General features: G+C 44.1%; 2 long non-coding RNA genes across 2 annotated transcripts; both read right to left on the minus strand.

The window, feature by feature from the left end:
- Positions 1-18,250: 18,250 nt before the first annotated feature.
- On the minus strand, positions 18,251-19,114 carry LOC123164163 (uncharacterized). The gene is made up of 3 exons (XR_006482190.1): positions 18,806-19,114; positions 18,546-18,684; positions 18,251-18,430 (listed from the first exon to the last, which is right to left on the minus strand). It is a non-coding gene; the product is annotated as an uncharacterized lncRNA (long non-coding RNA).
- A 19,585-nt stretch (positions 19,115-38,699) lies between these two features.
- Positions 38,700-42,886, minus strand: LOC123167482 (uncharacterized). The gene is made up of 3 exons (XR_006483935.1): positions 41,431-42,886; positions 41,260-41,310; positions 38,700-40,688 (listed from the first exon to the last, which is right to left on the minus strand). It is a non-coding gene; the product is annotated as an uncharacterized lncRNA (long non-coding RNA).
- Positions 42,887-72,089: the final 29,203 nt, after the last annotated feature.

A 72,089-nucleotide genomic window follows, 5' to 3' on the forward strand; every position in this document is an offset into this window, starting at 1 on the left:
GATCACGGAGGGCTTCTACATCAACACCATAGCCTCTCCGATGATGTGTGAGTAGTTTACCTCAGACCTTCGGGTCCATAATTATTAGCTAGATGGCTTCTTCTCTCTTTTTGGATCTCAATACAATGTTCTCCCCCTCTCTCGTGGAGATCTATTCGATGTAATCTTCTTTTGCGGTGTGTTTGTTGAGACCGATGAATTGTGGGTTTATGGTCAAGTTTATCTATGAACAATATTTGAATCTTCTCTGAATTCTTTTATGTATGATTGGTTATCTTTGCAAGTCTCTTCGAATTATCAGTTTGGTTTGGCCTACTAGATTGTTTTTTCTTGCAATGGGAGAAGTGCTTAGCTTTGGGTTCAATCTTGCGGTGTCCTTTCCCAGTGACAGCAGGGGCAGCAAGGCACGTATTGTATTGTTGCCATCGAGGATAACAAGATGGGGTTTTTATCATATTGCATGAATTTATCCCTCTACGTCATGTCATCTTGCTTAAAGCGTTACTCTGTTCTTATGAACTTAATACTCTAGATGCATGTTGGATAGCGGTCGATGTGTGGAGTAATAGTAGTAGATGCAGGCAGGAGTCGGACTACTTGTCTTGGACGTGATGCCTATATACATGATCATACCTAGATATTCTCATAACTATGCTCAATTCTGTCAATTGCTCAACAGTAATTCGTTCACCCACCGTAAAATACTTATGCTCTTGAGAGAAGCCACTAGTGAAACCTATGGCCCCCGGGTCTATCTTCATCATATTAATCTTCCAACACTTAGTTATTTTCGTTGCCTTTTACTTTGCTTTTATTTTACTTTGCATCTTTATCATAAAAATATCAAAAATATTATCCTATCATATCTATCAGATCTTACTCTTGTAAGTGACCGTGTAGGGATTGACAACCCCTTATCGCGTTGGTTGTGAGGATTTATTTGTTTTGTGTAGGTGCGAGGGACTCGCGCATAGCCTCCTACTGGATTGATACCTTGGTTCTCAAAAACTAAGGGAAATACTTACGCTACTTTGCTGCATCACCCTTTCCTCTTCAAGGGAAAACTAACGCAGTGCTCAAGAGGTAGCAAAGAGCTTAATGAGGATGAGAAGGACAATCTCATCACGATCCTACCATCAAGTGTGCACTACTTGGGGAGGCCATTTGTGCACTGTTTTACCAAGACCAACATCGTGAAGCACACCTTGGTATGTTTTGTGTTTTTTTCTCTTTTTTTTGTTCATAACACTAGCAATATGGCAAGATATCTAACATTGCATGCTCTGTTTTGCTTTTAATCACGGGGATCATAGAAATTACATATGAAGATGATTTCCGCCGAGGACATCCCTGCCACCGACATGGCTGGAGTATGCCTTGGAGCAGCATGTCCTGTCACCAATGTTCGACACAAGATGGACGTAGACGGCCGCATATCGTTCTATGAGGTCGGTTGGTGGGAATTCCTGAAGGGAAAGATACGACGACTAAAGGTTGACACAACAATGGCCATCACAATAAGGGACAACATGAACAACAACTTTCGGATGATGGTTGTTGTAGATCTTATTTAGAAATAAGGTCCAGTTAAATATCTTCAAGCCGATGAACTCCTAGTTACTGTGTTCACATACATGTGATACTTTGATGTTGGTTTGTTAACTGGAACAAATTTGAAGTGTTAGTAGCTGTTATGAAGAGTACTAATGTGAAAGCCGGGTTTTTGCCCTCTCTCATTTGCTTGATTTTTATTTGGATTAAATTTGAAACTTGGAGTTTTTGAATCTTTTCATATGGACTTAAACACTTGGGTACTCTTGGCTTTCACCCAAGTGCTCCATTTCCCTCTCTGATCATCATTCCCCTTCTGATCCATCCCAAAATAATCTTTGGAATATTTTTCTTACAAGAAAAATATTCATTTTCTCTCAAAAACCCTAGCCAGATCAATATGCTCCAAAGCAACCTTAATTTTTATGGCCCAGAAAAATCTGAGATAATTCAAAAATATTCTTTGAACCCTAGAGCACCTTCCTGAGCAAAAATATTTCATCACTTTTTGGAATATTTTTGCTACAGAAAATATTTTCTGTTCTGGACAGAAATGGTGGTTTCTACAGCAACTACCATTTTACTTGCTCCATTGTGCCTGGGTTTTCTTGTGCATTTTCACCTTAGTAACTCTTGGCTAACCTCCAAAGCACAGCCTCTAACTCCCAGCCATTTGACCTCAATAACCTCTCAAAGTTACTGACCAGAAACTTACCTGGCGTGTAAAAACTTCTCTACTGCACCTGGATCCAAACCAAAGCGTGGTAACATCTCAAACTACCATGGACAACACGCCAGACATGAAGTTTAGGCTTAGCTCGGCCTGATGTCATAGTCCACGCGGTGACCGCGTTCGTCCAGAGGTGCTGGAATGCGTGTCGACGCGCTCTGAGTGCCGCCGAGCGCTCTGTTTCGTGCGTGCTCGCTTCCCTGACTGCCGTAGCACGCCAAACTTCGCCACCATCTTCGTCTCAACTCCCTTAACTCCCCTCTGGCGCTCGCCGACGCCGGAGCTCGCCGCAGCGAGCACGAGCACGGTCCGGCCAACCCAACAGTGCGGTGCGCACTGTGCTCGTCGCCTTCTCCTCGTTCATGTGCTCGTCTCCGTCCGCCAACAGTTGTCGCGTGAGCTACGTCGCCTTCTTCACCTCTCACTGATGCCGCTCATCGCTGGGCGTCGTGGACAGGTGTCCACCGGCAGAGCCCGAAACCCCCTCGCCGCTCGCCTATAAATGGAGCCGCCACCAGCCTCCTCGAGCACCATCCAGCACTCCCACACACCCCACAAGTGAGTAGGAAGCTGTAGCCCGGCCGGGCAGGCGTCGGGCCGTCGTCCCCGAGCTCGAGCTCGCCGGCGATCCCCTCTTGTCGCCACGGTAGCTCCAGCTCCTCCTAGGCCAGGGTGACCCTTACAGGGCCTCCGCCCCTCTCCGGTGAAGCCGTTCCGCCCCTCTAGAGCCCCTGGAGTTGCCTCTGCTCGCTGTCTTCTTCATCTCCGGCGACCACCGTGTTCTGCCTCCGCTTGCGATGTTGATTCCGACGCCGTCCGACAGCCCCTAGCTACGCTACGGGTACGGGCAGGTGTGCCTCAACCCCCTCTTGCCATCCCTCCCTCTCGCTTTGGCCAAGGAGTCCTCGTCGCCGGCGAGAGCTCCGGCGGAACTGCGACTCCCTCTGTTTCCTTCTACCCCTCCTCCTAACCTGACTAGCGGGGCCCGCTAGTCAGCCACTCTGTACGCGCACGAAGCGGTACGAGTGGTGGCGCCCCTGGGCTTTACGCCTTTGACGTCACCCCCCAGCCTGCTTATTTTTATTCAAATTCATTTGAATTTACAGAACACTTCAAACAGCCATAACTCCTCAACCATAAGTCCAAATGAATTGATTCTTTTTGCATCTTGTTCTTTGCAAAGAAATCTAGCAGCTCACCAAAGATGAGATTTTTCTTAGTTGTTTAGAATATGGATGACATCGGTCATTTTCGTTATTAAGTGATGCATGTGTAGTTTTGCATTTCATGGCATGCTATGACACCGGTCATTTTCATTTTAAGTTGAACCTGAATATAACTCAACTTGAATATACCGTTGACTGGGTCATGGTGCCACTGAATCGAGTTTTTCCCAGTGCGACCACATTTGCCTTTGTGGGAAGGCCTTGATTCGGTCCATTGACATTGCCTCTGGTGGGTGCCTCCAACTAGGGAAGGTTACGTCGTGCTTACCCTGGCCCGGTAAGCAGGCATAACCTTGTGTGCCCGTTGTTGAGATTATGGTACCGGGTCCCCGAGTGGGATCGTTTTTGCCACGACGGTGGTCGGTGTGTCTTTGGTAGACACGGGGCCACCCAGGACTAGCCCGTTGGGGATTGGGTCGGAGTGGTCGGGAGAGTGTCATGGCAATGGAAGGGTTCCGTCGGAATGCCATTGGTCCACCCGAATGGGAGTGCGAGGCCATGGGTTCCGTGGTGTGGGTACAGTGTGCTACCTCTGCAGAGTGTATAATATATCGGTAGCCGAGTCCACGGTCACGGACACCTTGTAGTAGGTCCCACCATGAGTCAACGTTTAATAAAATGTGCACACTAAGCTATGAACTTTGCATTGTTGAGGATGGCAGAAAGGCCATCGAGATATTCGGGACCAGATATTGGTCGTGGTTGTGATCGCCGTAAGGATCACGAGTTACTCTTGTTAAGACCATGTTGGTGGCTTGTTTGTAATCCGAGAATGATCACGGTTGGTAAGTTGTCCCGAGGAACGTTCGAGCATGATCACAACATGTTTGACATATAGGGTTGCATTATTAATAATTGGTTAAGTATCATGATATTGTTTGCCATTATGATTATGCCTGTTGTGAGCTTGCAAGTGCATTCAATGTACTGACCTGGCGTGTCATGCCAGATTTCAGGAAAGTCTCGTTGGAGAGGAGCGCTGCTCAAGTCTAGATCGTGTCCACATCGGTGTCCCTGTGATATGGAGCTTCCGCTACGACGTTATTCCGCTGCCACGTAGTTGTTCTGATCGAGGCCCCTTTATGTTCACTAAATAATGTACATATTGTTCAGCCGCACCGGGTGTGCCGCTTGGCCTCGACAGCTGTTGTAATATAAACTTTGTTCCGCTAGCATCAATAAAGCGGTTGTTTTCTGTACCAAGATGTTGTGTGTTGCCAGAAGACATGGTCTCTGGGCTGGCAATGCATCATAAACCGGTCGCTCTGAGCCGGAGTGCCACAACGCTTGGTATCAGAGCTGCGCTGACTGTAGGCCACGCTAGACTACGACGTGTTAACTGGACGTTAGATACGAGTTTAAGTTGAGTGCCGGTAGTAATTTTTGATGGTTGTTGCATTGCATGCATTTGGCTTATAAATTTTTATGCTAACCTGCTAATGGTTGTGAGTGTAGATGGCTCCGGTGCTATATCCGTGCCAGTTGCAGCTGATGTCGTACACGTCACCGCACCTCCTTCGCAACGTGTGGCGTCGGTTGTACCCTCTCGGAGACGACCCAGTCTATCGTGTGTACCGGGAGCATCTAGCTGATTCAGTGTATGAGTATCACGTAGTGGTCACTCTGCGCACTAGTTCCGATTCCAGCTCTTACACTCGTACTTCTCGGAGCGGATACGCCTCCACCGCTTCTCAGGCTGTCCAGTTTGCTGCATTCGAGGTCCTTGTCGAGCTTCGCTTCAACGAGGTCCGAATGCAGAACCACCCAGGTTTCTATTACTACCCATCTCTGCACGACAACGGTCGTGTCCGTTTCCCTATCATTGATCTGGAGTCTGATAGCGTTGCTAGCCACCTTGCTCGTTATGTCACTGCTAGCTATCTGATGATCCACGAGCTGGCTCGAGAGCTGACTCGTGCCCGTACTGCTGTAGCCGCTGCTTTAGTCACTACTAGATCTGCCACTACTCCATCTTCTCTCGGATTTACCCCTTATATTCCAGCCAGTTCTAGTTCCCCTATTTCGCCGGTTACTCCTCCGAGTAGCACGGGCGTCTCGGCCGTGAATCCTCTCAGTACTCCTGCCGAGTGGGTTTCACTTCTCGCTACTCCTGTAGCCTCGATGCTTCATCCTACCCCTGCCCCTAAGGGAGAGCCTTCGAGGCAGCGCCGTCGTGTTACCTTTAACCCGGAGGTTTCCGTTAACCATGTCAGTTCGGGATCCGAGACCGCTTCAGGGGAGGACACTGCAGCACCAGCAGAGCAGTAGTATCTTTGAGTATTTGCAGTCGTCCGGATGATGTACGGATGTAGTCGTACGAGTCATGATGTTTCGTTGCATGTATGAGAGTAGTTGAACCTGGCATGTTGTTTATCTTTCATGTATGAGTCTATGTATAATTATGTTGGGACTTTATTCGCCGTATTTTCTTCGCTCTTTTGTTTTCTTCCGGGATTTGTTGCTGGCTTTTCCCCAATTTTATTCTTGGGTGTTTCTCATCTCGATTGCGTTGTCTTGGGAAAAATCCCCAATAGGATGACGCGGGGAGGCAGCAGTAGCAACGTTCGTGAGGGAACTCCTGTTCGTCATTCCGCACGACAGGCAGGACATTCTCCCGAGCCGTACGTTCCGCCACCACCTCCACCGCCTAATCCGCCCTCCACCGAGCAAATTCTGCGTATGTTTGAGGAAAGAAGGAACAATGATCTAATTGAAATATTAAGAAGTGTGCAAGCTATGGTTGGACAGAATGGAAATCAGAACGGTCATCACTCAAAGCTGTCAGATTTTCAGAGGACCAAGCCACCCAGCTTCAGTCAGATTGTTGACCCATTGGATGCAGACGATTGGTTGCGCACCATTGAGAAAAAGCATGAGATTGCTCGTACTGAAGAAAATGACAAAGTTCCATTTGCAACCCATTACCTTGAAGGTGCAGCTGCCATATGGTGGGAAAATACAAAAGCCATGTGGCCGGTTGATGAGGAAATCACCTGGGAAAAGTTTAAGGATCGGTTCCGAAAATATCATATCCCTACTGGAGTTATGAAGACCAAGCAGCGTGAATTTCTCGCACTCGTCCACGGAAATCAGTCTGTGGCTGAATTGGAATTTATTCCTGTGGTCAACGAGTACCCTGATGTATTTCCAGAAGAACTGCCAGGCATGCCACCAGATCGGGAACTGGAATTTGCAATAGATCTTGTGCCCGGGACTGCACCGTTATACAAGAAGTATTATCGGATGCCCTCATCAGAATTAGTGGAGCTAAAGAAACAGCTTGATGAATTGCTCCAGAAAGGATATATTCGTCCCAGCTCTTCACCATGGGGATCACCTGCTATTTTCGTGGACAAAAAGGATGGCAGTCTCCGTATGTGCGTAGATTACCGCCAGCTGAATGAGGTCACTATCAATAATAAATATCCGCTGCCAAGGATTGATGATCTATTTGATCAGCTCAGTGGGGCTAAAGTATTCTCTAAGATCGATTTACGGACCGGATATCATCAGCTCAAGATTAAAAAGGAGGATATTCCTAAGACCGCATTCACTACTCGGTACGGTCTTTACGAATATACCGTGATGTCCTTTGGTCTCACCAATGCCCCTGCTTTCTTCATGCATATGATGAACAAAGTATTCATGGACTTCCTCAAAAAATCCATGGTAGTCTTCATCGATGACATCCTCATTTACTCCAAGGGTGAAGAAGAGCACAAGGATCACCTCCGAGCAGTGCTACAACGACTCCGCGACCATCAGCTATACGCCAAATTCAGTAAATGCGAATTTTGGCTCAAGCAAGTTGGGTTTCTCGGACATGTACTATCCGCCGAAGGTATAGCCATGGACCCGAGCAAAGTAAAGGATGTGCTCGATTGGGTGCCGCCCACGACTGTGACGCAGATCCGTAGTTTTCTCGGATTGGCTGGATATTACCATCGTTTTATTGATGGGTTTTCCAAGATTGCTAAACCCATGACGGAGCTGCTCAAAAAGGATAAGAAGTTTGAATGGACGGAGGACTATGAGAAAAGTTTTAATGAGTTAAAGATACGTCTGACAACCGCACCTGTATTGACTCTTCCAGACATTTATCGCAGTTTTGATGTGTATTGTGACGCCTCCAGGCAAGGTATTGGTTGCGTACTTATGCAAGACAGCAAGGTAGTAGCATATGCATCGTGACAGCTATGACCCCATGAGGGAAATTATCCTACTCATGATTTGGAATTGGCTGCGGTGGTTCATGCATTAAAAATTTGGAGACACTACCTCATTGGAAAATGGTGCCAAATTTTTACCGACCACAAGAGTCTCAAATACATCTTCACTTAGCCAGATTTAAACCTCCGTCAGCGAAGATGGCTAGAGTTGGTCAAGGATTATGACCTTGGAATAAATTACCACCCGGGCAAGGCCAACGTAGTTGCCGATGCACTCAGTCGAAAGCCCGTCAGCTTAAATGTCATATTGAGATCCTTGCCGCCCGAACTCCAAGAGGAGGTCGCTCAGCTCAACTTGGTCATAGTGGATGCTGGCCTCGCTAATATTTTGGAAGTTACACCCGCACTTGAGATAGAGATCCGCAAGGCCCAGCCAGCTGACACCGAGCTGCAAAGACGTGCCCAGGGCCAGATGGCAGAACAGACCCCAGATTTCTTCAAGGACAAATTCGGTACCCTATGATTCCGTGGATGGATTTGTGTACCCAATCAACCGGATTTAAGGGAGAAAATTCTGTCAGAAGCACACGAATCCTCATATTCCATTCACCCGGGAGGTATGAAAATGTATGAGGAGCTTAGACAAATATTCTGGTAGGATGGAACGAAGAAAGACATTGCCTATTTTGTAGCCTGTTGCGACATATGCAACAAGGTGAAGGCAGAGCATCAGAAGCCAGCCGGACTCCTCCAACCGCTGCCGGTTTCACAATGGAAATGGGACGACGTTTGTATGGATTTCATTACGGGATTGCCTAAGACTCAGCGAGGCAATGATGCAATCTGGGTTATAGTGGACACCCTAACCAAGGTCGCTCACTTCATTCCAATCAGCACCAGATACAGGGCAGATCAACTTGCACAGCTGTACGTATCCAGAATAGTCAGTCTACATGGAGTACCCCGAACTATCACTTCCGACCGAGGTTCCCTGTTTACCTCCGCTTTTTGGTCACGCCTCCATCAAGCCTTGGGGACAGCACTGAAATATAGTACTGCTTATCATCCTCAGACGGATGGACTGACAGAAAGGGTAAATCAAATACTCGAAGATATGTTGCGAGCATGTGCTTTAGCCCAAGGACCCAAATGGGAAGACTGTTTGCCATATGCCCAGTTTTCCTATAACAACAGCTTCCAGATCAGTCTGAAAATGTCACCATATGAAGCTCTGTATGGCCGTAAGTGTCGCACTCCTTTAAATTGGTCTCAAACTGGAGATAGCCGTATCTTCAAAACAGATCTCATGATGGAAGCTGAGAAACAAGTTAAGGAAATCAGAGACAGATTGCAATTGGCCAAATCTCGACAGAAAAGTTATTATGATGCAAAGCACCGACAGATAAGTTTTGAACCCGGAGAGCACGTATACCTTCGAGTCACTCCTATGAAAGGAGTCAAGAGATTTCAGACTCGTTGAAAGTTGGCCCCCAGATTTATCGGTCCATTCCCAGTTATGTCTCGAGTAGGTACTATTGCGTATCAATTAGAACTACCTGCTGAGTTGGCGGACGTGCACAACGTGTTTCATGTTTCACAATTGAGACGATGCATATCCCCGCCTGAGAGAAGGACTGCTATGGCTGAGGTAGAGTTGGAAAATGATTTAACTTATGAAGAGAGACCGTTCAGAATCTTGGATCAGATGGAAAGGGTCACTCGCAGTAAAGTAAGGAAATTTTACAAAGTTAGTGGGAGCATCACACAGAGTCAGAATCAACTTGGGAGCGGGAAGAATTTCTACAGTCACATTATCCAGAGAGGTTTTCCCAAGCAACCGAATCTCGAGGGCGAGATTCATTCTAAGTGGGGGAGGTTTGCGACAGCCTGGTTTTTGCGCTCTCTCGTTTGCTTGATTTTTATTTGGATTAAATTTGAAACTTGGAGTTTTTGAATCTTTTCATATGGACTTAAACACTTGGGTAGTCTTGGCTTTCACCCAAGTGCTCCATTTCCCTCTCTGATCATCATTCCCCTTCTGATCCATCCCAAAATAATCTTTGGAATATTTTTCTTAAAAGAAAAATATTCATTTTCTCCCAAAAACCCTAGCCAGATCAGTATGCTCCAAAGCAACCCTAATTCTTATGGCCCAGAAAAATCTGAGATAATTAACAAATATTCTTTGAACCCTAGGGCACCTTCCTGAGCAAAAATATTTCATCAATTTTTGGAATATTTTTGCTACAGAAAATATTTTCTGTTCTGGACAGAAATGGTGGTTTCTACAGCAACTACCATTTTACTTGCTCCATTGTGCCTGGGTTTCCTTGTGCATTTTCACCTTAGTAACTCTTGGCTAACCTCCAAAGCACATCCTCTAACTCCAAGCCATTTGACCTCAATAACCTCTCAAAGTTACTGACCAGAAACTTACCTGGCGTGTAAAAACTTCTCTACTGCACCTGGATCCAAACCAAAGCGTGGTAACATCTCAAACTACCACGGACAACACTCCAGACATGAAGTTTAGGCTTAGCTCGGCCTGATGTCATAGTCCTAGCAGGTGACCGCGTTCGTCCAGAGGTGCTGGCATGCGTGTCGACGCGCTCTGAGTGCCGCCGAGCACTCTGTTTCGCGCGTGCTCGCTTCCTCGACTGCCGTAGCGCGCCAAACTTTGCCACCATCTTCGTCTCAACTCCCTTAACTCCCCTCTAGCGCTCGGCGACGCCAGAGCTCGCCGCAGCGAGCACGGGCACGGTCCGGCCAACCCAACAATGCGGTGCGCACTGTACTCATCGCCTTCTCCTCGTTCCTGTGCTCGTCTCCGTCCGCCAACAGTTCCTGCGTGAGCTACGTCGCCTTCTTCCCCTCTCACTGACGCCGCTCGTCGCCGGGCGCCGTGGACAGGTGTCCACCGGCGGAGCCCGAAAGCCCCTCGCCGCTCGCCTATAAATGGAGCGGCCCCAGCCTCCTCGAGCACCATCCAGCACTCCCACACACCCCACAAGCGAGTAGGAAGCCGTAGCCCGGCCGGGCAGGCCTCGGGCCGCCGTCCCTGAGCTGGAGCTCGCCGGCAATCCCCTCTGGTCGCCGCGGTAGCTCCAGCCCCTCCGAGGCCAGGGCGACCCTTCCAGGGCCTCCGCCCCTCTCCGGTGAAGCCGTTCCGCCCCTCTGGAGCCCCTGGAGTTGCCTCTGCTCGCCGTCTTCTTCATCTTCGGCGACCACCGTGTTCTGCCTCTGCTTGCGAGGTTGATTCCGACGCCGTACGACCGCCCCTAGCTACGCTACGGGTACGGGCAGGTGCGCCTCAACCCCCTCTTGCCATCCCTCCCTCTCGTTTTGGCCAAGGAGTCCTCGTCGCCGGCGAGAGCTCCGGTGGAGCTGTGACTCCCTCTGTTTCCTTCTCCCCTCCTCCTAACCTGACTAGCGGGGCCCGCTAGTCAGCCACTCTGTACGCGCGCGAATCGGTACGAGTGGTGGCGCCCCTGGGCTTTACGCCTTCGACGTCACCCCCCAGCTTGCTTATTTTTATTCAAATTCATTTGAATTTACAGGACACTTCAAACAGCCATAACTCCTCAACCATCAGTCCAAATGAATTGACTCTTTTTGCATCTTGTTCTTTGCAAAGAAATCTAGCAGCTCACCAAAGATGAGAGTTTTCTGAGCTGTTTAGAATTTCTGGTGATTTTCAGAAGTGTTCTTGATATTTTCTTTTTGTGTTTAAAATTATTCTCAGAGGGTGAGGCTTGTCTTGAGGATCACCAGAAGGCTTGTGAACCTCATCTGCACTAAGGCAAGCCACAGCAACATTTTCATGGTGTTATTTCAATATTTATGATTTTCTTACTTGAATGAAATGATTAATCCATTCATTTAAATAACTATTCTGTTATTTATATTCTGTTAAGTGTTTGCTAGTTAATATGCTTGATTTACAGAATGTGGAAACTAGCTTAGTTGGTGAAACAAAGCTAGGATCTATTTGTGGTGATGATAGAAATAAATTTTGTTATGCATGTTATTAATTATTTAAAGTTATGTTCTTGCATAAATAAAATGATAAAAATTTGCTGGAAAATATTCTGTTAAGTACTTATTTAGTCATTTCACTTGACTTACAGAATGTTTGAACCTCACTTGGTTGGTAAAGAAATTAGGATTTGTGTGTGGTAAAATCTTTGTTATTCATATGAGAAATTAATCGGAGTTACGTTCTTGCATGAGAAAATAATAAAACTTGCTGCAAAATATTTTGGTTAATATGTGAGTTATCTTGATCGGGAAAGTAATATGAGTTGTTGATGTTTATGCTTAGTGTGAATATGCATGACATCGGTCATTTTCGTTATTAAGTGATGCATGTGTAGTTTTGCATTTCATGGCATGCTATGACACCGGTCATTTTCATTTTAAGTTGAACCTGAATATAACTCAACTTGAATATACCGTTGACTGGGTCATGGTGCCGCTGAATCGAGTTTTTTCCAGTGCAACCACATTTGCCTTTGTGGGAAGGCCTTGATTCGGTCCATTGACATTGCCTCTGGTCGGTGCCTCCAACTAGGGAAGGTTACGTCGTGCTTACCCTGGACTAGTAAGCAGGCATAACCTTGTGTGCCCGTTGTTGAGATTATGGTACCGGGTCCCCGAGTGGGATCGTTTTGGCCACGACGGTGGTCGGTGTGTCTTTGGTAGACACGGGGCCACCCAGGACTAGCCCGTTGGGGATTGGGTCGGAGTGGCCGGGAGAGTGTCATGGAAATGGAAGGGTTTCGTCGGAATGCCGTTGGTCCACCCGAATGGGAGTGCGAGGCCATGGGTTCCGTGGTGTGGGTACAGTGTGCTACCTCTGCAGAGTATATAATCTATCGATAGCCGAGTCCACGGTCACGGACACCTCATAGTAGGTCCCACCATGAGTCAACGTTTAATAAAATGTGCACACTAAGCTATGAACTTTGCATTGTTGAGGATGGTAGAAAGGCCATCAAGATATTTGGGACCAGATATTGGTCGTGGTTGTGATCGCCGTAAGGATCACGAGTTACTCGTGTTAAGACGACGTTGGTGGCTTGTTTGTAATCCGAGAATGATCACGGTTGGTAAGTTGTCCCGAGCGACGTTCGAGCATGATCATAACATGTTTGACATATAGTGTTGCATTATTAATAATTGGTTAAGTATCATGATATTGTTTGCCATTATGATTATGCCTGTTGTGAGCTTGCAAGTGCATTCAATGTACTGACCTGGCGTGTCATGCCAGATTTCAGGAAAGTCTCGATGGAGAGGAGCGCTGCTCAAGTCTAGATCGTGTCCACATCGGTGTCCCTGTGATATGGAGCTTCCGCTACGACGTTATTCCGCTGCCACGTAGTTGTTCTGATCGAGACCCCTTTATGTTCACTAAATAATGTACATATTGTTCAGCCGCACCGGGTGTGCCGCTTGTCCTCGACAGCTGTTGTAATATAAACTCTGTTCCGCTAACATCAATAAAGCGGTTGTTTTCTGTACCAAGATGTTGTGTGTTGCCAGAAGGCATGGTCTCTGGGCTGGCAATGATGGTAAACCAGTCGCTCTGAGCCGGGGTGCCACAACTAATTACCCAGTGAATAACTTGCATGCCTAATCTTACAATGTGTGCTTTGTTTGCTTCTAGAACTGAATTCTTATATTGGATTTATGCAAAACACAGCCATGGCAGCACAACTTGTGCCATGGCTACAAAATATTTAATTCGCATAAATAGGCTTGCAGTGGCGGGTGCTCCAGTATGCCCACCATTGCAACATGAACACATAGCGGCGGGCGAGAACGCGCCGCTCACCACTAAAGAGGCACAATCAGTGGCGGGCAAGAACTCATTGCCCGCCACTGCTGCGATCTACCAGTGGTGGGCGCGCGCCCACCACTGATGGGGTACTTGTAGTGGCAGGAGGTCCGTGGCGGGCGCCCTGGTAGCCTGGCCCGCCACTGTTGGCCTTTTGCACCCACCAATGCTAGGCATCCCTATAGTAGTGTACCAACCTCCTCCCCCGGGGCATGCGAGAAGTACTTTGCTTCGAGGGCTAATAAACTTCTGCAATAAGTATATGAGTTCTTTATGACTAATGTGAGTCAATGGATAATTACGCACTCCTACCTTTCCACAATTTGCTAGCATCTTCGATATCTTGCATTGCCCTTTCTCACCTCGAAAGTTGGTGCAAATTTCGCTGGTGCATCCAAACCACGTGATATGATACACTCTATCACACATAAGCCTCCTTATATCTTCCTCAAAACATCCACCATACCTATTTATCATGGGATTTCCATAGCCATTCCGAGATATAGTGCCATGCAAATTCTACCGTTCTGTCACATGACTTGTGTGTTCATCATCTTATTGCTTTGCATGATCTTATAGAGCTGACATGATATTTGTGGAAAAGCCACCATTCTTCATTATTATACATGTTATGCTAGATCATTGCAAATCCTGGTGCACTGCTAGAAGCATTCATATAGAGTCATATTGTTTCAGGTTATCGAGTTGTAAGTAAATAAAAGTGTGATGATCATCATTATTAGAGCATTATCCCAGTGAGGAAAGGATGATGGAGACAATGATTCCCCCACAAGTCAGGATGAGACTCGGACAAAAAAAGAGGCCAAAAGAGCCCAACAAAAAAATGATAGAAAAGAGAGAAAGGGCAATGTTACTATCCTTTTACCACACTTGTGCTTCAGTGTAGCACTATGTTCTTCATATAGAGAATCTCCTAAGTTATCACTTTCATATACTAGTGAGAATTTTACATTATAGAACTTGGCTTGTATATTCTGATGATGGGCTTCCTCAAATGCCTGAGGTCTTCATGAGCAAGCGAATTGGATGGACACCCACTTAGTTTCAGTTTGAGCTTTCATACAATTATAGCTATTAGTGCATCTGTTTTATGGCAGTCCCAACTCCTCGCATTGATATCGATTGTAAGGCCTCTCCATTGCCAAATGATCCGTCGAGTTAATGTGGCCCTTTCTTCCTTTTGACTTCTCCTATATATCTCTGCCATCACACTCTATTCCACCCTAGTGCTAATATCCATGGCGCACGCTCATGTTGAGTGGATTTGAAAATGCTGAAGCGCGTTAAAAAGTAGGATACACTTGCTTCGTTTGACACCGGGGTGCTCATGATTTATATTTACTAGTCGTTAACCCGTGCGTTGCACGGGCTAGATAGGAGTTATTATTGTACATATTATAGCACATAGCATGATATCATATCTCTTTATTGTTTCTATTTTCACTATATCCACAAAGATGACTAAAAATCACTCTTTCATGAATGAATTGTCACCTTAAGCGTACGATTGTTTGTCTCATTTGAAAAGCATGTGTCATACATGTATTTGAAGATGCACATTAACTATCTCATAATTGTCACATAATTTTCCTTGTTACTACTTTATGAAGGGCGTAAGAAAGACTTCACTTTTTTATGATATGGGAGGAGTATTGGATAACTATGGTTTGCAAAAAATATTGTGTTATTGATCATCACACATAAATAATCTAGTTCTACATAAAAGTAGTAATAGTTGTCATGTTTGACACTTGATATAACAATTAATTGATAGGAAAAGAAGTTGCTACAGAATGCTTGTTACTAATGTATGTGAATGAATGTCAATAATTGACGGTACACCAAATAAATTTCAATTCAAAGAAATCACAACTTAGGAAATTTCAATTAACGGAACACCATAACTTGCAAAGAGCTTATGTCGTCGATGATCATTGGATGAAATCTGTAATGACTACTAAGGAAGCAGATTTCATTATATGCACTTGCAAAACATCTTATATATGAATATTTATGCAATTCCTTTGTTATTCTAGAGGTGAATATTTAAGAGGGGTTGTCATTTCTATCCTAAATTTTCAGCAGTCAATATTGGAATATGTTGCTGCATATGGATTCTAACCTACTTTTGTAGTAGGTCGAAGAGAGAAGGGAGCAAAGGAGGCATGCAAATGAATGGATCAATACCAATGTATGACTTGAACAGCTATAGCCTCACCTATGAAATCTTGTGCATCCATTGTTTAACATCAATCTATTGCGTACAATTCAACCGATAGATTTCGCTATTTTGTTTTCAGTTTATGTTGATCCATGTTAATATCTTTTGTACTATACTCTCTTTAAATATATAAATACAGTGGGACACTCATCTACTGTTGTCGCGTAAAAAATGATCCTTTGCTTGAACTATTTCAATCCCACATCAATCAAGATTAATAGTGACATACAGTAAATATATTGGAAGGTATATACCTTAATTAAATAACAACGATTGCCGCATTGTGAGAGGGATTAATGTTGTATATATAGCGATGGTTAGGCACATGGGTCTGGAATCTGGACCCGGGATATGATACGACGGTGTCAAACCCTAATTCATTGATGGAAACTATGTCAGCAACTATGATGATGGACCAAAGGTACCTCAACGATCAACTTGTGTGGTGTCTCAATCCATGTATAGTGAAGAAACTGGAGAGAATTTCAGAAAATAAGGAAACAATGTATATCAATTAAATAGAGAAACAGTGATGATCAAATTGTTTTTGTTTACATGGCATTGCATGATAAAATTATTGACCAAAAGGTTGGGGATCAAATTATATGATATATGTCATAACTTTTCTAAATTCTTTCTTCTTGGCATATAGGTCCAAAAGCAGTAGATTTATGTATTAATTCAGCATTGTCAGTCTTCGCGGAAGTGGAATTTGGTTTGGAAGAATTCTTGGGACAACAGTCTCCATGTATAGGTGTGTGAGACATCAAGGCCGGAGTAGCGGAATAGATATGGCGGTAAAAGTGACTAAACAATAAGAAGAAGAATTGTTATTAGAAAGAAGGGAATTGACAACACCATCTTCATTGATTGATGCACACAACCAATTAAAAACATTAGATTTTTTAATTATTGCTCATTTATTACCCAATTCTTCTTTCGAACTTCTACTTTTGAAAAGATTCTTGCATATTGTAATAATGTTAAATTTACCTATATTATAGGAGGTCCCCTTCTGCCCGCGAGCTTAAATGTGCTCGTGATGAGCAGTTACACTGGAAAACATTGAAAAGAAAGTTCAGAAAAATCCGAATCTTTTTATGGCAACCTTTGACAAATGTTCTGTGTGCTTGCAAAGTTCCGTGATGAAATCACATCTGTGGAAGTCGGGGCAAAACAAAAAAAAAACAAAATTAGTGCTCCAAAATGCTTTCTAAAGTATAATTTTTGGAGGATTTTTTTTGGCATGGCTTCCACGAATGTGATTCCACGATGAAACTTCGCAAGCACTTAGAACATTTGTAGACATTCGCCACACTTTCTTTTTATAATTGTTTAACTTTTTCATTGTTTTACAGGTGTTATTACTGTCCATGCGGGTGCAAATGTGCTCGGGGCAGTAACTTCGCGTCCCTATATTATGCATGTCAAAGTCAATGAAGTTGTGCCACACACATTCTAAGAAGATATGGTTCTAGTAACGAAACTGTTCGCTAGGAAAAATATATCCACATGCATGGCCCATATATGTAGATCATATTTCACTTGAACACTTCATTCATGTCGCATGAGTAATGAATTAGAAGCACGTAGACTAACAGGATACTTATGCAGTCAAAGAAGTCCACCGCTAGTAACATGAATCAGTCAAGGTAGCAAACCCTTATGAGCTTAATTTATAGAATTAATCTAGCTTGTGATAGAAAATTTAAAATAAGAGGGAAAAATATCAGTGCGCCACAGATTGCTACAGAAAGATTTACAGCAGCAGATTCCATCCACTTCTGTGCGACTGGGTGCAAAGAAATCAGGAACACCCGTGCACTTTTTAATTTACACATCATATTTATTTATCATATCATGAAAATAATTATAGGAATATATAATTATGGTGACTTATTATTATATCGGTAAACATGAAAACAGTTGAAGAGTGTGACATTGAAATATCGTTGATCTGACATCTGTTTGAAAGGAGATTCAGCTAGTGAAGAGATAGAACAATGATATACTGATGCTGTCCATAATCATCAATGTAGTAGTGTGCAAATGATTAGTAGCTACAGTGTTAAGTTACTAAAGGATTAGCTGGCAGTTTAATATTATAGTCATCCTCACTACTCCCTCCGTCACGGTTTAGAAGGCACGCTTGGAAATTCTCTGGGACCTAGGTGGTTATCTATTGGTTGTGAGATGGGCTAAAAAATAGCATTCACACTACACATTCATGTAAAAATAGTATATCGGAGTACTAATTAGCTACTAGAAATAAATGCATTGCACCCTAAACCTTGTCTACTGTGAAAACACACGCAAATTTAACTGTGCCTTCTAAACTGTGACGGAGGGAGTACTATAATTTATAAACGCTAGGTGGTGGCAAAATGCGCAGTATGGACGTACTAACAGGAGAGTACATTCAGAGGAGGTAATTATTCTCGGTTCTTGATGATTAGATGAAGAAAGAAAATTGCTTTGAGAGCCTGCCCAGAGTACATGTTCATAGAGCACAACACATCATTGATCCAGTTGTCCAAATTCGTATCCATGGAACATGAGTTACGATCTAAATCAGTGGAGATAAAATTAGAAGTAGATCAAATCTGGATCGATCTTTCCCTATTTCAGGTTGGCGGTTGCCCAGCGTACATGGGCACATGTGCATGTACCTATCTGCATCATAGAGCGCAAGACATGATTGATCCAATTGTCCAAATTCTCATCCATGCATCATCAATTAAGCTCTAAATGGGAACAGATTGGAGATATAATTAGAAGTAGATCAAACCTGGATCGATATTTTCCTGTTCCAAGTTGGCCTCCTAGGACAGGGTGAGGGGAGGAGTGCGAGAGGCCGAGGATCATAGCAGCATGTCCACTACTACAGCTGATTTCAGCCATGGCGCAAACCCTGACCACACCATGACCTGCAAAACGAAAAGAGGTCACGCGCATATATTGCAAATCAATCAGAGGTACTTCAAGAGGTGGGCATGGCTGCCAGATCGAACATCTAGTTTGTTTTTGTCTGACGGGGAAGATTCATACCAGGAGCTAGGAGGCGTCAGTCTTCACTGCAAGATTAGATCGAGGAACTCGGGGGTTAATGGGATCGAGCATCATGAGCCTGGGAGTAGGATGAAAGGGTACGATCAAATCTGCCCTTGAAGCTATGGAAATATCGAGGAGGAGGAACCAGCGACAGGGGGGCAGGGGCTGCTTTGGTGCAACATGAATTAACCTGCAAAAATCTTGAGGGAGGTTTTTGTGGATTGAGAGGAAAAAGTGAATTAATCTGCAGCAATCTTGAGGGAGGTCTTTGCCGATTGAGAGGAAGGAGAACATAGATCGTACCGATGTTTTTTCTTCAGACCCCTAAAAAACAGAGAACAGAGATCTAAGGAAAGGAGAGAAGTCGTTAGAGGTTGGGTCTCTTATTCCATAACGTGGATGTTTTTTTTTTTTTGAGTCCTCCATAACGTGGATGCTATAAGTTAAGGTCAACTTTGGTGTTTGATACGTGTAGGTTAGATTTTTTTTTCAGTGCAAGAGTAACGTAAATTGTGAGGTTAAGATAGATCAATTAATTCGGACCCACAAGATTAACGGCTCTAATTTTCTAATTAACACGGGAATTTGTAGGAAGTCTGTAATTAATATAGGTATATATAGAGGTATAGATAGATAGATAGATAGATATAGATAGATAGATAGATGCGGTGAAGGCAGAGTCATGCCATGCTTACACAATTCAATGAGTAGGGATAACATTCGTTGAGCATCATATATTTTCAAAAAGTAACGATTATGTTCTTATATTCATGGATATTATTATGTTGATATCAATTACTTCATCGCTTCTCAATATTTATAATGTATAAAGAGATTACATGATAAACATGCTAGGTAGCATTCAACATCGAAAATTCTATTTTTATCATTTACCTACTCCAGGACGAGCAGGAAATAAGCTTTGGGATGCTGATATGTCTCCAATGTCTCTATAATTTTTTTATTGTTTTATGCTATTATATTACCAATCTTAGATACTTCTATGCCATTTTATATCAGTTTTGGGGCCAACCTATTAACTCAGTGCCCAGTACTAGCTACTGTTTTTTTGCGTGTTTTTGGCTTTTCAGAAAATCAATACCAAACGAAGTCCAAACACGATGAAACTTTACGATGATTTTTCTGGACAAGAAGGGACACTAGAACGATCTGGAGGAGGCCAGAAGATCTACGGGAGAGCGATGAGCTCACCCGCCGTGCTCCAGGGGGCGCCCCTTGAGCTCGTGGGTCTCACGCAGCTCCGTTTGACGTAATTCCAACTCTATAAATTCCCAAATGTTCCCAAAACAACGGAGAGCTCACTTGAAACACTTTTTTCTCCGTTGCAAGCTTCTGTTCTTGGATGATCACATCTCGAGGACTTTTCCAATACTCTGCCGGAGGTGGAATCAATCACGGAGGGCTTTTACATCATCCTTGGTACACCTCCAATGATGTGTGAGTAGTTTAGCACAGACCTACGGGTCCATAGCTAGTAGCTAGATGGCTTCTTCTTTCTCTCCGATCTTCAATACAAAGTTCTCCATGATCCACATGGAGTTCTATCCGACGTAATCTTCTTTTGCGGTGTGTTTGTCGGGAACCGATGAATTGTGGGTTTATGATTAGATTATTCATTGAAAGTAATTGAGTCTTTTCTGACCTTTATTATGCATGATTGTTATAGCACTACTAGGGAAAACCTTATACACATAATCTTACTAGTAGCGAGGGACAAAAACAAGCGCTGCTACTAATTACTAGTAGCGCGTGGCATCCAAACGCGTTGCAGCTAAGTTCATAGCAGTAGCGCGTCTCAGGGAAGAAGCGCTACAACTACAATTCCCCTACTGTTCTGGCTAGGCTACCAATAGTAGTACCGGGCTTAGGGAAAGAACGCTACTGATAAGGTTGTTGTAGTAGTGTGTTTCACAGGGAAAGCGCTACTGCTAATGAAAGGAAAATAAAATGAGAAACATATGGAAAAGTAAAGGAAAATGAAAGAAATAGAAAAAGGGAAGGAAAAAAAGAAAAATTGAAGGAAAACAAATGAAAAAGAAAAATAAAGAAGAAAGGCGTAGCAGCAACGTGCTTTCCGGACAGGCGCTATAGCTAACTTAGTAGTAGCGTGTTTTTCCAGCCAGCGCTATAGCAAAGTTAGCTAAAGCTAATGTAGCAGTAGCACATTTCCTGGAACCCGCTACTGCTACTTCTGACTTAACCGCGCAGTTCTTTCTTCCCCACGGCCACTTCCCCCAAATCAAACTCCTACGTTGTCGCCGCCGTTGTCGTCCAGCATCACCGTCGGCCGCCGCGTGCTCTCCCGTCGCCCTCCGCACTCCCTCGACGCCGCCCCCGACCCCGACCTCGACGCCTCCCCCGACCCCGACCTCGACGCCGCCCTCTGTCGCGCGCCCGATCCCGACCCCGACCTCGACGCCGCCTGCCCCTCCCTCGCCGCCGGCACCCGAGGTGAGCACGCCTCCTCCTCCCCCTCCCCTACCTCTGCCTAGCTAAAGTTCATCAAAGTAGTTAGGGTTCATCAAATTAGATGCTAATTAGGCCAGTAGTTCCTAGGTAGGTTCATCTAATTAGTTAGTAAGAACTAGGGCAGTAGTGTTTAATAGAATTAGTAAGAAAATTAATAGAACTAGTTGAACTAGTTTATTTTTAGTAGGAACTAGTTGAATTAATAGAACTAGTGTATTTTTAGTAAGAAAATTAATATAACTAGTTGAACTAATTTATTTTTATTTATAGTAAGTTTATTTTTAGTAAGAACTAGTTGAATTAATAGAGCTAGTTGAACATGTCACATTTGTTGTTATTTTTTTAGTTAAAGCAATTATTCCCGCATCGACGTCGACGATGCCTATCCTGCATCCTCGTCGTCGACTCGGCGGAGGAAACCTGCTTGATCAGATGGGCCATGTCCGGGACTAGGCTCCGTCGGGCTGCTACTCGGAGGTGCTACCTACCGGGGGCGCGGCTTGGTGAGGAGCCAGCCCGTCGTTGACCCGAACCTTCTTTGGTGGCGGTCGCGTGGGCCAGTGACGGTGCAGAGGCTTGAGGACCCCGCGGAGGTGGTACGTCACCATGTCAGCGAGGAGGACGCGCACGTCCATTGCTACATGCACTATAAAAAAAAGACACATCCGTGACATTTTGGGCCGAACGAAAAAAATTCGGCCATACTTATGACACTTCTATGGCGATAATTGTGACAAAACCTGGTATCATCATAGATGTGGTGGGCTCCTACTTCTATGACAACAAATCATGACAGAAAATGGCCTTTTCGTTCTGGGCGGGCGGAGATGCAGCTGCATGACATTCTTTGGGCCGTCCATGACGAAAAAAACCGTGGTAGAAGTGAGGGCGAGGAAAATATCGGGGTGTTCCCGGTTACGGTGGGTGGTCTGGGCCGAGCGATGCACGGAGGTTTGCGCGTTTCTCTCGTACACGCACGCGCGTGGGTGCGGGGCGTTGGGCTCTAACTGAACCGAGCGAGGCGTTCGCCTACTGAACCCGAGCGATTGCACTGCAGGCTACGCATTACTGAACCCAATCGAGTGATTCCTTCGCTACTGCTGCTAACTGAAGCCGATCGATGTTGCCTCTGGATGAACAGTGAGCGTTGCTGGGGGGGTTTGGATGAACAGTTCCCGGTGGGGGTGGATGAACAGGACCCCGTGGTGTTGCCTTTGGATGAACAGGACCCCGATCGATCGAATCGGTTGGGGCTGGATGAACAGGACCCCGTGGAGGGCTGGATGAACAGGACGACCCCGTGGAGGGCGGGATGAATAGTAGATGATGGAGGGCTGGATGAACAGTTGCCCGTGGAGGGGTGGTTGAACAGGAGCCTGTGGAGAGGGTCGGTTAGTAGCCGGTGGAGTAGCGCGCGGTGAAGGCTGGATTAACATGAGCCCGTGGATGAACAGTCACAGGTGGAGGCTGGAGGAGGTCGACGGTGGATGAACAGTAGCCCGTGGAGGCTGGAGGGGGTCGACGGTGGAGATGAACAGTAGCCCGTGGAATCCCGTTTTGCGGTACGCCACAGCCCTCCCGATGAACAGGACCCTGTTTCGACCGTAGCGCTCCAACACAAGTCCGTTTCCTCCGTTTTGCGGTATGCCACACCCCTCCCGATCAACAGGACCCCGTTTCGACCGCAGGAGGTCCGTTTCCTCCGTTTTGCGGTACGCCAGACCCCTCCTGATGAACAGGATCCCGTTTCGACCGTGGCCGGTCGAACACAAGGCCGTTTCCTCTGTTCTGCGGTACGCCAGGCCTCGTTTCCATCGGTTGTTCCGTCCAAGCCCTCCCGATGAACACGACGACGCATTCCTTTCCGACCCAGCCGGTTGGCTCCCCATGAACACGACGACGACGCAGTTTCTCCGTTCCGACCCAGCCATGTACACGAGCCCTGGCCGTACGTATGCGCAAGTAGGCGTTCGAGACCCAGCCCATATGTACGTATGTGGCCGTATTTTCTTTCTTGCACACTGCCGCCGTACGTACGTGTACATGCTACGTGCGCGCCTCTACTACGACACGTGCGCGCCTCTACATCGACCAGTATGTACGTAGACGTTCGCGACCAGAATGACAATGCTACGTACGCTTCGACCAGGTGGGTCCCGACTGTCAGGCACTTCCTTGCGTGCGAAGATGTGGCTAGTGGGTCCCAGCAGTCAAGGGGGCGAATCTTTTTTTTTTGCCCGGACGCACTTCCTTGCGTGCGAAGATGTAGCTGGTAGGTCCCAGCAGCCGAGGGGAAACGTTTTTTTCACGAAATATGGTGGCCCGTCCGGTGGGTCCCTGCTGTGGAGGAATCATTAATTTCCGCGTAATAAGGAGGCACTTCCTTGCTGCGGCCGTGGACCCGGCTGTCAGCCTCTCCACGTATAGTCCACGTCCGACGGAAGCCGTTCCTTGACCACGTTGACCATGCCGCACCGAGAGCACCAGAGCAGTGGACGACGGCGAGGCCTAGGAAGGGGATGACGCGGAGCCGGGGAAGACGCGGCAGTGGATGCCCACGCGTAGAGGAGTATGAGGGTTCACTGGTTCGTTGCCGTGTGAGGCTGCCGTCGCCGCAAAATAACAGGGGGTGTGGGTAAGTAGAGGGATGGCCTGGCCAGCGGTGGGAGTAGTAGGGGCGGTGAGGCCTCCGCGGCATCGCAGCCGGCCACGGGAGGCAGGAGCACGAGGCACGACCGGCGCTGGTTTGGGCGGCGGGAGCCAGAAGACCAGAGGTTGAAGAAGCACTACGGTCATTGGATGGACATCGTACGGTCCCCTATACTTGTGGGTCATCATGACTCTTTTCTGGCGCCGTTGCCGGGGAGTGAAGCGCCTTTGGTAGGTGGAATTTGGTAAGGAAAATTTTATATAGTGTGCTGAAATTTACTGTCACTTGTTACTATGGAAAGTAATCCTCTGAGGGGCTTGTTCGGGGTATCTTCACCCCGACCAGTAGAGAAAAGAGTTACTCCTCAAACTACTGAACCTACTGAACCTACTGAAAATGAAAATGTCTACTTTGAAATTCCTTCGGGTATGGTAGAAAAACTGCTAGCTAATCCTTTTGCAGGAGATGGAACATTACATCCTGATGAGCACCTAATATATGTGGATTATTTAAGCTTGCAGGTATGCCCGATGATGTTATCAAGAAGAAGGTCTTCCCTTTATCTTTGAAGGGAGATGCATTGACATGGTATAGGCTATGCGATGATATGGGGTCATGGAACTACAAACGATTGAAATTGGAATTTCAACAGAAGTTTTATCCTATGCACCTTGTTCATCGTGATCGCAGTTATATATATAATTTTTGGCCTCGCGAAGGAGAAAGCATCGCTCAAGCTTGGGGGAGGCTTAAATCAATGTTATATTCATGCCCCAATCATGAGCTCTCAAGAGAAATGATTATTCAAAAAATTTATGCTCGGCTTTCTGATAACAATCGCCCCATGCTCGATACTTCTTGTGTTGGCTCTTTTATGATGAAGACTATTGAATTCAAATGGGATTTATTGGAAAGAATTAAACGCAACTCTGAAGATTGGGATCTCGACGAAGGTAAGGAGTCAGGTATGACAGATAAGTTTGATTGTGTTAAATCTTTTATGGATACCGATGTTTTTCGTAAATTTAGCACTAAATACGGACTTGACTCTGAGATAGTAGCTTCTTTCTGTGAATCTTTTGCTACTCATGTTGGTCTCCCTAAGGAGAAGTGGTTTAAATATCATCCTCCCATAGAAGTAAAAGTAGCTGCACCTATTAAAGTTGAAGAAAAGACTATCACTTATAATGATCCTATTGTTCCTACTGCTTATGTTGAGAAACCACCTTTCCCTGTTAGAATAAAGGATCATGCTAAAGCTTCAACTGTAGTCAACAAAAGTAATATTAGGACACACAAACCTCCTAAGCAAGTTAAAGTTGAACCTAATATTGTTATGGTTAAAGATCTCTTGGCTGATAATATTGATGGGAATGTTATTTATTTCTGCGATGAAACTGCTAGAATTGCTTCCTTCTGCTAAATATAAACATAGACCTGTGGTAGGCATGCCTGTTATTTCTGTTAAAATAGGAGATCATTGTTATCATGGCTTATGTTATATGGGTGCTAGTGCTAGTGCAATACCTATTGACTTATACAGAGAAATTATGCATGATATTGCACCTGCTGAGTTAGAAGAGATTGATGTCACGATTAAACTTGCCAATAGAGATACTATATCACCAATGGGAATTGTTAGAGATGTTGAAGTCTTGTGTGGGAAAACTAAATATCATGCTGATTTTCTTGTTCTTGGTTCCCCACAAGATAGCTTTTGTCCCACTATATTTGGTAGACCCTTCTTGAACACTGTTAATGCTAAGATAGACTGAGAAAAGGATGTTGTTACTATTGGTTTGAGTGATATGTCTCATGAGTTTAATTTCTCTAAATTTCGTAGACAACACCGTGAAGAGGAATTGCCTAGTAAAGATGAAATTATTGGTCTTGCTTCTATTGCCGTACCTCCTAGTGATCCTTTAGAACAATATTTGCTAGATCATGAAAATGATATGTTTATGAATGAAAGAAAGGAAATAGATGAAGTGTTCTTTAAACAGGGACCTATTCTGAAACACAACTTGCCTGTTGAAATTCTAGGGGATCCTCCTCCACCCAAGGGTGATCCCGTGTTTGGACTTAAACCATTACCCGATACTCTTAAATATGCTTATCTTGATGAAAAGAAGATATATCCTGTTATTATTAGTGCTAACCTTTCAGAGAAGGAGGAAGAAAAATTATTGAAAACTCTGAAGAAGCACCGTGCTGCTATTGGATATACTCTTGATGATCTTAAGGGCATTAGTCCCAGTCTATGCCAACACAAAATAAATTTGGAGAAAGATGCCAAACCAGTTATTGATCACCAACAACGGCTGAATCCTAAGATGAAAGAAGTGGTAAGAAAGGAAATACTAAAGCTCCTTGAGGCAGGTATAATTTATCCCGTTGCTGATAGTCAGTGGGTAAGTCTTGTCCATTGTGTCCCTAAGAAGGGAGGTATTACTATCCTTCCTAATGATAAAGATGAATTGATCCCTCAAAGAATTATTACAGGTTATAGGATGGTAATTGATTTCCACAAATTAAATAAAGCTACTAAAAAGATCATTACCCCTTACCTTTTATTGATCAAATGCTAGAAATATTATCCAAACATACACATTTTTGCTTTCTAGATGGTTATTCTGGTTTCTCTCAAATACCTGTGTCAGCTGATGATCAAGCTAAGACCACTTTTACTTGCCCTTTTGGTACTTTTGCTTATAGACGTATGCCTTTTGGTTTATGTAATGCACCTGCTACCTTTCAAAGATGCATGATGGCTATATTCTCTGACTTTTCTGAAAAGATTTGTGAGGTTTTCATGGACGATTTCTCCATTTATGGATCCTCTTTTGATGATTGCTTGAGCAACCTTGATCGAGTTTTGCAGAGATGTGAAGAAACTAATCTTGTCTTGAACTGGGAGAAGTGCCACTTTATGGCTAATGAAGGTATTGTCTTGGGTATAAAATTTCTGAAAGAGGTATTGAAGCTGATAAAGCTAAAGTTGATGCTATTGAAAAGATGTCGTGTCCCAAGGACATCAAAGGTATAAGAAGTTTCCTTGGTCATGCCGGCTTTTATAGGAGGTTCATTAAGGACTTCTCAAAAACTTCTCGGCCTCTGACTAATTTATTACAAAAAGATATACCATTCGTCTTTGATGATGATTGTGTAGAAGCATTTGAAATACTTAAGAAAGCATTGATCTCTGCGCCTATTGTTCAGCCGCCTGATTGGAATTTACCTTTTGAAATTATGTGTGATGCTAGTGATTATGCTGTAGGTGCTGTTCTAGGGCAAAGAGTTGAGAAGAAATTAAATGTTATTCAATATGCTAGTAAAACTCTAGACAATGCCCAGAGAAATTATGCTACTACTGAAAAAGAATTCTTAGCGGTTGTATTTGCTTGTGATAAGTTTAGACCTTATATTGTTGATTCTAAAGTAACTATTCACATGGATCATGCTGCTATTAAATACCTTATGGAAAAGAAAGATGTTAAACCTAGACTTATTAGATGGGTTCTTTTGCTACAAGAATTTGATTTGCATATTATTGATAGAAAGGGAGCTGAGAACCCCGTTGCAGACAACTTGTCTAGGTTAGAAAATGTACTTGATGACCCACTACCTATTGATGATAGCTTTCCTGATGAACAATTAAATGTCATAAATGCCTCTCATACTGCTCCATGGTATGCTGATTATGCTAATTACGTTGTTGCTAAATTCATATCACCTAGTTTCACATACCAGCAAAAGAAAAAGTTTTTCTATGATTTGAGACATTACTTTTGGGATGACCCACATCTTTATAAAGAAGGAGTAGATGGTGTCATTAGACATTGTGTACCTGACCATGAACATGAACAGATCCTACGCAAGTGTCACTCCGAAGCTTATGGAGGACACCACGCTGGATATAGAACTGCACATAAGGTATTGCAATCCGGTTTTTATTGGCCTACTCTCTTCAAGGATGCCCATAAGTTTGTCTTATCTTGTGATGAATGTCAAAGAATTGGTAATATTAGTAGACGTCAAGAAATGCCTATGAATTATTCACTTGTTATTGAACCATTTGATGTTTGGGGCTTTGATTATATGGGACCTTTTCCTGCCTCTAATGGATACACACATATTTTAGTTGCTGATGATTACGTTACGAAGTGGGTAGAAGCTATTCCAACTAGTAGTGTTGATCATAACACCTCTATTAAGATGCTTAAAGAAGTTATTTTTCCGAGGTTTGGAGTCCCTAGATATTTAATGACTGATGGTGGTTCACATTTTATTCATGGTGCTTTCCGTAAAATGCTTGCTAAGTATGATGTTAATCATAGAATTGCATCTCCTTATCACCCACAGTCTAGTGGTCAAGTAGAATTGAGTAATAGAGAACTCAAATTAATTTTGCAAAAGACTGTTAATAGATCTAGAAAGAATTGGTCCTAGAAACTTGATGTTGCATTATGGGCCTATAGAACTGCATATAAAAATCCTATGGGTATGTCTCCGTGTAAAATGGTTTATGGAAAAGCATGTCACTTACCTCTCGAACTAGAACATAAGGCTTATTTAAAGAGCTCAATTATGATTTCAAACTTGCCAGTGAGAAGAGGTTATTTGACATTAGCTCACTTGATGAATGGAGAACCCAAGCCTATGAGAATGCCAAATTGTTTAAAGAAAAAGTTAAAAGATGGCATGACAAAAGGATACAAAAGCGTGAGTTTAATGTAGGTGATTATGTATTGCTATACAACTCTCGTTTAAGATTTTTTGCAGGAAAACTTCTCTCTAAATGGGAAGGTCCTTACGTTATCGAGGAGGTCTATCGTTCCGGTGCCATAAAAATCAACAACTTCGAAGGCACAAATCCGAAGGTGGTGAATGGTCAAAGAATCAAACATTATATCTCAGGTAATCCTATAAATGTTGAAACCAATGTTATTGAAACCGTAACCCCAGAGGAATACATAAGGGACACTTTCCGGAACGTTTCAGACCCCGAAAAGGAATAGGTATGTGGTACAGTAAGTAAACCGACTCCAAAACAGTTCTAATGGCAATTTTTCTCTGTTTTGGAATATTTAGAAAAATAGAAAAATAAGAAGCATTCCGGGAGGGACACGAGGCCTCCACGAGGGTGGAGGGCGCGCCCTACCCCCTGGGCGCGCCCCCCTGCCTTGTGGGCACCTCGTACGCTCTCCGGACTCCGTTTTCTTGCATGATACGTATTTTGGTCAGTAAAACTTCATTATATAATCTCCCGAAGGTTTTGACCACCGTACCACGCAATTATCCTCTGTTTGTGTTTTGAGCTGTTGCTGCTGCAGATTATAGCAAGATTTCTTCTCAAGAGTCAGTCGGGGAGAGCCGGGTGTCTCACCCGGCATCGAGATCAAGGACAAACTGCAATGCTGACCACTATGGGCCAGCAACGGAGGAAGAGATGGAGGCTGATTTGAAGAGGATAGATGACATGGAGGAGGACCAAGAAGTCACTTCTCGCTTCCGAGCTGGATTCACAATGGGGGAACTACAGAGCTCGGCTATTCCAAACTCGGTTATCCCTTCCAATGTTAGATTTCTTTCTTATGAAAATATGAAAGAAGTGTGTCACTTGTTCTCCCGCAGTTATGCAACACCCTTGGGTGCAAGGAGCTTTGGCTGTTACAAGAAAGCTTCGAAAGGAAATAATGGACCTCAAGCAGCAAGTCAATAAGCTCGAGGAGGAGAATCGTATCCTGAGGGGCATCATCGCCAAGAATATCACAACACCATCCCCGAAAAAGGAGATATAATCACATTGGTATGGGCACTTCCCTTGGCAACTGCCAAGCTTGGGGGAGGTGCCCCGGTATCGTATCACATCACACTACTATTTTTATCGTTTTTCTTAGTTCGATCCTTTTAGTAATATATTGATCTAGTAGAATAAAGTTTTGGTATGATCTAGTTTTGAGTTTTGCTTTATGATCCCTCTATGTAATCGAGTCCGTGAGCTATATAATAAAGATTAGTGTTGAGTCAAGGGCTTGGTTATCTTGCTATGATCTTGAGTGAATAAAAGAAAAGAGAAAAGAATAAAAAGAAACAAAGAGATCATATTGATCTTATGGAGAGTAATGACTTCACATATAAAGAGTATGATGATTAAAAGTTGTTGAGAGTTGACAAACATAGTTTTGGTCATCGTTGCAATTAATAGGAAGTGGTAAAGAAAGAGAGGTTTCACATATAAATATACTATCTTGGACATCTTTTATGATTGGGAACACTCATTAAAATATGACATGCGAAAGAGTTAATGTTGGACAAGGAAGACAACATAATGGGTTATGTTTTCTTATATCTGAAATAAAGTATATTGTCATGGATCATCCAACATGTTGAGCTTGCCTTTCCCCCTCATGCTAGCCAAATTCTTTGCACCAAGTAGAGATACTACTTGTGCTTCCAAATACCCTTAAACCCAGTTTTGCCATGAGAGTCCACCATATCTACCTATGGATTGAGTAAGATCCTTCAAGTAAGTTGTCATCGGTGCAAGCAATAAAAATTGCTCTCTAAATATGTATGATTGATTGGTGTGGAGGAAATAAGTTTTATACGATCTTGTGATGTGGAAGAAATAAAAGCGACGGACTGCATAATAAAGGTCTACGTTCTTTCGCATTAAGATTTTGTGCATCCAACCCTGAAAGCGCATGGCAACCTCTGCTTCCCTCTGTGAAGGGCCTATCTTTTATTATTACCTTCTACCTTATGCAAGAGTCATGGTGATTTTCACCTTTCCTTTTTACATTTTATCCTTTGGCAAGCACAGTGTGTTGGAAAGATCTTGATATATATTGGATGTAAGTTAGCATGCGTTATTATTGTTGACATTACCCTTGAGGTAAAAGGTTGGGAGGCGAAACTATAAGCCCCTATCTTTCTTTGTGTCTGATTAAGACTCCGTAACCACAAGTATTGTGCGAGTGTTAGCAATTGTGAAAGACAAAATGATAGTTGAGTATGTGGACTTGCTAAGAAGCTCTGACATAGACTCTTTCTGATGTTATGATAAATTGCAATTGCTTCAGTGACTGATATTATAGTTTGTTAGTTCTCAATAAAGTTTCTGATTCATACTTTGCATTGTGAATAGATTATTACTTGAGCATAAGAGATCATATGACATTATCCATATATGTTGCTGTTATGAGAATAATCATGATGCCCTCATGTCCGTATTTTATTTTATCGACACCTCTGCCTCTAAACATGTGGACATATTTATCGTTATCGGCTTCCGCTTGAGGACAAGCGAGGTCTAAGCTTGGGGGAGTTGATACGTCCATTTTGCATCATGCTTTTGTATCGATATTTATTGCATTATGGGCTGTTATTACACATTATGTCACAATACTTATGCCTATTTTCTCTTATTTTACAAGGTTTACATAAGGAGGGAGAATGCCGGCAGCTGGAATTCTGGGCTGGAAAAGAAGCAAATATTAGAGACCTATTCTGCACAGCTCCAAAAGTCCTGAAACTCCACGAAAGTTATTTTTGGATATAATAAAAAATACTGAGCGGAAGAAATACCAGAGGGGGCCCACACCCTGGCCACGAGGGTGGGGTCGCGCCCTACCCCCTGGGCGCGCCCCTGCCTCGTGGGCCCCCTGTTGGCCCTCCGGTGCCCATCTTCTGCTATATGAAGTCTTTTGTCCGAGGAAAAATCAGAAGCAAGCTTTCGGGACGAGACTCCGCCGCCACGAGGCGGAACCTTGGCGGAACCAATCTAGGGCTCCGGCGGAGCTGTTCTGCCGGGGACACTTCCCTCCGGGAGGGGGAAACCATCGCCATCGTCATCACCAACGCTCCTCTCGTCAGGAGAGGGCCAATCTCCATCAACATCTTCACCAGCACCATCTCCTCTCAAACCCTAGTTCATCTCTTGTATCCAATTCTTCTCTCTAAGTCTGGGATTGGTACCTGTAGGTTGCTAGTAGTGTTGATTCCTCGTAGTTGATGCTAGTTGGTTTATTTGGTGGAAGATCATATGTTCAGATCCTATATGCATATTAATACTCCTCTGATTATGAACATGAATATGCTTTGTGAGTAGTTACGTATGTTCCTGAGGACATGGGAGAAGTCTTGCTATTAGCAGTCATGTGAAATGTGTATTCGTTCGATATTTTGATGAGATGTATGTTGTCTCTCCTCTAGTGGTGTTATGTGAACGTCGACTACATGACACTTCACCATTGTTTGGGCCTAGAGGAAGGCATTGGGAAGTAATAAGTAGATGATGGGTTGCTAGAGTGACAGAAGCTTAAACCCTAGTTTATGCGTTGCTTCGTAAGGGGCTGATTTGGATCCATATGTTTCATGCTATGGTTACGTTTACATTAATACTTCTTTTGTAGTTGCGGATGCTTGCAATAGGGGTTAATCATAAGTGGGATGCTTGTTCTAGTAAGAACAGCACCCAAGCACCGGTCCACCCACATATCAAATTATCAAAGTACCGAACGTGAATCATATGAACGTGATGAAAACTAGCTTGACGATAATTCACAGGTGTCCTCGGGAGCGCTTTTCCCTTTATAAGAATTTGACCAGGCTTGTCCTTTGCTACAAAAAGGATTGGGCCACCTTGCTGCACTTTATTTACTTTTGTTACTTGTTGCTCGTTACAAATTATCTTATCACAAAACTATCTGTTACCTATAATTTCAGTGCTTGCAGAGAATACCTTGCTGAAAACCGCTTATCATTTCCTTCTGCTCCTCGTTGGGTTCGACACTCTTACTTATCGAAAGGACTACGATAGATCCCCTATACTTGTGGGTCATCAATGTGGCATCACTTTAGCAGTAGCATTGCTTGACTTGACTGCTGGCGTTATACTAACAGCAAAAAAGTGACAATAAGAGCATGGGAGGCCCATTCGGACAGTGGGCGCACCAGTACGATGTACCTCCACAAACGCATAGAGTGGTGAGGGAGGTATGGTTGCCTAGAGCAACAAATATCCAGGCAGCATATGTGGATTACGTCCCATTTTTGTTCTCTTTAGCCACCTTTTTCCTATGTGAGGACAACAAACCGATCGACCTGGTCATTCTCTATTGCGTTGTCATGCCTTTCTACCCTTCTTCAACCAAGAGACACGAGACTCGTTCCTTAGCTATTGATTTTCCCCTTTTCAACCTAGATGCGGGTTCGATGCCTACTCTCTTAGACAGTTCAGTCTCCCTTCCTTTCCTTATTCAACCCAGACATGGATTAGTCTGCATGAAGTAGGGTTTCCTTTAATATTGCAAATTAAGGTTTTCGTCTGCGTGACCAGCAGAGCAGAGGATAGCAAATTGGGAAGATGGTGGAGTGGAAAAAGATCCACATGCAGCGACGTGGCAGATGGGGCAATAGAACAAGGGTATGGTTCGAAAAGAGGTAGCATACCTGAGGGTCGGCGGGAAGTGGCTTTGCTCGTGGTCGTCGTCCTCCGCACGCACTACGGCAGCAAGTTTGGGGACGGAGGCCATCCCGCGTGGGCGCTAGGTCTGAGAGGACGGCCTTGTCGTCTGTGCGTGACCTTGCTCGCCGACGACGAGTGCGTCAACACTGCACGTCCTTTTCTTCCCCGGCAGATCTGTGACCACCGGTGAGGAGGGAGAGAGAGGCCGTCTTTTTTAGATCTGGAGAGATGGTGATAGTGTGAGAAGCAAGTGGGCAGCCCTTAGCAAGAAAGCTCTGAAGCTCCAGCCTATATATCTTTTTTATACTACTAGTACTAGAGGTGGAGTAGTGGTAGAGTAGTTTATATTTTCTCTACAAATAGTACCAGTTAGTCGTGCTTCAAAACTGAACGGCACGCCATTAAAAAAATAAAGTCGAGAAATAATGCGGCACTTCGGGCCAACGCGGCCAGATCGCATTTTGCATGAGAAATTACACACCATGTTTCGTTGACATGTGGTCCCGTTCCAACATGTCAGTGAGACGACGGTGAGTCCTTTTGTGCAATTTCCGAAAGGACGTGTAGGCCGGGGCGCCTCTTCGTGTACCATGGCAAACTGGCAACCGTCCATCGACTCTTCGCCTTTCCCTCTCGATTTGGAACTGCTGTCTCACGCTCTTCCTCCCTCCTCCATTTGCCTTCACCCTTCCTTCTGCCATTGTTCGATCGTCTTCTCCATGGAGGGAACAAGCTGGAAACGACCCCGTTATTCTAGCCCCGATCTGAAAGATGACGTGGTGGGGGAACTCATTGATCGGTGCGACGTCATCACCTCGGCTAGCATGGCAGGTTCGTTCAAGACCATTCTCGACTCAACTAATAACATCATTACAAGGAACCCAAGTGTCCAAGAGCGGTTTGATCTCCCTTATCTTCTTTGCTATAAGCATGTTCGCATGGGCGCGGACGATGGAGGCCTCACCTTGTGCAAGTTGATGTCGCTTGGTAATGATACGTGTGATGTCAAGATGCCATCGCTTAAGGGTAAGGCCTGGGCTGGCGCAAATGGAGATTGGGTTGTTTATATTGGGTTCAATTGCGAGTGGGAACTTGTGAATGTGTACACTCGTCAGCGGATTCCACTTCCAAAAATCTCAGAGTGCCCTCAGGTTGAGCACACAAATGATCTACGTATGTTCAAATACGATCATGATGGTTGTCGTCTACGGAAGATAGCAATTTGTCGAGTTCCCAACCACTCTTGGAATTACAAGAACTATGAAGTTGTTGCTATCTTCGACAAGCTTGTTGCCATCATTACTGATTCCACGGTTCGTCCATGGATATTGCTCAAAAATCAGTTTCTGTACACGGATGATGAGTACTATGATGCAATTAAATACGAGGATCTTATGTTTGCTTCCACCACTCGTGGCACTGTTTTTGCATGGGATCCTCGTTGTTTCGGTACGTTTGTCTTCCACCGTAATTATAATTGTTTCATCCACATGCATGCGGGTTAGCAAGTTTCCCTTTACTTATTAACCTTCTTCTTGTGTTTCCAAGGTCCTGTGAACATTCCACCACCTATACTTGAAAAATTTTATAACCAAGGGGGAGATGACGATGGTGATGATCACGATCATGAGGACGAGCGGGACTTATATACTCAGTGGCGGCTGGCAACTAATTCCGATGGATCACCTCTTCTTGTCTGTATACAGTGCACTGAGATTGTTACTACTGAGGGAGCACGTGTTGTCTCCCATGGTCGCCCTCTCCGGACCTATTCCAACACCCGTTGCAGGGTATTCGGGATGGATACTAGTGTGCCAGCGCCAACACCTTCTCCCTGGTACAGTATTGATAGTCTTGGAGCAAACTCGCTCTTCCTTGGACCAAACTATCCAATGATGGTTAAAGGCGATCCAGCTGCTGTTGACACAACATTACTACCATTTATGAGAAGCAATTGTATTTATACCTCGGACATTGCGGTGGTTCCCCACCCTGCTCCTGATATATGCCGCTTCAGCCTGGATGATCAGTCCTGCATTGCTCTCGATATTGACAATAGCTGGCCCTTCCCAGAGCACCTATGGTTCAAAGCAAGCGTTTCCGACGCCAAGGATTGGTTGAGTTGAAGTTCATTTCATTGCTTGTTATTTGTTGTGTGATGAAAACTTCAGTATTTACTAGAATGTTTTGTTAGAAATAATCTATAATCCAACATATATCATCGTTGTCGTTGTGTGTTGATGACTTGTTGTATGTAATGAATGGTACATTTGCAAATGTGTGTCATAGACTCAATTTATGAATGGTTTTCGAGTCACTTCTTGGAGTGTGAGTACCGTAGTAGTATAGCCAGCATCCGGTTAGTATATGAAGTTGCCACATCACATAGAGCCAACCTAATATTGGAGTATCAGATCTCAGATGCCATGTGTACCAGATGAATGACTCCAAGTTCGACCACCGTGATGCTAGGTGTGAGCCGAGGAGCACTATTGGAGAGACCCCCCCCCCCTCATAATTTTCCTACATTGGTCGTTTGATTCATAGGGTAGAATGTTATAGGATTTTTTCCTATGAATCATGTTTTAATTGGCAATCTAGCATCCACTCCAACTTTTGTTTCACTTCCTTTGATCCTACGAAGAGAGTACTTGCTCTAAATGATGTGCTGCTGCAAGAGCCGCCTATATTAATTAACCATGCTCTAAAAAGGTGGACCAGCTTTGGCTATAGTAGTACTGTAGTAGGTTAGTAGGTGACGTTGCGCTTGGCTCTTCTTCTCTTTCAGAAGTCGAACAATAATGATGGTACTACTTCTTGCAATCTGACACCAAATGAACTGCTGCACGTCCACCGCTTGTAAGCAAAAGTTTCTCCTCGTGCTGCGAGCCACCGCGCACGCGTTGGCGAGGGAGAAGGTGTAGTAAGCAAGCTTCTCGTCGTTCTGCGAGTTGACGGGACACATCAAAGTTACGTATTTATTAGTACTCTCTTCAAAAAGGGCCGACCATGTCCATGGCTACCATCCCGTGCTCTGTCATTGAGTATGTGCACTATTCACGTGCCATCGAGGAGAAAAAATATTGCGTAGTACTAGGTGCCATCGAAGTGCACGACTCACTTAGGCACTGCATATCTCCATTTTCTTGCATGACAGGCCACCTTGATGCTAGATGTCCCGCGTGTCATGGAGGCATATAGTATGATTTTGTAAAATGGAGGCATATAGATGTCCCGCGTGTCGGCAACAGGATGAACAAAGCTCATGTCTTAAACGAAAGAGTGGAAGAACATAGATTTCCGACGACCGAGAAGGAGCTACAAACCTCGGGGTGGAGCGTCTGCACTCATAATATTTTATATTATTCAGCGATATAAAATCAACCAAATCCCTCCACGTTCCTATACCATTCTATAGTATGAGAATAACTTTGAACGTAAGCCATTGATTCACTCTATCCGATGGTCATAGTTGGAAAATCCAAACAAAACCAAGCATTGGATCAACTCTTTTTTCGAGATCAACTCTTTTAGCACTTAGATTGTTGTTGCCGCCCACCTAGCCCACCTATATATCCGCTCACGTGTGATGACCACAGGAGCTATCCACTCAGATTGTATGTTAAAAAAATAAAGGTCGATAACTAATGCGGCACCTCGGGCCAACGCGGCCAGATCGCATTTTGCACGAGAAATTACACACCATGTTTCGTTGACATGTGGTCCCGTTCCAACATGTCAGTGAGACGACGGCGAGTCCTTTTGTACAATTTCCGGAAGGACGTGTAGGCCGGGGCGCCTCTTCGTGTATCGTGGAAAACTGGCAACCGTCCACCGACTCTTTGCCTTTCCCTCTCGATTTGCAAGTGCTGTCGCACGCTCTTCCTCCCTCCTCCATTTGCCTTCACCCTTCCTTCTGCCATTGTTCGATCGTCTTCTCCATGGAGGGAACAAGCCGGAAACGACCCCGTTATTCTTGCCCCGATCTGAAAGATGACGTGGTGGGGGAACTCATTGATCGGTGCGACAACATCACCTCGGCTAGCATGGCAGGTTCGTTCAAGACCATTCTCGACTCAACTAATAACATCATTACAAGGAACCCAAGGGTCCAGGAGCGGTTTGATCTCCCCTATCTTCTTCGTCGTGACCCTGCTGACTGGCGCGGGGACGAGGGAAGCCTCGCCTTGTGCAAGTTGATTCCGCTTGATAATGATACGTATGATGTTAAGATGCCATCACTTGAGGGCAAGGCTTGGGCAGGCCCAAATGGAGATTGGGTTGTTTATATTGGGTACAACTGCGAGTGGGAACTTGTGAATGTGTACATTCGTCACCGGGTTCCACTTCCAAAAATCTCAGACTGCCCAGAGGTTGAGCACCCCGGTATTCTACGCACGTTCAAATACGATCATGGTGACTGTCTTATACGGAAGATAGCAATTTGTCGAGTTGCCAACCGCTCTTGGAATTACAGGAACTATGGAGTTGTTGCTATCTTCGACAAGCTTGTTGCCGTCCTTCGTGGTTTGACTGGATGGATATTGCTCTGCTAAATTAACCATTGTGGGATAAATTAAGGTACTTGAATATACAGGTTGTAAGAAAATGGAAAACTTAGATTGAAAGGTCGAACAGGAGGAACACGATCAGGAGATCCATACATGCATGTTTGAGTAGATTGTATCGGCTAAATCAACTTATCATGGGGTAAAATAATGTAGCGGAATATATATATGATGGTTGTTGTCAGCACCGTGAGATGAAATCATCTACATACACATGATGGTTGTTGTAATTGGGAATTCAGATTGAAAGGTTGAGGTAGAGCACGTAATATAGCTGATGGATTGATGTAGTTGGAAAGAGAGATTCAAAGGTTGGAGAGGAACACGATTAGGAGACTTGAGAGAACACTTGATTTGAAGTAGAAAAACCGCATCCAGCGGCCATTGGCAGGAGTGGCCAAGTAGAGGAGTCCACGGAGATATTATTCGGCAGATATTTTTCATTGAGATGGCAGAGTATTTTTATTGATGGAGGATTTTACGGGCAATCAGCGGGATTGTGGAATTTGTTTTCCTTTTATGTCGGAGTTTTTGAAGGGATGGATGCTTTCTTTCATTTTTTTTAGAGAAACGGTTGGAGACTATATTAGTTCCACTATATTGGACGTGTTAGATGCCTATTTTTATGGGATGTAACCATCTATGTTCCGCAAGTTTTTTTTTAGGGGACTGCCTATTTAGCATTTTACTACTATTTTTTAATTCGGTAACATTCAAATTTCCTGACAAATAAACAAATGCAACATGTATGTCCAACTCCCCTCCCCCGGTAATTGTATGTTCTGTATTTCTAACAAAACGGGTCGGGCTAAACTCTGACCCAGTTTCAACTGAACCTAGAACACTTCTACTAAAGAGAACATCAGCCAAACAATGAGGGAGATCACAGGAAAATCACTCAAGAGACGATCCCCAGATCAGGGGAGCAGGAACACTTCTACTCCCACCCCAATTCTTCAACCCCTTCACCAGCTTCATCTCTTACATGGAAACACTGAGAAACAAAATCATCAGAGAAACTAAAGAATGTGTGATCGTTGGCAGTTGTGAAACTTTGTAATTACAGAAACTTTGAAGTCTATAATTACAGTGGCAAAAAACATGGTAAATACAAACCTGAGGTAGCTGAAAATCACACTGCAAACTCTGAAAAAGCATACAGCAAATACAAACAAAATATGCACATGATAGCATAGAAACAATAAAAATTGACAAATATTTAGTGTAAAGTTTGAAACGAAAACAAGGCTGCAAGTACCCAAAACTGGTGAACATACACTGTAAATTACCAAGAATTACAGTCCACATACACAGGAAATGGCACTGCAATTACCCAGGTAACTTGCAAAACTGGTGAACTACCACTGTAAAAACCTAGGAATTACAATGTAACCGCCCAAGAAAATCCCCTAGAAATTACACTGTACATACACTGTAAGTACCCAAAGACTTACAGTGTAAGTGACCAAGATTACAGTGTAAATCCCCTAGAAAATAAAGATTACATACACAGTAATTACACTGCAAGTGCCCACTGATTTACACTAGTAAAATTGATGAATTACAGTGTAAGTGACCAAGATTTACAGTGTAAATCCCCTAGAAAATACAGACTACATACACACTAATTCGCTGCAGGTACCCACTGATTTACACTAGTAAAACTGATGAGCTTACGCTGAATTATAGTGTACCAAGATTTACAGTGTAAATACCATAGAAAATACAGATTACATACACAGTAAATACACTGCAAGTACCCAAAACACTAGTAAAACTAAGGGCTTACACTGAATTATAGTGTAAAACCCCTAGAAATTATAGTGTAAGTGACCAAAAACAAACACTGTAATACCCAAGAATTATAGTGAAAGTGCCTACATTGTAAATACCCTTGAAAAATACGGAACACTCACATAGGGAATTGCACAAAAATAATGCAGGATTTGCAATGATGAACTTGTGCTGTAAAAACCCAGCAAAATACAGTGAAACTCCAGAGCTAGTCCACTATAATTTACGGTGATAGTTCCCATTATATTACACAGGGAATACCCAGCTATTTACAGCAAAAATAAACAAAGCACAACAGTGAAAGTACCCAGCAAATTTCATATATATCTAAACAGTTTGTTGCTCAATATTGTTAATATTGACATTTTCTTTTCAAATATGCCAGATGAGGAGTATGATGAAGACAGCAACTGAAGAGGACCTACTGAGATTGTCACAGGAAGAACTCATCCTAAATGTGAGTTACACTAGCAGAAACTATAGGAAGATGTTACATATATAAAAATATAAATGCTAACAAAAGTTACAGGACACATTTTCATTCACCGCTCTTCTACATTCCGACATTATATACAAGGTAAAAGCAAATTCAATTACCGCAGAGCTACCAATCTGAGTAAAGAACAACTATAAAAAATAAATTGCCCTGTTGCTTGCTGGTACACTCATGAGATGGGCCTACAAGGATGACTGAAAATAACGAGGAAAACTCCAAGACCAATGCAAATAACATCAACAGCGCAAGAATAGATAGAAATGTAAGTAGACATTGGAACTCTTATAAGACCTGAGAAAATAAAGCAGTAGCGTACATTTTAACTTACTCTGCAGACATTGGAAGAAATGCATGACGTAGCAACAGTAAGCGAAGACGGCAGAGCGGAATCTAATCCCTAGGAGACAAACCTGTTTTATAGCATGAATTTGGATTAGGAAGGCACACAAAAATTCAAAAACAAATACATATCATAGATGAAAGCTTTAAGAAAAACAAAACTGAAACAAGTGATTAAAATTGCAGGTGACTGGATATATTGATCCCACTACATCAGCAGGTAAAACAAACTCAAGCATGGACCACAATAATGGAGAAAGGAAAGAATCAGATGACTCGCATGAACAAGACGGAGACAATGGATTCCTCAATGAAGAGACATTGATATGTTCCTACAAAATAGAAGAAAAAGATAATAACTTGTAGTGGAAAATGACGAAGAAAATGGACTCACATGAACAAGATGAAAAAGTCATTGAAAAAGACTAATAACTTATACTGGAAAAAGCAGAAGAAAATAACTTGCAAAGTGCAAGCAAAAAGAAATGATAATAACATCAAAAGTACAGAACTACATCAGTCAAAAAATACTGTGGGAAATGTTTACATGCAAGGAAAATAAATCACGGAGCATTTTACTCAGATATAACTTTAGGAACAATCAAGGAGGACTAACCACCCCACAAAAAAAGGAGGACTAACCACATTCCTTCGCCCAGCAGATCATAATTTCCTCTTCAAGCATTTTACTTTCTGAAAAAACAAATAGACATTGGTCAACCTAAAAAAAGTAACCAGAAACAAAATTAACTACTATAAAGAAAGAAAAATACACTTGATTCATATAGAACTTCGAAAGGGCTTTGTCAATACCTCCTTCATCACCAGAAAGTTCTTGCAAAACAGTGTTAGATACATCCATTTGAGCAACAAGTAATTCCTGACAGAGGTAGTATTACAGTTGGTAAATCATAGAGTAATTGGGGAATTATGGAATTATGGAAAACATTAAAATGTAAATCAGAGAAAAATCCATTGTAATTCATGAAAAAAAGATGCATGAAAATTACACAACATGTACAGACAAAATGCTAAATAGAATACACAAGAATACTAAACCGAGATGATCTAACACAGAAAATAAGGAAGGAACTAGAAGAATTACAGTGCTAAAGCATTGAAATAACGCTGAAAAATCAGAGAAATCTAACTGACAAATACAATGATTTACATGGAAATGACACAGTAACTGTGCGGTATATTACAGTGTAATATAGCACAACTCAGAGGTAAATTTAGAGTGCAAATTCCTGGGTAAACTATCTCACAATTATAGAGTAAAAATAACCTAAAAAAGTTAAGAGACAAAGCATACAAACTACACAGTAAATTAGAGTTAAAATCCACAGTAATATTCTAGGGTATATTACAGTTAGTAAATTTACAGTGTAATCGGGGAATTATGGGACACATTACATTTTAATTCTGAGTTATCATCCACTGTAATTCATGAAAAATAAGAAGCATGCAGACCAAATGTTGAAGAGAATACTATCAACAAGGTACCTAAATTGGATACACATGCAGAGGGCGAGCCAGACCAATCCCCTGTAAATCTGCTACACAATAACATAGTAAAGCAAGCTAGAACACTTACAACTACAACAAAAATCACAAACCCTAACCCTACCAGATGGTAGAACTACACATGCAGAGGGCAAGCCAGGTGAATCAATACAAACAAAGACAATACTACCAGCAGAAATCACAAAGCCTAACCCTATGCAGATGACCAACATCTAAACAAATTTACATGAACGAACAACCTACCAGCGCCTCCACCGAGGGAATCAAAACAAGAACACCTAAAACCTAACAGGGGAAGCATATGAGCCAGAACTAACACACGAATTCATACATCTGACACGAGCAGAGGGGCATCCATGGGAAACTACACAAACTACAAGCAGAACCAACGGCTAAATCTACAAAAGAGCAACAAAAACGCATCAAAATACAACTACCAACAATCCCCAGATCTCGATCTAGAATCTACACCAACAGAGATAGGGCAAATCACACGAGAGAAGGGGGAGAGACAAGAACAACCAACCGGGCGAGCCCTAAATCGCACGAGAAAAGGGGGAGAGACAGGGCAAATCAAGCTCGAGCAGAGATGGATCTCGGACACGACAAGAACCCGACGGAATCGCCTCCTCTCCTTCGCCGCTCGAACGCCTCTACCTATCGCTCCCTCTCTGCCCCTCTCCGTTTTTGAAACAGTGCGCCCAAAATGAAATGGAGAAAAATTCAAAGGGGAGGAGGGAAGGAAAATGATTACCAAGGGACAATGGTCAATGGAAACAGGCTACCCAATAAATAAACCGCGCCCGACAACCACAGATCTCAGCACGAGATCAAACGGACAGAAAATTGAATGACGGCAAATTGAAAAACACTCGAGTGTAAAATAGCAAATCCATTTTTTATGCAGGCTTTTACGAGCAACCAGTAGGATCGTGGATTTTTGTTTTCCTTTTACATTGGAGTTTTTCAGCGGATGGAAGCTTTCCTTCTTTTTTAAGAGAAACGGTTGGAGGCTTTATTTGTTCCACAATATTGGACGTGTCATATACCTTTTTTAATGAGATGGGACCATCTGTGTTACGTATGTTTTCTTTTAATCATGTATGTAAATTTTAAAATCCAACGGTGTAATTAATTTTGATGATGTGGATTAATGAGAAGACTTTAATGATGCCTCCAATGAGTCTCGCTTCGGTACATCCCCCCTAACAAAACATATAAAGGGAGACCTCCTAGCTGACGCTCGCTGGCGTCAAACCGACGAGCTTTCGCGCAAGACGCGGTATCTGAATGGGCCGGCCCAGTCAGGGCGACAGAACAAGCCGCCGTTAAAAATAGCAAAAACAGATGTTCAATCCAGGAATTGAACTCACGAACACAAGATCCAGAGCTAATGTTCTCTACCACTCGAACTGCTCCAGGTTGATGATTGACTAGCCGTGCAAATATTTAAGAACTAAACGCAGTGGCAGATCATTTTTTTGAAAAAAAATTCATTAAACATTTTTGTGATATACGCTGAATAACTTTTAAATACAGATTGAACATTTTTGTGATCTTCGATAAACAATTTTGAAACACACATTGAACATTCTTGTGATATAGGCTGAACAACTTTTAGATACACAATGAACATTTTTTGAAATATGTTGAACATTTTCTTAATATATGCTGAACATTTTGGTAATGTATGTTGACATTTTTTTAATACACGTTTAACATTTTTATAATGCATGGTGAACTTTTTCCAGAAAAACAATGAACATTTTTCTTAATATACGATGAACATTTTTATACTACATGGTGAACTTTCTATATACCACACAATAAAGAGAAGAAAAAAAGGTAAAAGTAGAAGACAAATATAATAGAAAATAAACAAAAAAAACTGAAGGAAAAAGAAATCAAAACAAAATGCAAAAAAGTACAACTGAAAAACCGAACAAAAGAATGAAAAAACCAGAAGCAAAAAACCAAAGAAGAAAAACGAAAAAACTCGCAGGAAACAGCGAAGGTGGCAACAGAGAACGAAGAAACCACGAATCCCGTCCATGGGCCAGCCCAACCACAGGATCGCCTCAGCGAAGGCACGACCTTTTGACGCTAACGAACGTCAAATAGGATCTGCCGTATAAATGGTAGTATGAACATTTCACAATTTGTATTCACTAGAACGTGTACGTGTACAATTCGGGCGTACACCCCTCCCTCGTGGGCTCAGCCCGTTTAGTTTCCTTTTTAAGTTCTAAACTTCAAAACATGCATTGCCTGGGAATCGAACTACAGTCCTGATGCACTGAGCACAAGCGCACAACCATCTGGCATATCTAATCTGGTGTGTCTCTTAACCTTTTTACTTCCTCTTGTTCGAGATAAATAACGTTAAGAAAAAAAAAAGCACCTTCACTCTTTGTTTTTACTTTCGGCTTTTATGCACAGTTTTCGCTCGGCCTTTTATATTTCCTTTTTTGTTCATAAAATACAAATATTATTATCTTTAGAAATTGTACAGAAATTTTAGGAAAAGTTAATCTCTTTCAAACTTGCTCAAAATATCTAAACGCGAACATTTTCCAGAAAGACGGAACAAAATTTAGAACGCAAACATTTTTTCAAAACCAGTAAAAAAATAATTCAACAAAAAATCAGAAAAAATACGAACACAATTTGAATTCTGAAAATTTTGAATATATGATAAATAGGACAAAAATAAAAAATAAAAGTCAAAGAATAACAAAAAGGAAAAAAAGAACCAGAAAAATAAAACAGGAGAGAAGATAAAAAGAAAAAGGAAAATAAAAAATGCGGTTCGCGACCTTCGAGAAGGTTCGCAAAACCGGAAAAATGGCTAGGAAGCCGATGTTCCCGAAACCAGGAACACCTGTTTGCAACCTTTTCTTAGTGAGTTGTTTAGAATTTTTCAAAAAAAAAAATTGAAATCCATGAATATTTTTTTTATTGATGAACTGTTTCCAAATCCGTGAGCTCTTGGGCCGACCCAACACACACCCGACGGGAGCGATGTCGTCACCTAATTGTGCCAAGGCCTAAGCTTTTTAATTTATTTTCTATTTTTCATTTTTTTCGTTAATTCATTTTTATCTTTTTGAATACCAAAATACAAGTTTTAAGTAACTTTTTTAAATAATGATTTTATATAATTTGTTCTTTAAATATTTAGTAAATACTTTTAAAAAAGCATTAACAGTTTTCAATTTTATCTCTGTGTATTTATTACATATGTTAAAAGTTCAAAATAACAATTTTAGTAAATGTTCTAACTATGATTTTAAATATATTTTTCCTTTGAATCAGGAATGGATGCCTACCATGGGCATGCCCACCGTCTTGCAAAAGTTGAGACCATTTTAAGAATGTTAAAAATAACACCATCTTCAAGTCGAAGTAGGCTAGAAGACTCTGTTTAAGAGAACGTTATTTCTGGACATCCGTCAAATGATCCCAATTTTTTTATTTACTTTTATGACCATCTCAAGGCACCATGCAAAGTTGTTTTGGTTTTCTACAATTTTTGCATCTTCTGGAGTTTTCTTGGTTAAAAGGGCGATATATGGCCGAACGTGTCACATGACCATGATCAATTTGGCATAGATGAAATGACCCAAACTTTTTCTAGTAGGTGGGGACACCCATGGTAGACATCCATGTCAGGTATGATCGAATTTCTGACACCTTATGCAAGTTGTGTCACATCCGGCGATTTATCGACCAGTTTTCAGAGAGAAAACTCCAGAAAATGCAAGGATTATCGAAAATTCAAACAACTTGGCATGGTGCCTTGATTTGATCATAGAAGCCGCTGGAAAAAATTTGAGGCTATTTTATGGATGACGAGAAACAATGTACCCTCAGACGAAGCCTTCTGGCCAACACGAACACCCTCCATCAAACATGGTTTAGTTTTGGATATTCTTGAAATGACCCCAACTTTTTCAAGCAGATGGGCACGATCATGCTAGTTATCCATACTAGGTTTGAATGATTTCTGACACTGTATGCAAGTTGCAACACGCCCACCCATTTTATCGGCCTTTTTTACCGAGAAAACTCTAAAAATTGCAAAATTTGTTGAAAACGAAAACAACTTGGCATGTTGCCTTGAATTGGTCATACAATGCTATGAAAAAATTTGGGTCATTTCAAGAATGTCGGGAAATAGCGTTCTCTCACACGGAGCCTTCCCGCCTACCTGAACACCCTCCGTTGATCATGGTCTATGTTTGGACATCCTTCAAATCTGCAAGCAGGTGGGCATGTCCATGGTGGCCATCCGTGTCAGGTTTGAATGATTTTTGACAATGTATGCAAGTTGCGACATGTTCGGCCATTTTTCGGTCTTTTTTGACCGAGAAAACTCCAGAAAATACAAAACAAATTCAAAAACCAAAACAGCTTGGCATTGAGCCTTGAATTAGTCGTACAAGGCCATGGGAAAAATATTTTCATTTCAAGGATGTCAAAAAATAACGTGCATCAATAGAGCCTTCTAGGCTTCTGGCCTACCTGAACACCCTTCGTTGAGCATGATCTATTTGTGGACATCCTTTAAATGACACCAAATTTTGTAAACAAGTGGGCATGCCCATGGTAGGCATCCATGTCAGGCTTGAACGTTTTTTTACATCATATGCAAGTTGCGACACGTCCGACCATTTATTGATCTTTTTGGACCGAGAAATCTTAAAAAAATGCAAATTTTGTCAAAAACCAAAATAACTTGACACAGTGCCTTGAAACTGTCATACAAGGCCACGGAAAAAATGAGGCCATTTCAAGGATGTTGGAAAACAACATGCTCTCAGACAGTGCCTTTTGGCCGAACACCCTCTGTTGAACATGTTGTCATTTTGGACATTCATGAAATGATCTCAACTTCTGCCAGATGGGCATGCCCATGGTAGGCATCCATGTCAGGTTTGAAGGAAAAAAATAAAATTTAAATTTAAATAGGTACTTAAAACTATTATTTTAATTTCCCCTTTTTCACATAGCCGGTCCCAAGCCCGGGTAAAGGGGGAGGGTTGTGATAGGCTTGGCGAGCCAACGTAAAAACTCAGCCACTCTTATGGAGATGAAACCCAAAAGATTTTCGTTGGGGCATAACCCTCTCAGCGACGCGCCACATCGGAACCCGGGTGTGGTGGGAAATGGGCAAGGGCCGGGCCGTCACCCCCCAAGTGGTGCGCCGTATCTTGATCCGGATACAGTGGCAAGTGAGCGAGGATCGGATCATCGCATCCTTAGTGGCGTGCTACATCGGCGCCCGGATGTAGTGGAAAATGAGCAAGGGTCTTCGCATTTGACTCGACAAGTGCGAAGGGTAAGGAAGCTAGCCGAGCCTAGGAGGATTCGCTTAGGTAGCTGGAACGTAGGGTCTCTGATAGGGAAGCTTCGGGAGCTAGTTGATGCAGCGGTGAGGAGAGGTGTTGATATCCTTTGCGTCCAAGAAACCAAATGGAGAGGACAGAAGGCGAAGGAAGTGGAGGATACCGGCTTCAAGCTGTGGTACACGGGGACGGCTGCAAACAGAAATGGCGTAGGCATCTTGATCGACAAGAGCCTCAAGTATGGAGTGGTAGACGTCAAGAGACGTGGGGACCGGATTATCCTGGTCAAGCTGGTAGTTGAGGACTTGGTTCTTAATGTTATCAGCGCGTATGCCCCGCAAGTAGGCCACAATGAGAACACCAAGAGGGAGTTCTGGGAAGGCTTGGAAGACATGGTTAGGAGTGTAGCGATTGGTGAGAAGCTCTTCATAGGAGGAGACCTCAATGACCACGTGGGTACATCTAACACAGGTTTTGAAGGGGCGCATGGGGGCTTTGGCTATGGCATCAGGAATCAAGAAGGAGAAGATGTCTTAAGCTTTGCTCTAGCCTACAACATGATTGTAGCTAACACCCTCTTTAGAAAGAGAGAATCACATCTGGTGACTTTTAGTAGTGGCCAACACTCTAGCCAGATTGATTTTATCCTCTCGAGAAGAGAAGATAGGCGTGCGTGCCTAGACTGTAAGGTGATACCTGGAGAGAGTGTTGTACCCCAGCATAAGCTGGTGGTTGCTGACTTCCGCTTTCGGATTCGTGTCCAGCGGGATAAGCGTGCCAAAGTCGCTAGAACAAAGTGGTGGAAGCTCAAGGGGGAGGTAGCTCAGGTGTTCAAGGAGAGGGTCATTAAGGAGGGCCCTTGGGAGGAAGGAGGGGATGCGGACAATGTGTGGATGAAGATGGCGACTTGCATTCGTAAGGTGGCCTCGGAGGAGTTTGGAGTGTCCAGGGGAAGGAGAAGCGAAGATAAAGATACCTGGTGGTGGAATGATGATGTCCAGAAGGTGATTAAAGAGAAGAAAGATTGCTTCAGACGCCTATACCTGGATAGGAGTGCAGACAACATAGAGAAGTACAAGATGGCGAAGAAGGCCGCAAAGCGAGCTGTTGGTGAAGCAAGGGGTCGGGCATATGAGGACCTCTACCAACGGTTAGGCACGAAGGAAGGTGAAAGGGACATCTATAAGATGGCTAAGATCCGGGAGAGGAAAACGAGGGATATTGGCCAAGTCAAATGCATCAAGGACGGAGCAGGCCAACTCTTGGTGAAGGACGAGGAGATTAAGCATAGATGGCGGGAGTACTTCGACAAGCTGTTCAATGGGGAGAATGAGAGTTCTACCATTGAACTGGACGACTCCTTTGATGAGACCAGCATGCGTTTTGTGCGGAGAATCCAGGAGTCTGAGGTGAAGGAGGCTTTAAAAAGGATGAAAGGAGGCAAGGTGATGGGCCCTGATTGTATCCCCGTTGAGGTGTGGAAAGGTCTTGGGGACATAGCGATAGTATGGCTAACCAAGCTTTTCAACCTCATTTTTCGGGCAAACAAGATGCCAGAAGAATGGAGACGGAGTATATTAGTACCAATCTTCAAGAACAAGGGGGATGTTCAGAGTTGTACTAATTACTGCGGAATTAAGCTGATGAGCCATACAATGAAGCTATGGGAGAGAGTCATTGAGCACCGCTTAAGAAGAATGACAAGCGTGACCAAAAATCAGTTTGGTTTCATGCCTGGGAGGTCGACCATGGAAGCCATTTTCTTGGTACGACAACTTATGGAGAGATATAGGGAGCAAAAGAAGGACTTGCATATGGTGTTCATTGACTTGGAGAAGGCCTATGATAAGATACCACGGAATGTCATGTGGTGGGCCTTGGAGAAACACAAAGTCCCGGCAAAGTACATTACCCTCATCAAGGACATGTACAATAATGTTGTGACAAGTGTTCAAACAAGTGATGTCGACACCGATGACTTCCCGATTAAGATAGGGCTGCATCAGGGGTCAACTTTGAGCCCTTATCTTTTTGCATTGGTGATGGATGAGGTCACAAGGGATATACAAGGAGACATCCCATGGTGTATGCTCTTCGCAGATGATGTGGTGCTAGTTGACGATAGTCGGACGGGGGTAAATAGGAAGTTAGAGTTATGGAGACGAACCTTGGAATCGAAAGGGTTTAGGCTTAGTAGAAGTAAAACCGAGTACATGATGTGCGGTTTCAGTACTACTAGGTGTGAGGAGGAGGAGGTTAGTCTTGATGGTCAGGTGGTACCTCAGAAGGACATCTTTCAGTATTTGGGGTCAATGTTGCAGGAGGATGGGGGTATTGATGAAGATGTGAACCATCGAATCAAAGCCGGATGGATGAAGTGGCGCCAAGCTTCTGGCATTCTCTGTGACAAGAGAGTGCCACAAAAGCTAAAAGGCAAGTTCTACAGGACGGCGGTTTGACCCGCAATGTTGTATGGCGCGGAGTGTTGGCCGACTAAAAGGCGACATGTTCAACAGTTAGGTGTGACGGAGATGCGTATGTTGAGATGGATGTGTGGCCACACGAGGAAGGATCGAGTCCGGAATGATGATATACAAGATAGAGTTGGGGTAGCACCAATTGAGGAGAAGCTTGTCCAACATCGTCTGAGATGGTTTGGGCATATTCAGCGCAGGCCTCCAGAAGCTCCAGTGCATAGCGGACGGCTAAAGCGTGCGGAGAATGTCAAGAGAGGGTGGGGTCGACCGAATTTGACATGGGAGGAGTCCGTTAAGAGAGACCTGAAGGATTGGAGTATCACCAAAGAGCTAGCTATGGACAGGGGTGCGTGAAAGCTTGCTATCCATATGCCAGAGCCATGAGTTGGTTGCGAGATCTTATGGGTTTCACCTCTAGCCTACCCCAACTTGTTTGGGACTAAAGGCTTTGTTGTTGTTGTTGTTCCCTTTTTCACGCACGACAATGAACCAGCCCAGTCAAAGTATTTAATTTGTGAACTTTTTTTTAAATTCGTGAACTTCTTTTCTAATCGATGAACCTTTTTCAATTTTGTCAAAAAACCGTGGACTTGTTTTCTAATGGATGAACTTTTTTCAATTTTGTCAAAAAGTCATAAGGGTTATTTCCCTTTCACTAACCATAGACTACTGTCTAGTTGGTCGCCCCAAGTTTTTGAGGCCCATAGATCGAGTCTTCGGAAGTGCGAATAAAACGCATTACTTTTTCTTGGGAGGTCAGATTGATGGGCCGATGGACTGGTTTTGCGCTTCCGCCTAGTGGTTCTTATACACTCTGCTATTTTTATCACAAAAGGTAAGCGTAGTGGAGCGGCAAAGCTGTCTAGTCTTGAGGATGAGGTGACTAGTTCGATACCTCGTGCGAGCTAACCGGATAGCGTACTTTCAGAAAAAGACCATTGTGCCCATCATTATGAAGGGATATAGGGTAATCATAGCCATTGATGTGTTTAGGGGGTGTACCGAAGCGGAAGTGAAGATATAATATAATCGGCTCATCCTTGGCTATAATTTTGGCCAAGGCAGTCGAAGCCTCTGGAGCGTTATAAGCCTCTTTGATGATGGTCATCTTTGCATCATCATTTCCACGTGACGGCAGTCTCCCGCATAGGACTAGAGGCGCGTACAGGGCTTGGCGGGTTAACATTGTGCGTCGGGTCATTTGTGTTGACCTGATCATCTGCATGAACTGGCTCTTCCACCATCACCAGCTCATCAGCATTTACCGACTCATTTTCATGAGTTGGCTCAATCCCTGCTCTGGGTTATCTTTACCAGCAGAGTTGATTTGGGCCTCTGGATTAACCATTGGTGGTTCTTGAGTAACAGGGCTGCTGCGGCAGAAGATGACCCGCCAACTTTCTTCTTTGAAATAGCTTTGGCTTTGAAGTCATAAGAGTAACATCAGTTCAAAGAAGCAGTTATGAAGGTAAGGAAAACTATGATGCAACAAATACTCACCCAAGCTTGATCGTGATAGCTGGAAGCTGGGACGCAGTCGACTCTCCAGAAGAGAGCGACGTCTCCTGATAATTTGAGTCAGAAGGATTAAGTGGTTGTCTAATAAGACCGGCTCATGGGAGAAATGGGGTTGGGCTATAAGGCACCTCAGTTCGTCGCCTACGAGCGGCCGGCTCATGATATAAGCCGGTGGACAATTCCCCATAACTGTTCTGGGTCTTGCGTTTTGACGTACCGGCTTGTTGTGTTTCGCTCAAAATAAAATTTGGGTCCAAGTGAGCATCTAGATGCGAAAATGGTACCTTTCTGACGGCTCGTCTTGTTCTCTTCGGGACATATGTTTCCGAGTTTGATGAAATTGAAATTACCTCAACATTGCCGGCTCTGCTGGTCTCAGTGTTATCCTGAGAAGAGAGAGCGTCAACAAGTTCAATAAAAAGACGACCAAGTGAATTGAGCTCTATCTCCGACTCATCTCCAGCAGCCGCCTCATCAGCATCGACCGGCTCGTTTTCCTGCTCAATTGGAGGAGCGGACTTTCAAGTTTTCTTCTTCCAAAACCTGGAGTCCGCCTACATGTATGATGAGTCGGTAATTAAGCCTGAGATAGAAAATAAATCACAAGCAGAATGGGTAAGAAAGCACAAATGCACTTACTTGAGGCACATGATAGGTGAGATAGAAGGGAGCTAGCCCAATCTTATTGCATTTTTCTTGAGGTTCTCCCAGCAGCTTCTTTGTGGCTTTGTTAATTTCATCTTCGGATAGATTGATTTGACTGAAGCATTGTGCATCTGCTGGATCATCAGTGTAGTTGCACATCAAGTTGCCCCTTAAGCTAAGGGGCTGAACTCGCCAGCTTATCCAGCACAGGGTCAAATCGATCCCGGTAAGGCCATTAGCCGTCAAGGCCCTCAACTTGATATAAAAAGGTGCAATTTGTTTCCGCTCCTCCTTGGATGGCCAGCCCAAAAAAGTAACAGCGACATTAAGCCGATCCAGTATGTACGTAATCCGACATGGGATTTTCACCTTGAGGGGCGGTATTTCTACAATAAAACCAAGTTTTATTCCAACCCTTGGGATGACTCGCCAGCTTGGCCTTAGGGAAGGCACTCTTCTTCGTCCTTTGAACAGAAATTCCACCAAGTTCTATACTGGGACCATCTTTGAACTCTGTTTGGTGGTTGATGTAAAAGAATTCCTGGAAGAGAAGGACGGTCGGCTCTGTCTAGAGATATATATACTTCACAAAAAACTTGGAATTGGCAGAGATTGGTGACCGAGTTTGGGCCAAGATCCTGGGGCCAGAGGTTGAAGAAATTGAGCATGTCACGGAAGAATTTTAACCCGGGTGGGCAGAAACCCCTATGTAGATGATCTGCAAAGAAGACAACTTCTCCTTGTTGAGGTTGCGGGGGACTTTCTTCTTCGGGAGCGCGCCACCCGATCTTTTCTTTAGCTGACAGCAGACCTTGACCCACGAGGTCATCCAACATGAGAGTTGAAACATGGGATCCAACCCAGTTGACGGCTTTGTCGGTCTTGGGAGCCATGATGATTATGTTAATGTTGGACTGCAAAATGAAGGTAATGACAATAAGCCGCCACATTATGTTCATGGCGATGAGCCGACATCAGCTATTCGTGTCCTAAGCCGGTAAAACAACGAGTCGATTATGGTTATTCAAGATGTGACTTAAAGCTATCAAAAGCATACTAAAGTATGAACAAGCCAGCAAATTGATGAGCCGGTCGTGGTTACCCAGCAGCATTTTGTAATTTGACGAAGTGTTGGGCAGTTTATGGGGATAAGCTAGCAAACAGAAAAACTATAAAGATGGCTACACCTACGGATCTGGAAATTGCTATGAAAAGGAAAAATAAAATACCTGAAAAAGCATAGATGTAGGAACCAATCTGTCAATGGGCGTCTAATAGGGGTAATACAAAACTCCTAGTGGATGTAAATGGCATCATCAGATTAATACAATACCTACTTGAGTTATTTGAGCAAGTTTGGATCTACAGGGAAGAAATGGCGATGAACACCGACAAACTATGGATGAACTGCAAAAGGGAAGTAGGGTACTTATGAGATCTGACGAGAAGTATTTGGGATGCCGGGGCACTGCGGATGCAGTTGAAGCACCACAGATGAACTCTGACGACGCCTGGAGCAGTGGAGAAGATGCAGCCGAGTTGGCTAGAGAACTTGAAGAGGCATGACAGAGCTACGGTCGCGAGAAGCATTGGGCGCGAGGAAGATGACGGTAAAAGTGAAACCAGAAGCCCCGTGCGCGTATTTATAAGATGGTAAAAAGGTGGAACGGCAAGCGTGAGAATCCAGGCGGCATAGTAAATTTTGGGTAAAAAGGCACCTCGATTTTCAGGCCTGGCAGATATACTTAAAGATTCGCTATGACGTCACATCTAAGCTCCATAAAATCAGGAAGGTGATGTCACAACAAGAGGAGACAAGAAATGTCAAGCAAAATAGTGTCACAAGCCGGGCAGTCTCCCATGATCCTGTCGAAAGATAAGCTGAAGAGGCAAAAGAGAGGTTCTGGTTCATCAAAGGATGGCCCGGACTTAATTCCAGTGTGAAGTTTAACATGGATAAATCCAAGTTAACATGTGGGCTAATTTGGGGATATAACCACACACAATGACCCGGACAGGTTATGGCCAGGTAATCCAATGGCGACTCTTGGAGCAGATTCATTATGTGGGCCGCAATGACTATGAAGCTGAAGGCCCATGAGGCGACTCATAGAGCAGGCCGGCTTATGGCCCGGCATCTGGGAGGCAGGCTCAAGGAGGAAACTAAAAGGAAACTCCCTTACTTGGGAGGCAAGATATAGGTAGTAAACAGACTAGGGCACGAGTTTGTACTACCACTCGGACTATGTTGTAAACTAAGGGCCTCGACTTGTATATAAAGGGGAGCCCCTGGGGTAGAAAAAGGACTAGGTTACAAGCTCTCGAGTACTACTAGGTTAGTCAAGTCGCACCCTTATAATCGATATCTCAAGCAATAATCAATCAAGGAGGAAGTAGGCTATTACCTCCGCCGCCGCCGAGAGGGACCGAGCCTCGATAAACCCGTGTCTCTTAATTCCGATCAACCCCGTTCAAGCTACCACCCGGTTGTGATGGTGTCACGACTAAGTCCTTTTTCAAAGACACCTGCCGTGACAAAATCACAACAGGTAGTGTGGCACCTGATTCTTGGTGGAGGGGTCACTCATCTCTAGTATGTAGATGATACCATGATTATGGCAGAGGGGTTGGACCTTCACGTTCTCAACCTTATATTCCTTCTTCTTTGTTTTGAGGCCATGTCGGGTCTTAAGTTCAACTTCAACAAGAATGGGTTCATTATACTAGGCTACTCTGCGACCGAGCAACATCGGATTGGAGACAATTTGAATTGCATGTTGGCTGCCTTCCCCATATCCTATTTGGGGATGCTGATGTCTGACTCGAGGGTCCTACTGGGTGAATTCGACCCGCTTATGGTGCGAGTCGCGTCCCAGGTAAAGCTGTGGGGTGGGCGGCTTACTGACAGAGTTGTACACCGAGGTGTTTACATAAGCAGGAGAATATTACTGCTTAGATCATATAGATCACCAGAAAGGTTAAACCAAACAATGGAAAGGAAAATATGATTATCAGATTAAGCAGAAGAATGGAAAGGAAACTTTGTTTAAACACATATTTCAAGGGTATATCCTTCCCAAGGACAAGCAGAGCATGATATCCATGACATGATATTATGTGGAAAACTCTTTAGGTACGGGAGAGAATTTTCATGACATTACCCATACAGCGGTGTTTGGATAATTGAGCTGGAAACATTTAGCATTATGCTTCAAATGTTTTTATTGAAGATCGGAGTAACACAGACATGCTTCGAGATAGCATTGATATGGTCTTCAAGCAAGGTCGGACTTTGGATACACAAAGGATCCATCAGGAACAACTTATAGAATAAGTCTCACAATTTCCTCCAGGAAGAATGGTTATCCTTTCAAAAGGAATTGTAATGATAGGTCCTCCAGCCAGGGGGGTGCTAGGCATGACACCATGTTACCGGGTCACATAAAGACCAATGTTATAACTCTCGAAAATATGTCCCAACCATCATATCTGACCGAGATTCAGATCCGATTGGTGTCAGGATAACTCAGACTCGGGATGCCTGAGAAGAAAGGTGCAACACAAAGTGACAAGATGACATTATAAAATTATCAGGAAATGAACTATGGGAGCGGGTTCCTGAAACAATAGTTCATCATTAAACCAAGGAGAGGTGAGGAGGTGACTGATTGACTCAGCGACAATCCATTGAGATTTCCAAAAGATGGATTTCCACAACTATGTGAACAAGGAGATAACATTAGCTAGATCGAATGACTTAATGATGTATGCTCGAGGAAAACATACACAATTAAACATTGGTTGAAAGGTGCACCCGAATATAGGCTTAGGTAGCATGATCAATGTTAGAATGGTGATTCGATAACCAATACACAAGGAATGAAACTATCGTTCATTAACTTACAAGCAATAGGGTTGCTGGAAGTTTTGAATTTTACACATCATAGTTCATTTGTTGGTACTTCGTTTAGAAACAACACGGGGACCAAGAAAGAATGGTGATGGGGAGAGGTATCACTGTACCAAGATGTCATACGAGGTGGTGAAATTCTTACGACATTCTTGACATAAAAGATGGTAATACTCCAAGGTAGAACATATCATAAGCTAGATAGCAAGGAAATCAAGGTACAACACAAAACACGAACAAGTTTGTGTTGAATGGAAGGCAATAAAATGGTCGATGATAAAACAAATCATCGAGGGCAAGGATGGTATTTCTCATCCAGAATTCGATAGATATCTTGGAAGAGCTCAGAATGTTGATGATGTTCACGACACATTTGTAGCGAGAATTTATGAAGAGGTAATCGATCGGCGATGACATCAAGTCAAAGGAATGATGAAGTGAAAAGTTATTGGAACCAGGGGTACGACACAAACTCGAAATCAAGCTTGCTGTTCAAGGCGAAATGATATGACGAGGAAAATCGACGTAAGCTTAGCTCATCGTCGAAAGTGGTGCTCCGGGAATAAAGACCAGGTAGCACAGTTAAAATCGGCACGATAATGACATAGCCGAGCAGGCTAGGGATGACGTGATCGAGTACGAACTCGTAAACAAAGGAGATTACTAAGAGTTGTTTAATCGTGATGCGGACTCGATTCAGTTATCGACGTCCTTGAGTGTTTAATAACTCGGAGCCCGTGAAAAATTGGAATCAATGAGAATGTAATACTTGATGGAGAACTCATAAGAAGTTATGCAGTTCCGTGATAACCTCGAGATACCAGGGGGTAATACTCGACGACAAAACAAAGTAGAGGTTGGACTGGGGTATTGCTCTTATAGAAGACAAGTGCTTAAACTTGTACGAGAAATGGTATTTAAAGGAGAACATGGTCGGAACCACGTCCACGGATACCAGATGAACTTATTACAAGGGGATAATTATTTTAAGAGACGCTTCCATGATAAGGTATACATCGTGTCCATGGGCATGAACACAGGGTTCAAGGTCGACTCCCACTTGTTCAACGCATAACCTTTCATTTACCTCTCGTATTTCGAAAATGACATTAGTTGTTGAAAGTTTTTACCTGATGCAATACCAGATAAGTATGACCCATGAAATCTTTCGGGTTCACACGGATTAGGGAAGGCGTAGGTTCAACCCATTAGGGCATCTTAGGAACATATACCACAAACTTCGGAGTGAATAATACAAGCTCGAAAGTAGAGCATGGTTCACAAAGCAGAGGATACAATTTACCAAAGGCATTATGTATCCGAGGAAAAGCTCATAAGCTTATTTAATATGAAGGACATTGTCGGATAAAATCCGACAAAAGGGGCTGGTGGTCCACAAGGGATCTGATGTGAGCATCAGTACTCAATCAGAGGAAGAAAGAATGCAAGGAGATCAGATTATAGAAACAACTGACTAACTCAAAGCTCAATGCAAAGGAATTATAATTTCAAATTCAAGGGATCAGAAGCAAACGCTCTGATTGAGGATGGATAAGTCGAGTAAACTTACGGGTACAATCGATGGCAAATTTGATTGGTCGAGATCCAGCTCACGTTTAAAATGACGTCTGATCCGGAAGGATGAATACTAGGATCTGATTGAGGATTGTGAGCATTCGCAACAAATTGAATCAACGGACTCAAAATGATAATGACAAGAGATGCCAATAAGATTGCGAGACTTAAGATTAATCATAATGCAAGTAAGCAAGAATTTCAAGAGCAAAAAGGCTCCTGAGGATTTTCGGAAGATCGAATGGTATTTCGAAGTCTTTTGCAAAACACATGAACAACTGGGAATGAGTAGATACTCGATAAGAGCGAAGAATTATCCGTAGGGGTATTCAAGTGGAAAGGAACTGCAAGGCAGTATGCATAAAGTATTCTCGAAACAATAGAGAGAATTTCGGGGTATCTTGTAATAACAAGATGAACTGGGAAACATTGTATGAATGGCGAGTATACACGGTTATCCATAGGAGTTTATCGATGAAAGGGAATTGCAAAAGCGATGAACACAAGTTCTCGGCTTATCAGCGGAGAGTATCTTCAGGGTCTTCACGTGCAGCAGACGATCATCAGTAATAAGGGGCTCTCCGGTTGAAAGTGATAACGAGATCCTAATGTTAGATATAGCAAAATTCACTTAACCCGAATAGAAGAGAGATCAGAGTCCCAGAGTATAGACAAGGAGTAAAAGATCCTAATACCACCCAGTGGCGACGTGGGCCCGTAAGACACACAGCCATGTTAGTAAAAGTTTTTGCAATGTCTAGACTCGACTTCGGCCAAGGAGTTGGAAAGGGGGATTCCTACAGGCAGTCGGCTCTGATACCAACTTGTGACGCCCCCGATTTGACCGTACACTAATCATGCACGCAAATGTGTACGATCAAGATCAGGGACTCACGGGAAGATATCACAACACAACTCTAAAACATAAATAAGTCATACAAGCATCATAATACAAGTCAGGGGCCTCGAGGGCTCGAATACAATTGCTCGATCATAGACGAGTCAGCGGAAGCAACAATATCTGAGTACAGACATAAGTTAAACAAGTTTGCCTTAAGAAGGCTAGCACAAAAGTAGCAACGATCGAAGAGGCCAGGCCTCCTGCCTGGGACCTCCTAACTACTCCTCGAAGCCGAACTCCATGTAGAATCATCCTCGGGGTCTCTAGCTCCTGGACTCCAGCATCTGGTTGCGACAATCAGGTATAGAAAGGGGAAAAGAGGGAGAAAAGCAACCGTGAGTACTCATCCAAAGTACTCGCAAGCAAGGAGCTACACTACATATGCATGGGTATATGTGTAAAGGGCCATATCAGTGGACTGAACTGCAGAATGCCAGAATAAGGGGGGATAGCTAGTCCTGTCGAAGACTACGCTTCTGGCCACCTCCATCTTGCAGCATGCAGAAGAGAGTAGATTGAAGTCCTCCAAGTAGCATCGCATAGCATAATCCTACCCGGCGATCCCCTCCTCGTCGCCCTGTTAGAGAGCGATCACCGGGTTGTATCTGGCACTTGGAAGGGTGTGTTTTATTAAGTATCCAGTTCTAGTTGTCATAAGGTCAAGGTACAACTCCGGGTCGTCCTTTTACCGAGGGACACGGCTATTCGAATAGATAAACTTCCTTGCAGGGGTGCACCACATAACCCAACACGCTCGATCCCATTTGGCCGGACACACTTTTCTGGGTCATGCCCGGCCGCGGAAGATCAACACGTCGCAGCCCCACCTAGGCTCAATAGAGAGGTCAACACGCCGGTCTAAATCCTATGCGCGCAGGGGTCTGGGCCCATCGCCCATTGCACACCTGCACGTTGCGTGCATGGCCGGAAGCAGACCTAGCCTAGTAGGCGTTCCAGTCCAATCCGGCGCGCGCCGCTCCGTCGCTGACGTCAAGAAGAGCTTCGGCTGATACCACGACGTCAGGATACCCATAACTACTCCCGCGTAGATGGTTAGTGCGTATAGACCAAATGGCCAGACTCAGATCAAATACCCAGAACTTGTTAAGCGTGTTAAGTATCCGCGAACGCCGACCAGGGCCAGGCCCACCTCTCGCCTAGGTGGTCTCAACCTGCCCTGTCGCTCCGCCACAAAGTATCAGTCGGGGGCCGTCAGGAACCCAGGCCCACCTCTACCGGGATGGAGCCACCTGTCCTTTCAGCCCCCTCATCAGAATCACTTGCGGGTACTCAACGAGCCGACCCGACTTTAGTCACCACATGTGTCATGTATATAAAGTATATAGTATATACCCGTGATCACCTCCCGAAGTGATCACGGCCTAGTAGTATAGCATGGCAGACGGACAAGAGTGTAGGGCCACTGATGGAACACTAGCATCCTATACTAAGCAGTAGGATAGCAGGTAAGGGTAACAACTGTAGCAACAATGACAGGCTATGCAGCAGAATAGGATTAACCGAAAGCAGTAACATGCTACTCTTCTAATGCAAGTAGTATAGAGAAGAATAGGCGATATCTGGTGATCAAGGAGGGGGCTTGCCTGATTGCTCTGGCAAGTAGGAGGGATCGTCAACTCCGTAGTCGAACTGGGCAGCAGCAGCGTCAGTCTCGTAGTCTACCGGAGAGAAGAGGGGGAAGAAACAGTAAATACAATGCAAACATAAGCATGACGATGCGTGACATGACAATGAGCGGTGCTAGGTGTGCCCTAACGCGGCAGTAGGTGGTACCGGCGAAGGGGGGAACATCCGGGAAAGTATTCCCGATGTTTCGCGTTTTCAGACAGTCGGACCGGAGGGGGAAAGTTCCATGTTCGCTATGCTAGGAACGTGTGGCTGACAAACGGACTACGTATTCGGATTCGTCTCGTCGTTCTAGGCAACTTTCATGTACAAAGTTTTTCCATCCGAGCTACGGTTTATTTTATATTAAATTTTAAAGATTTAAATCATTTTTAGAATTTAATAAATTAATTTAATTCGAAATTTAATTAATGCATCAGCATGACGTCAGCAGTCAATGTTGACCGTTGACCTGGTCAACCTGACAGGTGGGTCCCACCTGTCAGTGGTTGTTAGCTAATTAACAGTAGTTAATTAGGTTAATTAATTATTAGGTTAATAAATCTTAATTAGTTAATATTAACAGGATTAATTAAGTTGATTAATTATCTTAATTAATTAATTTTATTATTTATTTATTTATTTATTTTAAATCATTTTTTATTTTTATTCTTTTTTTCTGGGGGTGGGCCCCATATGTCATAGGCAAGGGGGCCATAGCGGGTGGGGGCTACGGGCACAGCCCGAACGGGCGAGGGGGATACGGGCGACGGGCGCCAGCCCGCCCGACAGGGCGCTGCGGCCAGCGGGTGAAGGGGCCCGGCGCCGGCGAGAGTGGCCGGAGCGGCGCGTCGGGCGACCAGGACTCGCGTCGGCGCGGCCGAGCGCGAGAAGAGGTCGTGGGCGCGACGACTGGAGGCGTCACGGTTGGGCGAGGCAAGCGGCCAGGCAGAGTGGGGCGCGCGCGGGCAGCATCGGCACTAGTAGCGGCGGTGCAGCAAGCAGGCTGCAGCGTGGGGAGCGGGGTGGGGGCCGGCGTGAGGCAGTAAGCCAGCGCGCGGGCGTGGCCAGTGTGGGGCGCACGAGGAAGCAGGAGGCACGGGCGCGTGGCGCGCGAACGCGCGCGCTTCGGCGCGGCCAGGAGCAGGGGTGCGGCGATGCGGTTGTGCACGGGCCGGCGGGAGAGCGTGCTCGGCCACAGGGGCTAACGGAGGAGAAGGGGGAGCTCACGGGGTGTTGTAGGGAACGGGGCAGTGGGCTCGGGGAAGTTCGGGGTGGCCGGTGATGGAGAGGCGGGGAGGCGAGGCGGCGCGGAGCGGCTCCGGTGAGCGGCGTCCGACGACGAGGTCGGGGCGGGGATGAGGACGCGGTCCGGCGGCGTCGTGGCTCCGGCGAGGAGGGATCCGAGCGGCGATGGCGTCGGAGCCGAGCCCGAGTTCCAGATCGGGGCAGAGGGGACGAGGCAGCGCGGACGGGCGTCGGGGTCGGCTCGGGGGCGAGGTGAGGCAGCGGCGGCGAGGTCCGACAACGGCGACAAGGTGGCGGGGCGCGAGGGAGGAGCTGCGAGGCATCCGGCGAGGGGAGAGTCTTCGGACGGCGGATGGCGGGTCAGGCGCGGGGGCGCCCAGATCGAGCGGGGGAGGAGGGGGACGTGCGAGAGAGAGGGGATCCAGAGAGAGGAGTGGGGCGCGTGGGGGGGAGTGGTGGTTGCTGTGGGTTAGGGTTTCGTGGATGGGGATAAGGGCAGTGGGGTGGCCGGTGGGCCTGGTGGCCTGCTGGGCCGTGGCCCAGTGGGCCAGGGTTTTTTTTTTGACTTCGTCTTATTTCCTTTCTTTTTATTTATTCTTTCCTATTTTATTTTAGTTATAATAAAATATAAAAGTGGCACCTAACTTAGTGTTACAAATTGTGCTTTTGCCACTATTAATTTAGCTCTTCAAAATAAAATGGTTTGTAATAGTTTATTCTTTTTAAAAGCATTTAAGTAATTGTTTAGCCCCTGTTTTAATTAATTTCTTGCATCTAAACATTTTATCAAAATGTGGTTTCTCCACCACAATCACCCATGATTTATTTTCTAAATTTTGAACAATTTAGTTTTCAGTTTTTAGTTTAGTTTTCTTTATTTGAAAACTTTTATCGTTTGCCTATATTTTAAATTTTAACTTGAATCATTTTTGAACTAACTCGAGTTTATCAACAGTAACCGAGGTGACGTGGCACCATTAGCAGAGGTTTACTGTAGCTTGATTATCCGGGCGTCACACTCCATAACCGCCATATCTGGGATAGAGAAGGGCGATCCCTTGGAGTGGGATTCACATACAGTTGCCCGTAACATCTACCATTCGAGCCTAGCAGGTGGAACTCGGATCTGTCAACAGTGTCAAAGCGGCAAATAGCAGGCGGAGGAGAAGCCACCGATGTCATGTGTAGATCCCTTCTAGGTCTTGCGGATCGTGCTATTACAGCAATTTGGTTGGTTGATCCCAAAAAAAAGGAATTTGGTTGGTTTTCCTGAAGCCCTAGCTTGTTGTGCCGTCCTATTCTCTCAATGCAATTTAGCAAATGCTACTACAGTACAGTAAAGGGCACAAAGAAAAAGCACACAGTGAAGGAAAATACCTCCATATCAAAGCTGCTACTTATCTTGTTGGTTATCAGGATGTGGATATGTAGAATTTTCTCTAGCCACGGCAACAGACATGCATTCATCGAGGGGGTTCACTACAGAAAAAAATAAATGCTGACGTTAGTTGTTGAGGGTACGTTTGACATCCCTGAGAGACTAGATAATGAAAAGATGAATCGTCAAACCTGGATGAACAAAGACGCTACCAAGTGGATGAATCTGATGGCCTGTCCTCCCTTGAAGATCATGCGTCCTCCCTTGAAGGCGCCACCAGGGCCATGAATGCCTCATACACCGCCGCCGATGTGTTGTAGTGATGAGGTATCGTGCAGGATCTGACACAGGATCACCTTCAGGCAAGATGAATAGGTCTTCAGGGGCACGACGGCAGCGGCGGCGCCATGGCCGGGACTGGTGACGACGGGAGCGGCAAGCGAGCGGGAGGGTGGCAGCGGCTGCGTGCGAGTGGGAGGCCGGAGGATCACCACTCATTGTGCTCGACATATCACTACAAGAAACCTGTTAATCCATGACGGATTTCTAATGACATTTTTGGAAACTCTCATCGATGACCTGGTAAAACCCCACAAGCCCGGTGAAAGCCCGCTAAAGCCCGTCTAACCGTTCCCGTATAAAAACTTAACCCTAAATTCCCTCCTTGGCCCCTGCATCGTGTCCCACAGCACGTCGCCACCCCTCGTCCCTCCCACAGCTCGTAAACCTTAATAAAATAAAATAAAATAAACTATAGTAACTACAATAAATAAACCTTAATAAATTAAGTAAAAATAGCAGCAGTAAAATAAATAAAAATAGCAGTAGTAAAATAAATAAAAATAAAATAATTAAAGTAAAATACATAAGTAATTAGAAATAAAATAAATAAGTTTTTTGTTGTAAGTAGAAACAAAACAAAACAAATAAAGCAAAAGAGAAAAAAACAGAGGAAAAAAATTATGCCACCTACTGGGCCACCACGGCCTGAATACGACTAGAAACCCATCCATGGGCCAGGATTCAGGCCCGTAGAAGGCCCAGTAGGCCCCACAGGCAAAGAGAACAGTTAGGCCCGAAAGCCTGCAGTTGAGAGGAGTTCGAGAGGGTGGGCGCAGCAGCGCTTATAAACCACTCTCGAGCTCTCTCAACTAGCGAGGTGGGACTAAACTTTTGACGCGGGGCAGCACAAGGCCTTTGGTCCCGGTTGGTGCCACCAACCGGGACTAAAGGGGGCATTGGTCCCGGTTCGTGGCACCAACCGGGACCAAAGGCCTTTAGTCCCGGTGCCACCAACCAGGACCAATGAGTTCCCTATATATACCCCATCGCCACAGCAGAGCACTCCAGAGTGCTCTGTTTTTTCTGGCCGGCGTGGGGAGGGCATTTGGGTGCTCTAGCTCACCTCCTATGCACATGAGGTGTTCGATGAAATGTTTGAGCCACACTAGTTAATCTTTGTCCTCTCGAAACTCGACCTCCGAGCTCCATTTTCCCCGAGATTTGTCTAGGTTTAGCGGTCCGTCACGTCCCGTCCCCGTCTTCACCGCCGTCGATCGCCCGCGCCGATCTCGTCGCCAGCACCACCGTGGTGAGCCTCTTGTTCTTATCTTCTTTCTGAAAGGAAAAAAATTCTTACTTTAGATAGTTACTTGTCTAATTTTGTTACTTTTATTATTCCTTCTTATTACATAGTGCGATGGTTTTGGTATCCGCCCCCGTCGGCCCTCGTCCTGTCTATGATTCGGATGTGGTATATATTATCTTTTTATAACTATTTGGTTCATTTATTGTTTATGACAAATATACCGACCAACGTGACATAGATTTTATTTATCTAGGAGGTGGTTGAACCGGAAATTCTAACCGACCCTATTGTCGAGAGGTTAAATTTAGTTGAAGAAGAAAACAATTACTTGAAGGAAAAAATAAAAAAATTGAGGAGGAGAAGATGATATTGGAGTTGCATGTTGCGGATGTCGTCGATGATCACAAGATCAAGATGGATGCAATGCGCTTGAAGATTAGAAAGATTAGAAAATATGCCATTCATACCGAGGCTTGGTATCATTATGTCGTTGGATCAATTGTTACCTTGGTTGCGATTATGATCGCATTTGTTTTCGCATTGAAATGTTTTACATAGTTTCAATGTATGGTTTAATTAATTAGATGCTCTGGAGAGCTATATATATGTTGTTAGATGAGAACTATGTATGTACTTTGGTTCTAATGTGATGATGAACTTCTATTAATTTGGTCACTTAATTATCTATTCATGATGTTCTGTAATGGTTTTTGACACACTTAATTATATATAATGCACGCAGATGAACCGGCAATGGATGTACGGTGACAGACACACCTCCGAGTACATTAAGGGCGTGCATGATTTTCTCGAAGTGGCTGAGGCAAACAAGCAGAATGGTTTTATGTGTTGTCCATGCCCTATATGTGGGAATACGAAGTCTTACTCTGACCGGAAAATCCTTCACACCCACCTGCTTTACAAGGGTTTCATGCCACACTATAATGTTTGGACGAGGCACGGAGAAATAGGGGTTATGATGGAAGACGGCGAAGAAGAAGAGGACGATGACAACTATGTGCCCCCTGAATACGGTGATGCTGCAACGGGGGAAGCTGCTGAAGATCAAGAGGAACCAGACGATGTGCCAATGATGCTGCAAGGGGGGAAGCTGCTGAAGATCAAGAGGAACCAGTGCCCGATGATGATGATCTCCGCCGGGTCATAGTCGATGCAAGGACGCAATGCGAAAGTCAAAAGGAGAAGCTGAAGTTCGATCGCATGTTAGAGGATCACAAAAAAGGGTTGTACCCCAATTGCGAAGATGGCAACACAAAGCTCGGTACCGTACTGGAATTGCTGCAGTGGAAGGCAGAGAATGCTGTGCCTGACAAAGGATTTGAGAAGCTATTGAAAATATTGAAGAAGAAGCTTCCAAAGGATAACGAATTGCCCGACAGTACATACGCAGCAAAGAAGGTCGTATGCCCTCTAGGATTGGAGGTGCAGAAGATACATGCATGCCCTAATGACTGCATCCTCTACCGCGGTGCGTACAAGGATCTGAACGCATGCCCGGTATGCGGTGCATTGCGGTATAAGATCAGACGAGATGACCCTGGTGATGTTGACGGCGAGCCCCCCAGGAAGAGGGTTCCTGCGAAGGTGATGTGGTATGCTCCTATAATACCACGGTTGAAACGTCTGTTCAGAAACGAAGAGCATGCCAAGTTGATGCGATGGCACAGTGAGGACCGTAAGAAAGACGGGAAGTTGAGAGCACCCGCTGACGGGTCGCAGTGGAGAAAAATCGAGAGAAAGTACTGGGCTGAGTTTGCAGCTGACCCAAGGAACGTATGGTTTGGTTTAAGCGCGGATGGCATTAATCCTTTCGGGGAGCAGAGCAGCAATCACAGCACCTGGCCCGTGACTCTATGTATGTATAACCTTCCTCCTTGGATGTGCATGAAGCGGAAGTTCATTATGATGCCAGTTCTCATCCAAGGCCCTAAGCAACCCGGCAACGACATTGATGTGTACCTAAGGCCATTAGTTGAAGAACTTTTACAGCTGTGGAATGGAAACGGTGTACGTACGTGGGATGAGCACAAACAGGAGGAATTTAACCTGCACGCGTTGCTGTTTGTAACCATCAACGATTGGCCCGCTCTCAGTAACCTTTCAGGACAGACAAACAAGGGATACCACGCATGCACGCACTGTTTAGATGACACTGAAAGTATATACCTGGACAAAAGCAGGAAGAATGTGTACCTGGGCCATCGTCGATTTCTTCCGACCAACCATCAATGTCGAAAGAAAGGCAAGCATTTCAAAGGCGAGGCAGATCACCGGAAGAAGCCCGCCATGCGTACCGGTGATCACGTACTTGCTATGGTCAATGATTTACACGTAATCTTTGGAAAGGGTCCCGGCGGACTAGCTGTTCCGAATGACGCTGAGGGACACGCACCCATGTGGAAGAAGAAATCTATATTTTGGGACCTACCCTACTGGAAAGAGCTAGAGGTCCGCTCTTCAATCGACGTGATGCACGTGACGAAGAACCTTTGCGTGAACCTGCTAGGCTTCTTGGGCGTGTATGGGAAGACAAAAGATACACCTGAGGCACGGGAGGACCTGCAACGTTTGCACGAAAAAGACGGCATGCCTCCGAAGCAGTATGAAGGTCCTGCCAGCTACGCTCTTACGAAAGAAGAGAAAGAAATCTTCTTTGAATGCCTGCTCAGTATGAAGGTCCCGACTGGCTTCTCGTCGAATATAAAGGGAATAATAAATATGCCAGAGAAAAAGTTCCAGAACCTAAAGTCTCATGACTGCCACGTGATTATGACGCAACTGCTTCCGGTTGCATTGAGGGGGCTTCTACCGGAAAACGTCCGATTAGCCATTGTGAAGCTATGTGCATTCCTCAATGCAATCTCTCAGAAGGTGATCGATCCAGAAATCATACCAAGGCTAAGGAGTGATGTGGCGCAATGTCTTGTCAGTTTCGAGCTGGTGTTCCCACCATCCTTCTTCAATATCATGACGCACGTCCTAGTTCATCTAGTCGACGAGATTGTCATTCTGGGGCCCGTATTTCTACACAATATGTTCCCCTTTGAGAGGTTCATGGGAGTCCTAAAGAAATATGTCCGTAACCGCGCTAGGCCAGAAGGAAGCATCTCCATGGGCCATCAAACAGAGGATGTCATTGGGTTTTGTGTTGACTTCATTCCTGGCCTTAAGAAGATAGGTCTCCCTAAATCGCGGTATGAGGGGAGACTGACTGGAAAAGGCACGCTTGGAGGGGGGACTCAATAATATGCAGGGACGGATATTCTTGGTCTCAAGCACACTACACAGTTCTACAGAACTCTACCTTGGTGACCCCGTATGTCGATGAACACAAGAACAGTCTGCGCTCCAAACACCCGGAGCAGTGTGACGACTGGATTACATGTGAACACATCAGGACTTTCAGCAGTTGGTTGGAAACACGTCTCAGAGGTGACACCACTGTTTGTGATGAGTTGTACTCGTTGTCCAGGGGACCATCTTCGACTGTATTGACTTACAAAGGATACGAGATAAATGGGAATACATTTTACACGATCGCCCAAGATCAAAAGAGCACCAACCAAAACAGCGGTGTCCGCTTTGATGCAGCAACCGAGAGGGGAAAGGACACATATTATGGTTACATAATGGACATATGGGAACTTGACTACGGACATGATTTTAAGGTCCCTTTGTTTAAGTGCAAATGGGTCAATCTGTCAGGAGGCGGGGTACAGGTAGACCCACAGTACGGAATGACAACAGTGGATCTGAACAATCTTGGGTACACTGACGAACCGTTCGTCCTAGCCAATGATGTGGCACAGGTTATCTATGTGAAGGACATGTCTACCAGACCGAGGAAAAGAAAAGATAAGGAAGCGAATACATCATACGATGAGCCAAAGCGCCACATAGTTCTTTCAGGAAAAAGGGACATTGTGGGAGTGGAGGGCAAGACAGACATGTCTGAAGATTATGAAAAGTTTCATGAAATTCCTCCCTTCAAAGTCAAGGCTGACCCAAGCATCCTGATAAACGATGAAGATTATCCATGGTTACGGCGCAATAAGCAAATGACACAAGCGAAGAAAAAGTGAAGACTTTCTCCCGCAACTATTATGATGATACCATGCCAACTTTGTAATAGACGAGTATGATACCATTGTCCGTTTTGTACAAGAAGTGCATCTAGTTTTTGCCGTAACCCTCTCAACTTTCTTGCACATGCTATGTGGATGAAATGATGATACCATGCCAACTTTCAACCTTTTCAGAGTTCATTTGAAATGCTTTTCAATTTTAGGGTCTTATAGCTCAAAATAATTAGTAAATGCATGAAAAATAACAGGCCAAAAATTAAAAATTATGCCACCTACTGGGCCACCACGGCCTGAATACGATTAGAAACCCATCCATGGGCCAGGATTCAGGCCCGCAGAAGGCCCAGTAGGCCCACAGGCATGTACAGAGAGGTTAGGCCCGTAAGCCTGCTTTAGAGAGGAGCTCGACAGCTCAGGCGCACCGCACCTTATAAACAGGTGCGGCTCTCTCTTAGCTAGCGAGGTGGGACTAAACTCACCACCACGCCGCTGTGCAAGGCCATTGGTCCCGGTTGGTGGCACGAACCGGGACCAATTCCACCCTTTGGTCCCTGTTGGTGCCACGAACCGGTACTAATGAGGCTGTGGCCCCACGAGCACCTTAGTACCTGTTCGTGGCACGAACCGGTACTAGAGTTTCTTACTAAGCAGTTTTTTAGTCCCACCTCGCTAGCTGAGAGGCACTAGGAGCGGTTTATAAGCCCTGAGTGCAGAGACGATGAAGAAGAGGCGCAATGCTCACGTTGCTTAGCTTCAAGCCTTGAGGAATAAGGTAGACTGCATCGAGCTATGTGCAGTGCAGTCTACACTATTCCGAAAGGCTTGAAGCAAATCAACGAGCATTGCGCCTCTTTTTATTTTTAATAACTTATTACAACTCCGGACTTCTTGTGTTCCGACAAAATAAAATAAACTTTAATAAAATTTATGAAACTAAAATTAACAAAGTATTTTCTGTTCAAAACATTATAAGAAACCTCTATTATTATTGAAACTAAAATCATATAAAATTGATGCAACTAAAATTATCGAGTATTTTCTGTTCAAAATCATTAAAAGCAAAAAGAATTTTCATAAAGAACTTTTTTGATAGAAACTTTAATAGCAAAAAGAATTATCATAAAGTAAAATAAATAAGTAATTAGAAACAAAATAAAATAAAGCAAATAAGTTTTTTGTTGTAAGTAGAAACAAAACAAAATAAATATAGCAAAAAAGAAAACAAAAAAACTAAATACAGCAAAAATAATTTTCATAAAGAACTAATGGCACTAATAGAAAGTTTATATTTTTTCTAAAACTAATGGCACTAACAGACAGTTTATAATTTTGCTGACCTAAAAGCAAAAAGAATTAAAAAATAAAGCAAAAAACAAAAGAAAATAAATAATGCAAAAAACAAAACAAAAAAACTGAAAAAAAAACTATTTTTATAGTAAAGTTAATCACAAACTTGTGATTCACAAAAATTTCATTGAATTCAAATTTTAACTATTTAATTTTGAAAACTAATGGCACTAACAGAAAGTTTATAAATTTTCTGACCTAAAAGCACAAAGAATTAAAAAATAAAGCAAAAAACAAAAGAAAATAAATAATGCAAAAAACAGAACCAAAAAACTGGAAAAAATTTAAAAAAACTGCCACCTATTGGGCCACCACGGCCTGAATACGACTAGAAACCCAACCTGGGCCAGGATTCAGGCCCGCAGAAAGCCCAATAGGCCCACAGACAGCACAGTGTGACATTAGGCCCGTAAGCCTGCATTTGAGAGGAGCTCGACAGGGCAGCCGCAGTGGGGCTTATAAACCACTCCGAGCCCCTCTCAACTAGCGAGGTGGGACTAAACTTTTGGCCGCGGGCAGCGTAAGGCCTTTGGTCCCGGTTGGTGGCACCAACCGGGACTAAAGGGGGCATTGGTACCGGTTCGTGGCACCAACCGGGACCAATGCCCCCCCTTTAGTCCCGGTTGGTGCCACCAACCGGGACCAAAGGCCGCCGCTTCCCGCCCTTTGCGCTGCTGAAGAGGGACCTTTGGTCCCGGTTGGTGGCACCAACCGGGACTAAAGGGTGGCATTGGTCCCGGTTGGTGCCACGAACCGGGACCAATGCCCTTGCTATATAACCAGGACTTCTGAAAATTTCACATCTCCGTCGCCTCCCTCGCCAGTTGCCCCCGCCGCCAGGCTGCCCAAATCGCCCGTGCGCTCCTCGTCGCCGTCTACGCCACCGCCAACGCCGTCGCCTCCCCGAGCCCGCGCCGTCCTCGTCGCCGGCATCCCTCAGCCCGCCGTCCTCATCGTCCCCGTCGTCGCGTGCCTCCCCGAGCCCACCCCTCCACATCCCTGTCGCCGCCTGCCGTCCCGAGACCGCCGTCCCCGTCACCGCGTGCCGTCCTCGTCGCTGGACTCCTGCCATCGCCGCCCCCCTCGAAGTGAGCCCCCCCTTTCCCATGGTCCCGATCGAGCGCCGCTCTTGCGCCCGAGTGCCCCTTGCTCTCTGCCGCCCCTGCTCCATGGTCGCCGCCGGCCCCGACGCATTGAAGAGCAGAAGGAGAGGAGAAGGAGTGGAGCAGCAGCAAGACGCCGTCCAATTTTCTGAAATTTCTGAATTTTTTTACAGATATGAACAATGCATATAGAGGGTGTTTGCTCAAATGCTAGATGGCTTTGGGCATTTTTTGAATTTATGATATTTTTTGTGGTGAGGTACTGATGCAAGACAAAGGTGATGGCAAAATTTCAGAATTTTTGGATTGGTTTAGAATAGGTTTTGAATCTGGTTCAAATTTCGTTTGAATGGAATTTGAAAATTTTGAACTATGGATCAGAAGGTTTTTGGTGAAATGGAGTGTGGGTACTGTCATGAAGTTGGAGTAATTTTTGTGGTTGTAAAAGAGTTAGGAAAATTTAGAATGTGCTAAATATGTCAAAAAATGTTTTTTTGTTCATATATAGAAAGTTTTTATATAATACTATGGATATATGAGCAATGATGATCCATGGATGTATGCATTGATATATATGAGAAACGATGTTCATAGAATATTTACCAAGTATATATGTATTTTTGTTCATAGCATTTTTTTCCATTTATATATGTATGTGGCTATAGATGGATATATATATGAGAAATGATGATCCATGGAAAAGTTTTATATATGCAAAAGTTACATTTTTAGAAAAGTTTTATATATCTAGCTAGGAAAGGAAGAAGAAGAAAAAGAAGGAGAGGAAAAAGGAAAATAAGAAGAGGAAGAAAGGAGAAGAAGAGGAGAGGAAGAAGAGGAGAAATAAATAAGAAGAGGAAAAAAGAAGAAAAAGAAGAGGAGAAGAAGAAAGGAATAGAAGAGAAGAAGAAAAAATAGAAAAAATTCTATTTTTTCTTCTTCTCTCCTCTATTCCTTTCTTCTTCTCCTCTTTTTTTTCTTCTTTTTTTTCTTCGATCTTCTCCTCTATTCCTTTTCTTCTTCTCCTCTTTTTATTTCTTCTTCGTTTTCTTATGTTTTATCGGGTCTGTCGTCGTCGATATACCCCTCTCCGATAACTTCAACACGAGGGGGGTCGATATACCCCCTCCCCGCCGATAATATATTTTCCCATGTACGTATGTCGTCGTTGTCGA

The sequence above is a fragment of the Triticum aestivum genome, chromosome 7D (genome assembly GCF_018294505.1).
Source record: "Triticum aestivum cultivar Chinese Spring chromosome 7D, IWGSC CS RefSeq v2.1, whole genome shotgun sequence".
NCBI classification, from domain to species: domain Eukaryota; kingdom Viridiplantae; phylum Streptophyta; class Magnoliopsida; order Poales; family Poaceae; genus Triticum; species Triticum aestivum.